Source organism: Amphiura filiformis, chromosome 19 (genome assembly GCF_039555335.1).
Source record: "Amphiura filiformis chromosome 19, Afil_fr2py, whole genome shotgun sequence".
NCBI lineage: Eukaryota > Metazoa > Echinodermata > Ophiuroidea > Amphilepidida > Amphiuridae > Amphiura > Amphiura filiformis.
In genome coordinates, this window is record NC_092646.1 from 23,575,858 (window position 1) to 23,644,156 (window position 68,299).

Sequence of the window (68,299 nt, forward strand, 5' to 3'; positions counted from 1 at the left end):
AACTTAGTATAATATTTAGGATTTAAATAAGGTCTTCCAAACACTAGTACTCATCACAATAATTATTTGTTACCCTATTGTTTTGTTACCCAATTTGTTACCGAAATTGGTGTGATAACCTATATTGGCTGCCAACATGATGCCAATGTAAAAATTGCCAATTGAAAGCCAAGATTGGCTCAATATGGGTCAGCAAAATAATGCCAAGACTGGTCTTATTGATCATGACGAATGTGGCCCAATATTGGGCCAATAGCTTCACGATTGTTGGCTTCATGTTGGCAGCTGTTCACAACCAATATATTGTGCCTATATTTGATCAATTTAGGCTGCCACAGTGATGCCAATATGAAGATTACCAATGGATAGCCAAGATTGGCCCAATATGGCCAGCAAAATAATGCCGATGCCAAGATTGGCGTTCGAAAACCAACATTGGGCCAATATATGCATGTTATCTGGGTAGTTCAGAGTCAGAATTTCGGCGTGAATCAGAGAATCGATTCTAGTTTAGGTGTCAAGTTGACGTACAGTAGTGCCTGTCATGCGTGTATAATCTCGTATTATTTTTCATGATCATTGCCGAGCTACACGCAGCTGAAATGATGTACAAACAAGACGTACTACGAATAGCGATATGCATACAGTTTATACGGTACGTCAATGATTCAATATACACACACAGGCGACGTATTTATTCAGCACTCGCGATCGGTGAGCTGAGAATAAAACATGGGACACCTGGTTTTATTATACCGGTATGTTAAATTTTACTGTAATTAAAGCATTTCACAGGGCATATATGTACACCAATGGCCATTACAATGGTGCAAAAAGTAGAAATAAAAAAAAAATGAGGGTGTTGCTGTGGAGCAAATCAAACATGGCTTTAAGTAGCTTCATATAGCTTCATCCTAAAACAATTCTTTTTACCGATTAATATATATTTTCTTTCTTATTTTAGAGCCATGAAGACCATACACCAATTCCAGCATTTACAGGGTAGAACATATCAAGTGCAACTTGAGTCGAATTATGCAAATAGTTTTCAACCATATATGTGTATCTACTGCAGACGATTTTACAGTGATTTCACTTATTATGTGAAACATATAGCAAGACATAGAGTGAAATTACACAGGTACTGGTACAGCTGTAAACAGACCATACCTGAAAGTTTTCACACCAAAGTGAAACTGTATGAATGTAAATATTGTGACAATAGGTTCTCTCCAAGTGCACAAAATACACATGAAAGCATTCACAGCAAAGAGAAGCCACACCAATGTAAATATTATACAAAGACTCTCTCACATGCAGAAGACAAGACTGAACATGGAAGAATTCACACTAAAGAGAAACCTTACCAATGTGAATATTGTGAAAAGACTTTCTCAAATACAAGTAACAAGATTACACATGAAAGGATTCACACCAAAGAAAAACCATACCAATGTAAATATTGTGACAAGACTTTCTCAGATGCAGGTAACAAGACTACACATGAAAGGATTCACAAGAAAGAAAAACCATACCAATGTAAATATTGTAAAAAGACTTTCTCACAGGCATGTAACAAGACTATACATGAAAGGATTCACACCAAAGAGAAACCTTACCAATGTAAATATTGTGAAAAGCCTTTCTCAGATGCAGGTAACAAGTCTAGACATGAAAGGATTCACAGCAATGAAAAACCATACCAATGTAAATATTGTAAAAACACTTTTTCACAGGCATGTAACAAGACTATACATGAAAGGATTCACACCAAAGAGAAACCTTACCAATGTAAATATTGTGAAAAGACTTTCTCACAAGCAGGAGACAAGACTAAACATGAGAGGATTCACACCAAAGAGAAACCTTACCAATGTAAATATTGTAAAAAGACTTTCTCACAGACAAGTAGCAAGACTGCACATGAAAGGATTCACATCAGAGCAAAAACACAGTAATAAGCAGAATGGAGAAACCTTACCAATGTAAATATTGTGAAAGGATTCACACCAAAGAGAAACCTTACCAATGTAAATATTGTAAAAAGATTTCTCACAAGCATATCAATTCCTTTTCACTGCAAAGTAAACCAGTATCTCTCTGAATAAATGCTGGCTATGCACGCAAGGTCACCCTAACCACACAGCATAACGATTCCAATGTAAAGCATGCAGAGGTTTTAGCCGGTTAGTCCATTCTTAACCAGAGGGGTAGGGCCTTCAATCGTGTGCATAAATATGAAATATATAACAAATATTAAAGTTTCAGGACTATAAATTTACACTCCTAAACCAACACTAAATCATGGTATGTACAAAATACTACTACATGTAGTACTACAACTGCAGAGGGTGGTTTTTAGAAAAATCACACAGATGATTTAATAAATAAACCCCTATTTAGCAATTCATGAGCCGAGTTACTATGCGTGGCACGTCACCCTGACATTCTAATTTCAGTAGCTTCCGTGGGCAGGTAACGATGTTCAATTCACAGAAAATATGATTTCTTGTTTGAGTTATGTATTTAAACTTAAGAATACAAATCTATACATTATTCGCAACATTTCTGTGATAAAATTAAAACATAAATTAGCAAACTTGGCTGACAATTTAGCCTGAAACTTTGATGTAAACACGATAGCCAGTACCCTATCGTGCTGAGTCATGCTTCAGCTGTGGAGTAGTCTCTACACAGTTGACCGATTTAGATGCAGTGGAGCTACGTACAGCTTGGAGCATACGAGAAGACTATGAATTGTTGTGAATTGTTGTGACTGTGTGTGGACTGTGTGTGACACGCACAGGCAAGCGAGACCAAGAATAACGGTCAACAGCTGTGATTGGTGTTTTTTGTTCAAATCACTTTTGCGGGAAATGACCTGAACCAATCAAAATGTAATCTAGATCATCGGAGAGTGGAAAAATTTCTGCACATTTTGGTGGGTTTCAAGCTCCAGACAGAGGGCGCAAAGCATTCTTTCATTTTTATACAGGGAGTGAAAACCGGGCTGTTTTTGTAGGTACACGAGAAAAATGAATTTTCTTGTCAACTTTGACGGACTTATGATTGAATTTGCGATAAAACGATGTTAATAATGATTATGCCGTAATAATATTTAAAAAATATACTCTCTCAGGAACCTGCAGACACCTTTCAAGCCCGGTTCCTTCAATATTAATTCATAGAGCTCAATGGAAGCAAAAATGAGCATGATTTTCAGGGAAGTTGTCAGTGTGGACGCTGCGCATCATGATTCGCCGTTCTTAAAGGGGACCAGGGTTTTGATATGCATGAGACAAGACTAAACATGAGAGGATTCATACCAAAGAGAAACCTTACCAATGTAAATATTGTGACAAGACTTTCTCACAGACATGTAGCTAGACTGCACATGAAAGGATTCACATCAGAGAAAAACCACAGTAATAAGCAATGCAAATATTGTAAAATGACATTCTCAGAGGCAGGTAGCAAGACTATCCATGAAAGGATTCACATCAAGGAGAAACCATGTGAATGTAAATATTGTGAAATGACATTCTCAGAGGCAGGTAACAAGAATAGCCATGAAAGGATTCATACCAAAGAGAAACAGTGAGCAATGTAAATATTGTGAACAGACTTTCTCACAGGCAACTGCAAGACTGCACATGAAAGGATTCACACCAAAGAGAAACCATACCAATGTAAATATTGTGTAAAGACTTTTTCAAATACAAGTCCCCAAGACTTGGCATGAAAGGATTCACATCAAACATTAAAGAAATACCATACCAGTAAATATTATGAAAATACTTCCTCAAATACAATACAAAAGGTTAGTCAGGAAAGATTTATACCAAAAAGAAACCTTACCAATGTAAATATTGTAAAGACGTTCTCAGAGGCAGGTGAAAACTAAACATGAAAGGATTCACACCAAAGAGGAATCTTGCCAATAGTGCAAGAGACTTCAGTTCATATGCACTACAATCTTGCAGAAAATAGGGTTTTTTTTTTTGCTTCTTCAGTAAAAAAGGTCCAAATTTTGGGAAGAAGGTCCACTTTTTACAAAATCGCCACCCCCACAAAAAAGGTACACCTTTTTAAAATCAGCCCCCGTGCAATAATTATGAGCCCCGGGGGGGTACGAACGGCCCACCAAATATTGCTTCCCCCCCTCGGCCCACCAAAAATATTTGCCCTCCGCCTTTTGCACATGCCAAATTTTTGGGATCCCAATTTGCAAACCTTAAATGGTCTAGATGTATGTTGCGAGTGCAGCGAGCAGGAAAATTTACATATTAAAGCGTTTCTGTACTAATTTCTGTTTTCGTTTCTGTTCTATTATTACCCGGGTAGTATTAATACAATTATATTTAAGGTGGCACACAGGATCACTCAAAGTGGGAAATTTTAGACATTGTTTTGTATTGTATCTTTAAAAGTAATGAAGATAAGTCCATAAAAGTACACATTTTCAGAAAGGAAATGATGCAAGGAATCCAACTAGCACGGCAGATTTCTGCAAAAATGAGCACTTTTTGAGAAAAGCGCCAAAATTGATTTTCCATGCCAATTTTTTTCGGTCCGCCATAACAACTTAACCATAAATATCAAAATTGACAACCGTGTATTTCAGACTAAAATAGCCCCAAATGAAGGTGTATTTTGCTAATTTATGGGCCAGTGCGTGCGAAGCGCTCAAAATTGTGCAATAATTTTTGCCCCAAAACAGTGTTAACTTTTCGTGCTATTATAACCGGGCTTTATGAGGTCTGTTGATGTTGGTCTGGGGAAGTAACTCAGATAGAGACTTGATGAATTAAGATGGAAAATACAAGTTAATATTCCTTTTGCTTGATGTGATATTTATTTACTGATCCCAATATTATGTACCTAAAGGCCTATGGCTGCTCTAACCGTGGGTTTCGATATTGTTTGGAAAAAATGCTTTTACTAGTTTCTTTAAAACCACAAAATTTCTATATATACATCAGGGTTCGCAGGTTTTTGCCGTAGGTGGAAAAAACCGCGGTTTTAACCACTTGGCAAAAATGGCAAAAACTAAAAAAGTGATTTATAGTTCAGTTTTTTCATCTCAAAACAAATAATTAAGTTCCCGAGTGTAACAAGGCCAGATTTTGTAATTATAAATAATATATTAAGAAATTAAAGGCATGTGTTTTCATTGCTCAAATGCAGTTAACCGAAATGTGGCATGTATCAAATTTAAAACTTTTTCATTTTAAGGACTTAATGAGACAAAAAATATGTTGAATGATTCGTTAAAAGTTGTGTGTTACTGTTTATGAGCTTTCTGTGTCACTTTTTAATATTTGAGTGACTACGAGCAGGGGGGCAATCAGTATGTTTTAAGAGTTGACTCGTGACGTCATATGTGGATTGTTTTCATGCATTTCTCAATGATTACATAAACACTATACCTTTGTCTTTCAAACAACACATATAAAAATTATATCATACACATGATTACGTAACAGCATTCGCATAAATTCAATAGTCTAGGGACACTGCCAAATCACGCAAAAAGGTACAGCAAAGACACATGTTTAAAATGTACGAGAACGGCAAAAGTACACGGTGTATATGGCTAGTTTTGGGCAGGAATAAACACTAGGTCCTCGGTTTGCATTTGGTAAAATATGATACTTGCCGTTAAACTTTGGTGGAAAGGGGACGTCTGGAAACTTCAACAACTTTAGGGTTTGAATGTAAGCAAAATTATTCTGCAAAAATGGCGAAAATGAAAAAGCAGTTATTACAAATGACATTAATTATCTCCAAAATGAAATAGATTAAAATATAATGTCTGGTCACGTGTGAGAGCTGGTACTCAGTGCGATGATAACTGGTGCAAATCAAACAACAATCTGCGCATGCGTAGGTAGGATGACCGATACAACATGCTGGAAATGCACGAAAATTGCAAAATTCCATGTAGATAGGGCCTAAAAAATAACAAAATGCTATGAAAATTTTAATTTAAATATTCATATGAATTTTTATATTTTAATCACGGATTCAAATATTTTCTAGGGAGACTCCCGTTTTAATGTTTGGAGATTAGTCAACAGAACTGGCAAAAAAACTTAAATTTCCACGTTTGCTATTTTTGGCAATATCAAGATTTTTTATAGAAAGAAAAGCCTTGTTTTTGTCAAAAATAAGACATATTTGACCACGCATTTTAAATAAACTAAAACCTTTATAGCCCAACAAACATGGTTTAATAAACTGGTAGTTTGTGTTCTATTACTGTTCCAAAAAGGCAGCATTCTCCAAACTTTAATTCCCGAGAAAATATAAAAAATACAACTACCTCATTTCAGCCTCTTATTTCCCTTAACAAAAACGGCTCAATTTCACCAGGTGACTCTAGATCATTGATTTTATGCTAATGCTGTTACGTAATTATGTGTGTGATATAAACTTTACATGTGTTGTTTGAAAGACAAAGGTACAGTGTTTATGTAATCATTGAGAAATGCCATGAAAACAATCCACATATGACGTCACGAATCAACTCTTAAAACATACTGACTGCCCCTCGTATATGTGAGTTTTTGCCATTTTTGCCGGTTTAAACCAGGCAAAAACGGGCAAAAACAGTTTTTGCCAGGTTTTTACCACTTTGACTGACCATTGTGATTTATATTACTCATCCATCATCAAGGTTGCAAAATAGGAAAACATATACATTTCTAAAACATGTTAATTAACTATACAAAATAATAAGTAATCATTATCATAACCAATTAATAACAAAACAAAAACATAGGTAATGATCAACATTTTCTTTGGCCTATGATACTACAAAGGAAAATGTACTGCACAGGGCAATCATTGTTTCTTTTTATAAGGGGGCGTCCCCCTCCCCTCCACTGCCTATATTCAAATGCGTATAAATTAGTGGAATAAAGTCGCATCGAGCCGAATAAGGTATCAAAATCTAACTAGGCCTACTACTTTTTTGCCATTTAGTTTTAGTATCTTGTCTTTAAGAAACCGTAGGAAGCACGGTGGCCTAATGGTTAAGGAAAGAGCTTCATAATTGAAAGGTTGCGGGTTCGAGCCCCACCACTGCCAGTGTGTTGCATCCTTGAGCAAGATAGCTTAATTCCCAATAGAGGGTATCCAATATGACGTCACTCATGACAGAGGCATCCTCATTTAAATAAAATTCTGTCCTCAATAAGGTACCACGGGGCAATTCGCATGATAATACAATAAATCAGGTGATAGGTATGAATGGTTGTGGGATCGATCAAGAGACCTGTCCCTCTGTCATCTTAAGCTTATCGACTGTCCTCCAACATGACTGCCATTTCAACTTGTTATATGTTCCGGTTGGTTTATTGCATACACAGGTGTAAAATGGGGAGCTGTTGGGGGTAATCACAATCTAAGTCGCTGAGTGTACCTGCACGTCAGTTGCGGACTTGGTGAAGTGTGCTGATACTTAGGTCATGCTTAGATGAAGCGCATAAACCCGGGGGGTTCTTCGAAAAATTTTGTACGGGGTGTGCCACGCAGACTTTCGGATGCTGACTTTCTCTATACCTACTTTTTGCTACCCATCAGTATACCCATTTTCAAGAAAAAGCACCCAAATTTGCCATAATTGGGCGCTTTAATGGCATTTCTGCCCAAATGCGCCCAATTGGGCGCATTGGTATCCACTGAAAACCCACCCATCGATATACCAAAATCGCTGAAAAGGTACCCCAAAACCGTGGCACATCCCCGTATACCTTCAACCAGGAAGAACCCCCCCCCTCCCGGGATGTTAAATCACCAACCTTTATTTTTTAACAGCTTTTGTTTCAAGTGTTTAGATACTTTTAGTGCGCAGTTTTATATATGTGCCATTATGTAGCTTTATGTGACGTATTGAGAGGTTAAGGATATGGGTAAATGGAGATACATAATTATTTTTTGCTATAATCCCATGATATCATGTTAAACTTAAAGGACTTAATAACAAGTCGGAAATAACAACTTCCGCAACACTTTTGAGAAATGGTAGGCCTACATATAAAAGACAGTCAGTGAAATGGTTCGCGACCCATGCGAACCCCTGGACTCGTTCTACTATACCATATTTACCCTGATAGCTCCTGATTTGGCAGTGACGTCAACGCGTTGAACAGTGGCGGCGCCAGGAATTTTTTTTTTGGGGGAAAGTGAATTTCAGGGGGGCAAAATCAACAAATTTTGCGCAACATTACCGCAAAAAGCGGACATTTTCGTAATTTTGGGATTTTTTTTCGGGTGGGGGGGGGCAACAGGGGAGAAAGAGTTATGGACTGACCCCCATGCCCCCGTGGCGCCGCGACTGGTGTTGAAGCAGCTGTTTCGGCCAGCCGAACAGCAAACTCATTAAGATTAGCAACTAGGCTACATGTATTTTAAACTGTTTCGATTTGGTAGTTCACAGCATCTTGCGAATGGTAGTGAGCTTTGCATAGATCATTTCATAGCCAGTGTGTAGAAGAATTCAAATAACACAATTATATGCCTACTTTTGTATGTCCTGTCTCCTGTAGGCCTACACACTAAAAACTACAGGGTTATATTTTCCGTGGTCATTTTGAATAAACCACGTTTGGCGTTGTACTATTTTAATTTGACCGCATTCACGAGGTCATTTTAGCCACGACGAACGTGTTCAAAAACTTCGTGGTAAAATTGCTGATACCGTCGCGCATTGATATCAGTTACAATATTCAGCTTTGAAAATCTAAAGTCATAAATGAGTTTAAACATGAGCTGCAATTAATGTTTTTTGATTATTAAATAAAGCTGATTTTTTGACCGACGTTGCTCAATTTTTCTACTTAATATAATGACTTGCATTTCGGAACTATTTGCAAATACGGTGCATGTGCATCGGCTTCCCACGTCACATCAGCGCCATATTTCATTTGTTCTGATTGTGCAGCAGCCGATTGCCGCGTGTGCTCTGCATGATGGAATATGAAAAGTTACTTGAAAAGTGGGACTGCAAGGATGCATCCGGGTGGCCGCGAATCTTGGCTGTAGTTGTTAAGCTTTGTTATAAGCTTACTCATGTAGGCCTAAGCTTATAGGCCTAATGTGAACTCACTGAACTGTTATAGGCGATGACTGACTGCGTGTCAGTGTGATACACAGATGGCAGATGCATTTTGTATAAATTTGCTGTTTATGTAATGCTTGCTCTGTACAAAGACACACTTATGTCCTGGTGGGACCAGCATGACCATCCATCGCATCATGACCATACTATGAATCCAAACCCCGGGATCCAAACAACCCCTAAATGTGGTTATTGAGTAACCCTATATAAGCAACCCTTTCAAATTGGTCAATTCATTATTTTGACCCCGAAATGTGGTTATATTTTGACCCCAATGGGGTTACATTTTGACCAAAATACGTGGTCATTGAAATGACCACAGCCAGTGGGGTCAATATTGAGCAACCCAAAAAGGGATCATTCCATTTGACCCCGAAATGAGGTATTATTTTGACCCCAATAGGTTACTATTTGACCCCAATACGTAGTCATTGCAATGACCCTGACCAACGGGGTCAAAATGTGTGTAGTTGATAACTATGCTGGGGTCAAAAATGCCGCTTGGGTCATTTTTTGACCCCATAGTTTTAACCCGGGAGTTTTAAGTGTGTAGTTCTTGAGTTATTTTGTAAAGAGGGCTGAAACAACAACACTTTTGTAAAACGTACATAACTCATTAACAACAATAATTCAAGCAAGTTTACAAAGTATATGATTTGTAGAATGAACTTTTGCAAAACAACGAAGTGTTATTTCTCAATAATATATTGATTTAGATAATACAATTAGATCAATACCACGTCTACCCTCAAAGCGACTTTAGAAACTTTTACAAATTTTGTTGGTTCACGACGGATCTCTGAAAGTCCATTTTTAGTGTGATTTTTAGGTTTGTTGTAGCGGATCTACCAAACAGCTGTTTTAAACGTATAAATAGACTATTCCATTTAAAATCCACACTACCCCTGTGGAAGTTTTTGTACATATCCTCCACAGGGGGAGTATGAATTTCAAATGGAATGAACACATAAGCAGCTCCATTTGCAACTAACCCTCCCTCGGTTGAAAATACAGGTTGAATCTTTCTCAAAGGGTGTTCAAGTGATTCAAATGGTGCTGCTAATGTGTTCATTACATTTGAAATTCATACTCCCCATGCGGAAGATATTTCCAAAATCTTCCACAGAGGTAGTGTGGATATTAAATGGAATAGCCTAGTATAGACACAGGTGAACGATTCAATGATACCCATAGCATCCTATGGCTGGTTTGCTACTTTTCTTTGATAATATAGCCGTTGTTTGAAATCGTCCCATTTTGTGTTCACATGTAACTTTTTTTCACCGGCGTCAAATGTTAGTTCACTTGACTTCACGTCCATCCAGTACATCTCTTTGGGTCCTTTCACTATAGTTGCTCTGAAAAGATTTTGAAAATAATGATTAAAAATTGCATTTTTGTTGCAAACTTGATACAGTCATCATGGTCGTGGTAGTCTTGATAGAAGCAGATATACCGCTAAATCACCCAAAACATATTTTTATTTGAAAACGGCTGGTCCGATCAACAGCCTCAACCCCATAGTAGAAGCTTCATAATTTTTTTCCGAGAAGAATGGGGAGGGGGTGAAATCGGAGGAGGTCGGAGAATGTGCCTAAAATTTAGAATTTTTTGTCCAAATTATAGTGGGATTTTTGGTGATTTGTAGGCCGATTTATCTGACGTGCGGAAACTGGGGGGCACGTGCCCTTGGCGCCGCCTTTTGGGGTCACAGTGCCGAATTGCCCCTAGTTTAGGGTCAACAAATTGTGTTGAAAATTATTTGATCCCTATTTTATTTGAACAAGCATAATAACTATTCAAATTGCCAAGATCTCCAACTCATTGACAAGATTACCCATTTCCTTTTGACAAGTTTCTGTTATATCCCCCTCTGAGAAGTTAACATAGGCCTACTCAAAAGGTCAATATTGACAAGAATCTATTCATTCTATAATCCGTGTTCCAATAGTGTTTGTAAAATTGTTCACGTCCTCCATTGTATTGCATTCAATTGAGTTTGGTGAATGACCTCGACATGCTAGTCATTTTGAAGAGAAAACATTACGTTTCACTACCTAGATAGAATTGATCAAAAATTGAATTCCCTCCTGAGGTTCGTATCTGTCAATGAGTTGACCAGTGTCCAGATCACAAGGATGTCATTATAGTGCAATAGTCCTCGATATAATAAGAAGTACCTGGATTGACAGTTCAGATTCGAAGGAAATTGATGTGTCGACAATTATTTAGACTCGGGATAATTTCAGTAGTCCACGTGTTCTTGGAGTATACTGCCCTCTCCTAAGAAACATGCTATTTAAAAGTAGGATGCACAGACAGTAAGGGTATGTCTGTCTGTAGCGAGCCAGGAGTGAGCTGTGTTCGAAGTGAGTTGACGGTTGAACCATGTAGGCCTAGGTGTTAACAAGTCTTAAAATGGCATGATTTTCATAGGCAGAAGGAATGCTGAGAACTCGTCTTATTAAACACTACTTAAGGCTTGGACCAAGATGATCTGCGCATTGATCTTGAGCGCCCATATAAATAAAGTAGTGATACATCGACAGTCTTAAAGTACATTGTTTCATCATGTTCATCGCCTCTCGATTGCGTGTTTCTCCAAATCAAGAACTCGGACCCAGAAGGGATTCTAGACCCCGTTCGCGTATAATAATTATGTGTTTGTTTATCATGCAGAAAGAACACTAGTCACATTACTAATAACCGACATTCCTACAATAGTTAGAGGCAGTATATAACACAAATGGGTCAATACGTTACATAAAAATGACCCTGTGTGGTATTTGGCTCCCAGGAAGTGAGTTTTGCTTGAGGCAATTTATGGTTATTAATGTTGATCCCTCACTACAAGAGTTATTACCGTCGATTTGGTTTAAAAAGTAGATGAGACATGATCAAATCTCTCCAGGTAACAAAACGTAATGAATAGTTTCCCCTTGTCAAATTTGACAAGTTTCTATTCAAAAATGAGTACCGTACATCGTGTAAGAGTGCATCACTATGATCCACAACATGCTCATCTATCAAGGCACAGTTCTTAAACCCAATACATTTGCACATTCATTTAATGACCTTTGACTAATGTGGGTACAAAAACTCTTACTCTGAAACTTGAGGTCAATGTTTGCACTATGATTGTTTAATTGAGGTTATTGGACTATGCCAATGGGATGAGGCCATTGTGGTCCATAGTGCATGTGCAGTGTCACGTCATACCTGGGATACTTACACAAAAACCAGCGGTCCCTGATCATCGGGGGCAGTCCAGGTGATTGTTTTTTCAGTCTTTGTCTTCTTATCTTTGTGACCCCAAGCATTCTGAAAACAAAGTACACAGATATATATAATTAGCATACATCCCATAATGCATCTTGATTTAACCTCTAATTACGTCACACATACTCACTGCGCAATCTCGAACAAGGGCAGACGATATAAGCTGATGTAATAGGCCTACGTATAATTCCATTTGTTTCAAAAATTTTAATTTGTAAACATTTTTGATAATTTCCCCGCCCATTTTTCTTTGATAATTCTTCTTGCCACCCCTTCCTTTTTGCCTCCCCTGCTTTTACCCGGGGGGGGGGCTCGTTCCTCCAAACATCCTCCCCAATATAGGCCTACGGCCCGGGCCTACGCGCATGATGTCAATTTTGTTTTGAACTGAATGTGATTCGTGCCCGGGATTCGTGCTTGATAATTATTTTTCTAACATTATGAGGCATACTATTGTGCTTGTCGGAGACTCTCTTTTAAGGGTACATGCCCATGAGTTTCATTCAGGGGCGTGTTTGTAAAACGGCACAGCGCATTAGTAAAAAGAATAAAAAATACTAAAATTTTCACCGGGGTTCGAACCACTGCCAATTTCACTGAATGCTAAAGATGCCTATGCTGTGCCACGGTGACTGTGGTTAACATTCGGCGATTTTCAAAGATATACATATCAACACGTTTCTAGTGTATTGAAAATCATTTTGATTTTGATTTTGGTAGGAATACGGTCATAGAAAGACATATGACTCTACTTGTCTGTTTGTTTTTCATTTAATACAAATTAATTTTGATGAATTGAACTGGTACAACTCTTAGCACTTGTGATAAACGACGATTAATTTAGTAATAATAAAATGAAAACGCTGGGTCATTCACGACATCATTTGTAATTTATGTCAAAACCTGGGGAGGACCACACACATCCGTGCTGCATGTATACGTGCTCAATCGATACTCAATGATCCAGACAATAGCGTTTGAATATACCGCCCTGCTTGACACATCTTGTCACTTGCGGGAAGATATACTATATAGGCCTACCCTAATAGCTTACAATAGATACCCCACCGTAAATAGCTCTGTTCGTTATCTCGCTGTGCTAGTTTATACACGCAGCGTACGGACTTTTGAACCATATTTTGTTCAAAAATGATAGGAAGGGACTGTTTTCAGCTAAAATGTTGGTTATCAGCAGATGCTTAATGATACCGGGAAGTGTTGCAGAAAGGTAAGCGTACTCTTTATTTATTCAAAATATGTATATCAATAAATTTAAATTTGAAATCCAAAAAGTAAATGTCAGGTCAAAATTCTCACCTTAGAATTATTGTGAAATAAAATCAAACCAAATTTAGGCTCCGCAAACAACGTCCAATTATTCCCATTGGTGTTTGCTACACATGCATATAATAAATTATGATTTGGGGCTAATTTGAGAAGAGTTAATGCCTCGAGTTTCAAAATACACCGAGTGATGTTTTTGATCAAAAACATCGACAATTCAAGACTCTGTAAAAACAAATCAAGAATTTTCTGGGATAATTGCAACAAAGTGCAATGGAAGTTATGATCTAAGCTACCAGATGCATCATTAATTTCCTGACTATGATATTTAGTTGTGGGAAAAAATTACTTTAATGTTTTGGCGGGATTATTTCCCGCCAAAAATTTCAACCAAAAAGAGCATGTAGCCTTAAAGCTTTTAAACAAGACCCTTATTATTACGTGAATCTTGTCAATTACAAGTTTGCTCAAGTGCAATCGTACTAATTATTTGGTGGCGTGCGCCCGTATTTTCACTTAACTGACAGCTCGTAACCCAATTAAGATTTATTTTTGCGCTGCGCTGCACAGTCCGGTTGATTTTGTGTGTGTTGTGTTCTCGAAAGACTTTTGATTAATTTGATATTTTTGTAAATTACATCGTGGTTTTATGGTTTACAGTCAGTTACAGCGCACCTTCTAGTTGTACACGTGTGAGTGCATAACCGCATCCAATTCCAAATTGTATGGGAGCATATCATTAAGGTAAGCTTATAAAGTAAGCTTAAGTTATCGCGGACATGACCTTTTAATATATTCGTAGTTGTTTGTCCACGTCCAACTTATTCGTCAGAAAAAAAACATTGACTGTAGTGTTATCATACTGACATATTTTTAACGGAATACTAAGTTGGACTATAAGTAGTCATGAAACACGTAGCGGAAGATCGTGATGCCAAGGATGGTATCATATTGAATGTATGAACATGCCCATTGAAATTTATGAATCTAATGCCAACAATAGTATTTCATGGATCTGCTGTCAGTGCGGGTTACCAAACATTAGCCCCTCAATCTTCCATACACTTTCAGCCATTTCATTATCTAACTCCTTTAGCAGTCTGGATGATTCGCTCACTGATATACCGACATTGGTTCCCCAGTTGCTACATCATCACCAACGTCTTTAAATGCTCCTCATCATAATAGTGCTTCCAATCGTAAAAAGCAGAGCAGAGGTAACCGTAAGCTCTGTGCAGTTGTTGTAAATTGTGACGGCATATATGAGAAAATGCCTCAATTGGAATCCCTAATCGACCAACATGAAAAGCTGGGGGTCTGCAGGAACCCCTGAACTCGCAGAAAATTTAAAAATGGGGGGTCCGAACTGTATTTTGGTGAGTCCGGGAGTACCGGGACACAAAATGCAGCTTAGCGCTACCCCTGTGTGGCTAACTTTTTGTGTAGAATCCCAATATGCAACTTAGAAGTTCAAACAATATACCATATTAAAGATATGATTGTCTAAACAGCCGAAAATCAAAGCTGGACCCACTTGGGGGGGGGGGGTCGTATCTCCCCACACCGGGCCACAAACCCTATTTGATTACATTATACTTTCACAAACAATTTGATACCATGTTTATTGAAATCAGAACACTTTTAGTTTTTGACCCCTGTATGACCAAAAAACTGACCCCTCCCCAATTTTGATTAATTTTACTCAATAACGGTATGTCGCAGATAGGTCAAACTATAGTTTTTCTGAATTGTTATGATCAGGGTTTACTTTAAAAAACACAAAACATGCGTATTTACGCATTCAGGCACTTTGCGTACTCCCTTCAAATTAAAAGTCCCAAAGTCCAACGCGTACAAAATCTTGAAAACGTACACGTTAAAATATTTGAATAGAGAAACATCCGATATTGTGCATTTTTATTTATCTATGGTGCATATATTCTCGGCTTTTGGCATTTAAGATCTACTCCCGATATGCAAGGCCCATCACATTTTGTCAGCATCGATCCATGCATGTTTTAGTGATTGCAAGCCTCAAGACTTTGTAAAGCTTCAGTTTGAAATTTTGCAAATTAACTTTTTTGGTTTAAATGATGCACCTAATGGCTTCAATTGGACTTTTAATTTTGCAAAATTTTCCCTCTCAGGGGGAAACACCCCCTCAGACACCCATGCGTAGTGGATAAATAAGTGGCCATTTTCGCTTCTACTTTCAACATTTGCCAAGTTCGGCCATATGTGTAGTGTACAATTTATAGGCCAACAATAATCGGGAAAACATGCCCACAAAAGGCTTCATGGCCGTCATTTCACAAATTGTTGGCTTTTTCAACTGTTCAAACTTAAAATTTTACACAGTAATACTGCCAAAATGGTCCCCCAAGTCACTTCAATTAGATCTGAGGGGGAACATCCCCATGCGTAGTTGATAAACAAATGGTCACTTTCACTTCTGCTTTCGACATTTGCCAATATTTATGTTTAACACAATTTGTAGGCCTACCATAGGGAAAACTTGCCGTCCACGAAAGGCTCCATAGACTGCTCATTTTCGGCTTTTTTAAACGAAAATGATCCACCAAATCGCTTTAATTAGGTCTTCATTTTGCAAAACTTTCTTACTTCTCAGGGGCATCTTTTACATTTTATTATTTTCTTCTAAAATCCCCCCCCACTGCTCCAAAAACACACACATTGTTAAAAATGTCTTCAAAAATAGTATTATAAAAATACACATTGTGCAATGTTTTGGACCCCTTCAGAGGAAAAATTAACAATTGAAAGGGTCCAAAAAATTAGAAAATACCCCTTCAGCAAAATGCTTAAAGAAAATCCTGGTTATGATCAGAGGAGTACTGGCGTTTTGGTTTTTTAAACAAAATTGGAACAATTTTGAAATTTGAACCCTGTTAAAATGGCATATTTGACGGTTGACCCGTAGGGACATTTTTTGAATTTTTTTTACATATAGCTTATTGTTTTTCTACGCATGATTTCTGAGGGTCCACGGTAGCCTCTTCTTCCAACTATACAGAGAGACAGGTCTCTAGATTGATTCCACAACCTACTAGTACTATCACCTGTTTTATTGTGTTATCATGCAAATTGCCCTGTTTTTAATTTTTTGAATGATGGTGACTCTATCATGAGAGATGTCACGTTGCATTTAATACCCTATGTACAGAATGTTACATCACAATTCTGTATTATTATTCAAGGTTGTTACGTGTGTCTGTCATCAACATGACAACTGTCACACCCCGGCACAAACAATAGTAACTTGTGGAAAATCGTGTTTATGACAAAATGATTAAAATATGATACTTTTAGGTATTGTTTTGTTAGTTTCAGTATGGTAAATATAAATGCACATGTGCTTTGGTCAAAATGGCAAAAATCTGGGGTTTTTTTATACCATACCCACCCCCATCTAGAATCTATCCCCTTGGAATCCATGCAATTAGTTCTAAACCCGGTTCTAAAACAATTCTTTTTACCGATTAGGCCTAATATACATTTTCTTTCTCATTTTAGAGCCATGAAGACCATACACCAATTGCAGTATTTACAGGGCAGGACATATCAAGTACAACTTGAGTCGAATTATGCAAATAGTTATCAACCATATATGTGTATCTACTGCGGACAATTTTACAGTGATTTCACATATTATGTGAAACATATAGCAAGACATAGAGTGAAATTACACAGGTACTGGTACAGCTGTAAACAGACCATACCTGAAAGGATTCACACCAAAGTGAAACTGTACGAATGTAAATATTGTGACAATAGGTTCTCTCCAAGTGCACAGAATACACATGAAAGGTTTCACACAAAAGGGAAACCTGACCAATGTGAATGTTGTGAAAAGGCTTTCTCACTGGCCGGAGACAAGGCTACAAATGAAAGGATTCACAGCAAAGAAAAACCATACCAATGTAAATATTGTGAAAAGAGTTTCTCAGAGGCAGGTAACAAGACTAGACATGAAAGGATTCACACCAAAGAGAAACCTTACCAATGTAAATATTGTGAAAAGAGTTTCTCAGCGGCAAGTAACAAGACTAGACATGAAAGGATTCACACCAAAGAGAAGCCTTACCAATGCCAATATTGTGAAAAGACTTTTTCATATGCAAATACCAAGACTAGACATGAAATGATTCATACTATGGAGAAACCTTACCAATTTAAATATTGTAAAAAGACTTTCTCACAAGCAGGAGACAAGACTAGACATGAACAGATCCACCACAAAGAGAAACCTTACCAGTGTAAATATTGTGAAAAGACTTTTTCACAAGCAGGAGACAAGACTAAACATGAAAGGATTCACACCAAAGAGAAACCTTACCAATGTAATTATTGTGAAAAGACTTTCTCAAATACAAGTAACAAGATTACCCATGAAAGGATTCACACCAAGGAGAAACCTTACCAATGTAAATATTGTGAAAAGACTTTCTCAGAGGCAGGAAACAAGACTAGCCATGAAAGGATTCACACCAAAGAGAAGCCATACCATTGCAAATATTGTGAAAAGAGTTTCTCAGAGGCAGGTAGCAAGACTAGACATGAAAGGATTCACACCAAAGAGAAGCCATATCAATGTAAATATTGTAAAAAGACTTTCTCACAAGCAGGAGACAAGACTAGACATGAACGGATTCACACCAAAGAGAAACCAAACATTTGGTTTTATACCGGACGCGTTCCCTTTATGACCTTTGACCCCAAATAAAATAATACACCGAGTATCATAGTAATTCATGTGTGAACATACCGCCACTCTGCTACTTTTTTCCTGGCTAATAAAAATGTGTGTATTTGGTTTTACACCGGAAGTAACCCTGTAATGACCTTTGACCAAATCACATATACACTGATTAACAGCACTTCATGTTTGAACATACCGTCACTGCTGTTTTTCTTAGCTAATAAATTTTTTGAAGGTATTTGTTTTTTTCACTGGAAGATAAGTGACCCCTTAATGTCAGGCCAAACAAACAAAAAAGTTCGTCTGATAGCTCAAGAGTGGTTTAAAAACGAATGCAAAATGCGCACGCAAGCTTTGAGACTAACCTTTGTTTTGTTTGGCCTAATAGCAATGCATTTGTGCAAGTGGCGTCACTGTTATGATTTGTGGGAGAAGATGCATTTTCAAGGTATTTCATTTTATACTGGACGTGACGACCCCTTTTTTGAGAAAAGTGGGGAGATGATGCTGTGGATCACGAAATGCAAAACAATGAAGCATACATCAGTTATGTAATCATCCTAATCATTTCTGACTATTCCCTTTAACCCCATGAGTACTACCTGCCGATTGGCCAAAAAGAAGCTTTTATCATCAATTTGGACCAATCAGCAACATTGTTAGAATAATTTCACCACACAAAAAAAATTGAGGTGAATTATTTGCAAACCTCCATTCTGATTGGTGATTAAAGTGAAGAAATCACGTAATTGACCAATCAGAGGCAATGTTAGATCAGCAGGTAGTGCTCAAGGGGTTCATTTGTCTCATCATTTGTTCTTGTGCAAAGACTTGTGAATAAATATGTTTAAGAGCATGCTTGAACCGTGATTTTATACTTTGTTCTCACAATTGACTTGGGCCCGGGACTTGGGCAAATATCGTAGCAGGCTGACAATATCACAATGGACCACAATGGCCTCATCCCAATGGCATAGTTCAATAACCTCAATTAAACAGTCATAGTGCAAAATTTGACCTCAAGTTCCAGAGTATGAGTTTTTGTACTCGAAATTCAAAGGTCATGCAATGAATGTACTAAATGTATTGGGGTTAAAGAACTGTGCATTAATAGATGAGCATGTTGTGGATCCTAGTGTATACGATATGCACTTACATTCTTAGCATTACCACAGTGAAGAAGTTGTGTGTCGGTTGGTTGATCTGAAAACGTTCCAAGCGCTTCTGTTGTGCTTCCTTTCGATGCATCTTGACGACGGGCTTGCACAAAGAGACCTTCAAAATGTTCCGAATCGCCCGTTACTTTAATTGATACTGAAAAAAGATGTGTTTTTTAATTACATTTCCTTCATTGCATTAAAAAACTTTCACTCAAGATATTTGTTTGTTTATGATCTACATTTGTGTAAAGAACAAAATTAATAGCTGAATAACGTAGACTTTTTTTTGTGTTTAAATTTATGACATCAAGTGTAGAAGTGTTGCGGACTGAATCAACCTTTAAGGGGGTACTACACCCCTCGATAAATTTGTGTCTATTTTTGCATTTTTCTCAAAAACTAATAACACAGTGGTAACAAAAGTTAAGTATATTATAGGGGCAAGGAATCCAATTACTACAATGGAATTTCAGTGACCCAAGACAAGCGGTTTGTTATTTATGATCAGAAATAAGGTACCGCTAGGATGTACCTTGTTTCCTATCATATATACTGAAACGCTTGTCTTGAGTCACTGAAATTTCAGTGTAGTAATTGGATTTCTTGCCCCAATAATATACATAACTTTTGTTACCAGTGTGTAATTATTTTTTGAGAAAAATGCAAAAATAGTCACAAATTTACCACATGGGTGTAGTGCCCCCTTAATGGGCTATTCAATTTAAAATCCACACTACCCCTGTGGAAGATTTAGTTGAAGTCTTCCACGAAGGGAGTATGATTAGAATAGACAAATTTGGTAACTTTAATTTGAATACTCACTCCTGCTGTGGAATTTAGGTAAAGCCATAATCCAGAGGGAGTATGTGTTTCAAAATGATTAACCCTGACCATTCGAAAAACATACTCCCCCACTACATCTTATCACACCTAAAGGTGGACCCTTTGTCTGTCTTTTGTAGACTTTTCTTCCAATCTTTTTTTATTGGAAATAGCAAAAAAGTGGACCTTTATGGATTCAACCCCCCCCCGCGTCCGGCCAATATTCCATATTGCTTAAGACTTCTCCATGCTGGATTAGACAGATTGTTGATGATTTCACGCAACTTTTTGTTGTCTTAAAATCCTCCAGAAGGAGCCACAACCCGGGCCACAACCTATAGAGTATACCCGACTATAGCTACCCATGAAAATAGTACTACTATGTCCATGAGCTACGCCCAGCTGACACCCTGTGACGCAATGTGACGCACCTGCGTATAATGTGCTGTCTATGTAAGCACGTGTAGGCCGACAAGTCTAATGTGAGACTTTAGAAAATGCTGTGCTCACTTCATGGTTGTATATTACTATACTCTCACTATCGTTGCTAACATCAGTGGCCTAACCAGTGGGGGCCGGGGAAAGCTGCCCCCCCGACACAAAAAAACTGGGAAGAAGCGCAAACAATAGGGAAGGGAGAAAAGAGGGGAAGGATAGAAAAAGAGGGAAGGGAAAAGAAAGAGGGGAGAAGGGAAAGGGGAATTTAGGGAGAAGAAAAAAGAATAGTAAAGCGGGAGGAAGAAGAGAAAAGGAAAGAAAAAGAGGGTAGAAAAGAAAGGGAAATTTGTACTCTGAAACAAAGATTTTTAGCCTCTATGCTCTAACATGCCAAAAACCGGGGGCTCCGCCCCTGGGCCTCCGCTGGGGCTTTGCCCCTGGACCCCACAAGGGGCCTTACTGCTGTCCCCTGGACCCCACCCGTTTTGGGAATTTTTTTATTCCCCCCCCCCTAGGTCAGGTCTGGTTACGCCCCTGCTAACAATATTACGATATACTATAATGGCATTTTACATTAAACTTTCATAATAGGATACATGATTCAAATCATTTTAAACTTTTTCTTACAATACCTGTAATATTAGCATTTGCTTTATACGACGATGAGCTGACGGATATAACATAGGGTGGGTCGCCCGTTGCTTTGCTTGGTCCGTGTCCCGTTGGATCCATGGCTTCACATAATCCTTTCACACTGCCCACCGGTGGCCCTGATGGGTAACCGTAGACAGCCTGTAAGCACAGGCTTACCAAAATTGCTAGAATAACAGATTGGTGCATCATGTTCCAATGGGTTCTGTCTTCGTTTTCTAGGTGAAATCTGAAAAGAAAAGTACAAAACAGAGGGATTGTTAAAGTGAAGCAAAATTCACCCTGGCAAAATTGGTGGTTCAACTCACTTCATTAATAATGAATAAATTTAGATACTAATAGCCAAAGAAAGGGAATTTTTGTAGCAGATTGATGTGGCACGGGGGGGGGGGTGTCCCTACTTTTCGGCAAAACGACCCATTTTTTGTTTTTTTCAGCCACTTTTGACAATTTACCAACACTGTAAAAAACAACGGATAACACTTAATAAACACTAAAACGCGTTTATAGCTCAACACGTAAAAGTATAGGTGTTGCATACGATTAATACTTTTTAAAGTGTTACTATGTTAAAACATGTATAAACGTGTTGGAGTGTTTATATTTTTATCACAAATACCTCTATAAACGTGTTATAGTGTTAATCGTATGCAATGCTCCTATACTTTTACGTGAAAAATATAAAAAATAAACGTGTTTTAGTGCTTATTAAGTGTTATCAGTTTTTTTTTCCTTACAGTGAAAGCACATTTCATAGAATTACCATGGTATAAATTGGACGATGGCAACTGCTGTACAAATTTGAAAAGGCACAATAATTCTTGGGTACTTTGTGTGGACTCATGTATAAAACTGTTTTTCATATACATTTTAGGGTATCAGTTGCCGTTTTTAAACCTATTTTCAAACCACCACAGAGGAAGTTTACATGTATCATTATATTCATGATTTTTGCTGCCTGGACCAAGGGAGGCTACTACAGCACCCATCAGCATTGACTCCTTCATTATAGAGGCTACATGAGATCAGGTCTGCATGTATGATTGGCCATTCGGGTCATTACGTGTATCAATACGTGTATTCGAATATGCGTATCAATACACGTAATGACCCGAATGGCCACCCATATGCATGAGACCATCCTGCCACAAATGCAGTTTGTACGATATGTATATTTTTTAATCGACCCTTTGATTACCATTCCACCACAGTTGGTGAATGTATACAACGGTAAAGCGTTGAAGCTACCAACTCAACCATATCAAGATCCAGAAGCTGAAATCTGCGTATTCACAGTGACAAAACGATATAGTTTTAGTAAGTTTGAGCCTTATTATCCTTAGACGGTGTGTTAAAGTTGTGAGATATGATTTTATCCAGTGCAAAAATACAGTGAAACGCTGTATATATTGAACGGCATAGCACAGGCCTACACTGTATTTGTTTGTAATACATGTTCACTAAATAATATTAATACCGAAACTCGTTTCAGTATTAATATTAGTGTAAAATTTTACAGCACATTGACTTTGATAGCATTGCATTGTCATGCTGTAAAAGTTGACATTGCTGCACGACATTCTACTGTCGTATTCAGAATAATGATCGGTTATAAAACAATAGCCTAAATTTTACTGGAAGCAGTCGATTTATGAGCATTGGGTCATTCCAGTTGAAATCCAAAACACCCCGTATAGAAGACATGACCTTAATTTACATTTTCCACACATGGAGTGTGAATTTCAAATCGGGGTTATAATGATACCTAACTGGATGGTTCCATTGAAATCTACCCCCCCTGCGCGGGAGATTAAGGTCATGTCTTCCACAAAGGGTGTATCATGGATTGCAACTGGAATAGTCCATTGCTTCAGGATGGTTCCTTACCTTAAAGGCCCATTCAGTGATTTGCTCATCTGGACGATCGTAAAAATCATCAAAATTCAGATTTTGGTACCTTTGTAATTGGCATAGATGTGCTAACATAGCCTGCTAGTGGTTCGGTCGAAAGCCGTGTATTTTAAACAAAATAAAGCATTTACATGAATCTGGACTTTTGATACTGACAGTACAAAAAGTCCGACTCGAGATCGAAAGAAGCTCACTCTCCACCGTACCAACACGCGTTGCGTATTGTTTCTACTACTTATTACATCAGTAGCTACTATTTTAAACAAAATACACAATTTTAACTGTTTTTCATATTTGAATTGACCGTTAGTTTGCCTCGGTGACGTTTAATTGCTTATTTTGTTTTCTACTACAAAAATTAAGCGTCTGTTACTCTGTTTTAAATCAATTTAGACTCTACTTCCCCCGTGTTAGAAGCACTGGACTAGGAAGTTTTTCCAGTCGATTGGTGGCGCACTGTACGAAAATCTCGATTTTCTCGAGTCGATCTGAGTTGAAGTAGAAAACCTTTCTAAAACTTCTGTTTTTTGACTAATTTGTCGATGTATTCAGGGGAAAAGTGGTTTAATGAAATTCTGTAGACTTAATCTTTATTTCTAAGCAACTCTGACAAATTTCCATTTTTTTTTTAATGTTCCTGTGAAATCACTGAAAGGGCCTTTAATCAGCCTGAACCATTTGTATTCTATAATATCCAATAGAATACACGAAGGCCTACGAATGGATATACAACTAGCTGCCAACAACAGGCCAGGTTGACAACGACTGCAACTTTTTCATTCAGTTTGTATTTTGTTAAACTAACCTTTTTATGAAGTTATTTATAACTATCAAGTTACAATAATCAACTGTTTGTTAATGACTATAGTGGAGCTCGTGACCATTACCATGATCACGCGTTTGTGTTTTTCTATTTTGATTATTGTTTACAATATCATGGTTAATTGAGCATTTGTAGTTCAACCGTCAAATGAGGACATTTTACCTGCATGCGTGTATGGTGGTAGTATATAATGAGCTTGCTATTTAAAACTTTAAATCGAATTCTTACCCTAACTGAAAATATGCATGGAACCGGTATAGCGCATTTAAATGTGTTGTACCAAAAATCGTTAACCCCCCCCACCTGTTTGCATGGCCGTACCAAAAATCCTCCCCTTTTTTCGACGTTTAAGACCAGTGTTAAATTTTTGGGAATCCGAATTTATCTAAAATTTTGAATTTTGCATATTTTAACCTTCTTCTAACGTTTTTTTACAACAGGGTGTATCAATAATAAAACGGTGCCAAAAATTATGTGTCAACAATTCTTACCGTCCCCCTTTTTTGCCACCCCTCTCCCATAATCCACCGCGGCTAACTAAAATGATCAGTTTGATCCATAATACGTGCCAATGTCAATTTAAAGTCTTTCAATTACAGACCGAAATCGTATTATACGATTTCGATCAAATTTTATTTTGGTCATTCTTTGCCAATCAATATTATAAAACTTTTCGAGTCATTTCAAGCCAAATAAGGAAGAAAAGCCATAATGTGTACGATGTTATAATAAAAATTCCTTTAAAAAAGGAATGGGCGCCGAACTGTTTGGATACTTTTTTTTCTCTTTAAAACAATAATGTAATATTAGCATAGAAAGAAGTCCATTAATTTTGTATTTTAAACAAAGAATATACGCACAACATTTTATCCCGAACATATCAGAAAACAATAATAAAATCAAATCCAAGCAAATTGTGGTTTTATTTCTAAGCTGGGCATACTTTTAAGCAAAACAGTTGCGAAGTAAATCTAGCAAGACCGAAATTAGACGCTCTTTGCAAAGTCAAGCCAAACAAGAGAAATGTGTCTGATTGGGGAAGGTGTTCTGACAATCCAAATATAAACTTAGTCCACCTCAAATGACCTGTAACAATTTGTGATTGACATTACTTAATTCACCTCGGATGACTTTGATCTGACATTCAACTTTTCGTTCTTACACCAATCATATCCATAACAATTTAACTCTTACAACTTCCTGTCAACTCTCTAATTTAAAACTCTAAATTTCTGTCTGTTTGCCTTTTCTGTCTACAGTTTGTTACAATTATTATGATAAGCAAACATTGCTGGGTAGATAACAGGATTTAGTTATTTACTTAATCCAATCATGGAGTATAGCTACAACCTTGGCGAAAAATGTTGCCACACCTGAGCGTTAATTGGCCAACATCCTTCCCCGCTCCCCTATTGCAATGTTGATTTGGACAAAATCGTCATCATTTCTACATTACAGTCTCCCAACATTGGAAAATGGGGGGGGGGGGGGAGGGGCAAGTGTAATCTGAATGTGCATTTGCAACTATTATACAAAATAGTACGGAACTATCCCATATTTAGCTTCGATTGCGTGCTTTTAACACCAGAACGTGCTGGTGTGGCCCTGGTGTGGCAACGAATTTCCACCAGAGTTGTAGTAGGCTTACTACCTCCATGATCCAATCATGGCAATAACGTCAATTTTGGTCTTCAGTGTTTTAAAATACAACAATGTAGAACATGTATAATTAATATGCCGTGTTGTTTGCATACAGTTTTCCGCCCAATTGTGCCACCATATTGCAACTTTGGCAATAACCGCTATATAGATTCTATGGTATTAGCAAACAAAAGCCATCAGTAGAGTCCTCGTTAATTGATTTTATCACTATGGACCACAATAGTCTCATCCCAATGGCATAGTCCAATAACCTCAATTACATAATCATAGTGCAAAATTTGACCTCAAGTTGCAGAGTATGAGTTTGTGTACCCAATTTTTCAAAGGATGAAAGTAGGCCTACAAAATGTATTAGGGCTTAAGAACTGTTCCCATGATAGATGAGCATGTTGTGGATCCTAGTGTATGGTCAAATGTCACCGTCTATCGGGTTTCTAAGGCACACGGTAAACTGGTTGAACCCATACAAAGGTCAGGATTTATTTGGTGTTTTTATAAATCCTAATTTTGTATTTTAAACAAAGAATATACGCTCACCATTTTATCCTGTGCATATCAGAAAACAATAATAAAATAAAATCCAAGCAAATTGTGGTTTTATTTCTGAGCTGGGCATAATTTTAGCAAAACAATTGCGAAGTCAATCTAACAAGAGTGAAATTAGAAGCTTTTCACAAAGAATCACAAAGTCGTGCCTATATTTTTAAACCTGATTTTTTAGCATATTTGTAATGTTTATAGATGTCCCAGCTTACACCTAAATGGAATCAGACAATTTTTTTTGTTTGTGTAGTCAACCCCGGAGTCAACCGTGCAAATTTTAAAGTCATCCCGAAAGCCGTCAAATACCCAGTGGGGTTTCTTTTGCTTTTTACGTTGTTATTTAGGTTTTAAATGGAGAGAAACCCTCCCTGGCAATTATTACTAATATTATTTCAGCGTTTTTGGTATAGAATTGTTTTAGCCTGGTCCCATCAGGACCCAAGTAGTGTGTGTTAATTCACCCGGACCGACTGGTTAAACAAATAAAGGGTATATAAAGGGTATTTAACGTTTTAATAATATTCAAACACATTTTTGAATACTTGGTGCAAAACATTTCAAAATAATGTTAAGTGTTGGCAAATGTTTGCGAAAACCCGTTTTTACAATAACATTTTGGCAAAATTGAAAAAAAAAACCGCTGAGTGTTTTTTTCATATAGGCGCTAAAACATTTTTAAAATGTTTATGACCTTTATACATAAAACCCGACATTCAAACGTTATTGAAATGTTGTCCTAATAGCATAGTTCAACAATTAAACAATCAAAATGCAAAATTTGACCTCATGTTGATAGAGTATGAGTTTTTGTACTCAAAATTTCAAAGGTCATTCATTGAATGTGCAAATGTATTGGGGTTATAGAACTGAGCCCTGATATATGAGCATGTTGTGGATCCTAGTGCAACACACGTTTATATATAACCAGAGAAGATCTCTGATATACCGGTAACACGATTATAACTTTTCAAAAACATTTTTGTGTTTGCTGGTCAGATTTATAGTTCGATGTTTTGAGTGTGTTTATTTTTTTCCATCGGACAAACGCAGCAAGAGAACAAAATCACACTATAAACGAATCCAACGAGCCAAGTCATGGTCAGGATTTGGTCGGCCATTACTGGGTCCCCGCAACACCAATCTGGTGTTGTTATCGCCCAATTGGGTGGATTAAAGCCGCTTAAAATCGATGTTAGATTCTTTTGTGTTATTATAAACTGTCATTCTTTTGTCTATACGTGTAACACGTGTGATAGAATGCACTTTAAAATACCCTCCAAGGCCACATCATTTCACATTTTAGGTGAGATTGAGCCGACGGGGACCCAGCTATGGCTGCCATTGAGGTGTAGGAATGCGTGAAATTGGATTCGTCTATAGAGCTCTATAGCTGAACGTAAATGCTCCCCGGAAAGACTCCTGGGACCGCGCTACTAAAGACTCCTGAATTTACCAAAACAGAGTGCTGAAAGATCCCAGGCTGATTTTGATGTCAACTCTAACGACCCTTCCCTTCCTTTCTGTTTTTCAGGCAACTTTCAACCAGAAAGCCAAGAAAGACCCTTGCTTTTGACCGTTCGCAGCTCTGAAAGCATCCGTGAGCAAATTTGTTCCTAGTCATGCTAGTGTTTCTCGAATAAGGTACCCCGCACACCGACATCGCCTGGCTAATAATTATTTGGTGCAGCAGTGACATTAAGATGAATACACGGGATCGATACACGTGAATTGCTATGCACGATTTTGATATCAAACGAAAATCTTCGGATACTGAGTTAGAAAATGATGAATATCTCCCGTAAATGAATTTTTCTCAAGAAACCAGATGTGGTCTCATACACTTGAAAATAGTCGTTAGCGTGCGCTTTGAAAATTGGCCGTGCGCTTTGAAGTCAAAATTTGACCAAGACTCTCAATTTTATATTGCGTTGGTCTTGTATGGACTACAGCGCCCAGCAGGCTATAGCGGCACTCACTCAAGTGGAGAGAGTACAACCATTGACCGCAATGTCGTATACAAGCTTGCTCACAGAGCGAGAAATCCCCGGGGGGGGGGCACTCAACACAAATGACCATACGGATATGCTCCCCCGGAAAGACCCCCCTTTTTGGGTTTCGCAGCTCCGAAAGACCCCCTATATTTGACCAAAATAAAGCTCCGAAAGACCCTTGATTTTGATAATTTCAGCTTTAAAAGACCCAAAAATTGCTCATTCCTCATATTTCTTGTTTTTTCAGGCGATTTTCAACCAAAAAGCTAAGAAACACCCTTGATTTTGACTTTTCGCAGCTCCAAAAGACCCCATTTTACTTGTTCACAGCCCGGTTCGCAGCTCCGAAAGACCCCCTTTTACCGGTAGGCCTACGCTGTCAGCTCCCAAAGACCCACCCCCTCAAAATTACGGGGAGCATACCCACCAAAATTTTTTGATGTGCCCCCCCCCCGGGGAGAAATCAATTACCCCGTCTATGTCAGTAGCCTTAGTCGGGTCACTTCGCTAATAATATGCATCTCATAAGGTCCGAATAAAATGGTCATGGGTGGCTGTGGATTTAACCTACCATGGCGATTTCTACTATGAAGATATCGGGGCGATGTCACTGTGCCCCGTCAGCTCCCAAAGGTTTTTTAGCATTTGCCTGAAATTTGCTCTATCGATCACATCATCTGGAGAAATTGCTTACGGAAGCGTCTAAGTCCCATTTGACTTGATGACATGGCGAGATAAATTATCTTGACATGTCAACTTATTATCAATATTATGTCGACATGGTCAGATAAATTGTCAAGATAAAATATCTCGCCATGTCGCAGTGGCGTAGATTTCTTTTTGAAATGGGGGGGGGGGTGGAATTTTTTAAAGTATAGTCAATCCAGCACCTTTTGGCGACAGAATAAGTTTATGGTACAATTGCGTGAGAAGCGCGCGAAAAATTTAGCTATTTTGAAGCTGCAAAACCGATGAAATATGGTGCGAAAGTGGAATAAATGCGCGAGAAGCGCGCAAAAATTTGCACTTTTGGGGCTAAAATGGGCAAATATGAGGTTAATTTGGTCAGAAACCCACATTCAGGAGTCAACATGGGGGGGGGATGATTGTAGGGACGTGGACCATCCCACTGCCAAAATATTGGGGGGATCTACGCCTATGCCATGTCGTCAAGTCGGAAGGCACTTTCATGCGCGTATTTGGGGGGGCTTTGGGGGCGGCCAAAACGAAGGGGCGGCGGAAGAAGAAGGGCGGCAAAAAGGGGCGGCGAAAGAAGAAGGGGCGTTAAAAATAATTAGCAAAGAAAAAGGGGCGCAAAATGTTTTAAAAAATGGTACTATACATCAAAATGTGATGCTTTTGGGGCGGTAGCGCCTATGAATCCTTTTTCTTTTTTTTTTTTTTTCTTCACTTTTCAAATGACCGTAAAAAATTGGGGCAACCTTTTCGGGCTGTTGAGGAAGGGGCGGCAAAATTCAATTTTCTTCAGCCCCCGGGTTAGGGGCGGCCACCGTAGATTTTGAACCAAAACTTAACATTTTGTGACATTCGTTCAGTTTGCTGTCGAAGTGATGATGTACTAACAGGATTAATTACCATATTAATAGATGAATACATTTTCTTGAATAGATTGCTCTGCACTGCAACGTTCACGCGGTACCGGTATTGTATTCAACCTGCTTGCAGTGCAGGGCGATCTATTCAAAAACTGTATTCATCTATTGTTATGGTACGGTAATTAATCCGATAATTACATAACTTTAACAGCAAATAATTTTCGTATGCAAACTGTGTCGCGTGACTCGCATATTTGTTGAGGTCACGCAGTCGATCGATGATCTCTGACTGAACTCACACCACTCCACGCCATACATAAATTCTGCCAGTCACATTTCCCCAATATGAAATTTTTTAAAGTAAAATTTTAATTTTACTTCATTAAAGTTTGTCGGAGGCGGGGTTCGAACTCACGGCGTACTGCTTTGGACACCCTATGAACCCAGCGCCTTTAGACCACTCGGCCACTTGTCTTGTTGGAATCCATTTGAAACTTATTTGAAGATATAATCGCAACTTCAACATAGGCCTACCACGTGACAAGCAAAGTCAGAAAACGTACCATATTTTGGAATTTTATTTGCCTAAAAACATTAATGTGTATTATTAGCAGTCAATTGTTGTTAACTGCGTGTTCTCTTATAGGCCTATACTATAGAGGAACCTACCTTTTTTCTTGTATACACGTTCGATGTTTTGATCAAGTATGTGAATAATCGACATTAGACCCTTAATGTTTTTTCAGGAAATAAAAGATTAGATTACCATAAACACGAAACAGTAATCTTTGGTTGGGTCTAATGTAATATTCACATAGAATTTTCGACGTTTTTTCTATCCTTATTCTTGCTCAATTAAAAAATGTTTTGCCGTATATAAAATTGAAATAAAATTCTCTGCCTCTTAAACGACATCAAATGTGCCACAATTGGGTATCACGAATCGTTATATGATGTGCAGTTAATATTCATATTTTCTTTTTTTTTATACAGAGGATGCTCTCACTCGGTTATTTTAAATAGGTAACCACGCTTCCCTAGAATGTGCAATAAATTAGCATTAAACTTTTTCTTATTCTAACAGCAAGCGTTTCTAGAATGCAGTATGGCGAAATGTGGTGTAGACTGAACTCATGATTGTGTAGGCCTATTCATGCTTACAATGTTGTTACGTCCAATATGAATCATACTTGTAGGATTTATAGGCCTGTGATTTTGTTCCGTAGGATATTAAAAACTACCCATTTGGTCCCGGCATTACTTTATTAGTAGGCCTATTATTATTATTAATATTATTATTATTAAGACTTAAATGTAGGCCTACATAACAAGAATTAAGCTGTACTTACAAATATACCCGGCGTCTGGACTTCCGAAATACCGTACTGCCCTTGTCGAGTGCTGGTGACAGAAGACCACGAACTTACGATCACAACACTATAAAGTCATGTGCCTGCTGCGGACAAAGGTTGCGTAAGCGACTTTTGAACCTTCAGTGATTTACCAGGCTTTTGTATCAGTTGGGCTGTTCCAGTCACAATCTATACACCCCCGCGGAAGACACGACAATAATCTTTCACACATTGTGAATTTCAAATGGGGTTACATGAATCGGTGACTCCATTTGATATCTACACTCCCTGTGTGGGAGATTAATGTCATGTTTTCAATAGGGGGTGTATGGGTTTCAACTGGAATGGCCCTTTTACACACATCAGAGACTGATATCAGAGATTCGAAGGTTATATAAATTTTTAATGATTATATTATTGAGACTGTTGACGCGTGGAAACAGTAACACTTATCGATACAGAGAGCTAAACATTGATTTCACATAATATTCGTTCATTAATTAAGTCACAATAAAATGTTTTAATTGTTTTATTGAAAATTATATTGGGCCCAGTTGACATCAATATGGAGTCGCCTATTCAGGTAATCCCATTTGAAATTCACACTCCCTTTGTGGAAGATTAAGGTCATGTCTTCCATAGGGGTGTATGGATTTCAACTGGAATAGCACATTGCTCTTTTCACGGTTTTATGTTTTCATTGCAGGACCTAAACAGCTTATAACATTTTCCGTTTTCTATGCGCTGTCGAAGTTATGTAATAATCGGATTAACTACCATTATTAATAGCAGGTTGGGCTCACCACCTGTGCCCGCACCTGTGTATGTCTGCAATCATATGCTTGAAAACAATACCGCTCTGATACTAATCTTACAGGTGCGAGTGATTAGTATTTCTTTGACATCTATTCATTCATTCATATTTATTCATTCATTCATCTATGGCGATCTATTCAAAAGTTGTATTCATCTATTCGCCGGCGAAGTGACGCAATAATCGGATTAACTACCATAGCAATAGGTATTATTCGCCAGCGAAGTGTTACGTGTAATCCGATTATCACTATATGTCAACTGCATCACGCTTTTGACTTATGCACCACGATCGAAATGATCGCAACACAAAGTCTATAGCAAGTACTACCAATTCCAAAAGATGCGTGATTCAGTTACCAAGGAGTTATGTAACCACTTCGCTGGCAAATATCGCGCCGCACTAGTACGTTCACGCGATACCTCTCCAATACACAAATAAAACAGTGTATCATCAATTCATCATAGTTACAATAAGTTAGGCATATATTTAATACTTTTTTATGTTTTGTTACAAATGCCTATATAATTACTCTATTATAGTACAATTGGTTATTTTAATAATTACTTTTGATTCAAGTCTCTATCTACTTGTGTTTTATGTTAAAACATTGGCACATTGCAAGCTATTGTTGTGACGATAATTTATTCGATAATTGAATATTGATCATAGTGCAGTAAGCCATGATAACCATTCATCAAGTGAACGTTTTATATATGTGCATCAATTGCACTGGTTGAAGCGATGTTTTGTGCGTTAATAAAGACTTCACTCCTTGTTAACCCTGCAACTTAATCAGACGTGCTCGAGATTGGCTCATGATGATTAGTTAGATTGGTCAACATGATGACGATTATTATATTGTCATCATGTCTTGCACGTGAATCATATTCAATTATACTTATTGTGAAGCGATGTAACTCTGGTAAGACTTTATATTAATACATACATTATATTATTTTGATCAGTTTGTCTGACTATACACTGTCGACACATCGACAATTGACGTCGACAAATGTAAAATTTCTTGCCATCACTCTATTAACTTATTTCCCAAGCCTAAACATACGAAATATCATATATGCTTAAGGGGGTTCGAAACGATGTTTCTGGAAAACAGAAACTGAATTTAGAACCATTTGAATAGATTGAATAAGTTAAGCTAAATACACTGAGCAAAATAATTTTTGTTTGAAGGAAATCGGACATACGGTTGTCAAGATATACATGTTTTTAGTTTCTTTGTATTCTATTGTTTTTGCCAATATATTGATGAAGTTAATGAGGAAAATTGGCATAATGTGCTCATGAATATTCATGTTTGCCAATATTATACCAATATCTTATGAATAAACCTTCATACTACTTTTTATTTTATATGATTTTGACATGAAACTTTGCCAATGTGTTTCTATGGCCTAAAACATTAACATGTGATTTTCCGCCCATCTAATTTGCATATTTGCATAATTAATTAGCATTATACTTAAAGCTAATTAATTATGCAAATATGCAAATTAGATGAAGCGGAAAAATCACATGTTAAAGGTTTAGGTCATAGAGACACATTGGCAAAGTTTCAGGTCAAAATTTTAAAGGTAAAAAGTAGTATGAAGGTTTATTCATAAAATATTGGGAAAATATTGGCAAAAATTAATATTAATGAGCACATTTTGCCAATTTTCCTCATTAACTTCATCAATATATTGGCAAAAAACAATAGAATACAAATAATCTTTCAACAGCAATATCTCAAAAACCGTTTGTCCGATTTGGCTCAAATTTTGGAATTAAGATTTTTTTGCATATCTCTCTGCAACAAGTCTATTTTAATCTCAATCAGAGCAACTTGATTTTGCCTTTCGTACCACCTTAATTTAAAGCTTGGAAATTTTACACATTTAGCATTAAAATAATGTTTACAAGGTTAGACAAAAATATGATTAAAAAAATCCTGTTTCTAAACACAGCTGCTTCTAAAGTGTACACATAATCGATTGCTCAGTGCCAGAAATGGGTAAGTGCAATAGCTGCCATGTGTAGATGAGTACAATATGCTGCATGCAAATTGCTAAATGTTCACAGGGCAGCTATTGCACTTACCCACTTATGGCACTGAGCAGTGGCAATGTTTGCAAAAAGAGAGCAATTCCGAAAAGCATCTTTCCCACCACACTACTCACGTAAGCTGAAGGAAGTTTTACATGAAAATTTACATTTCTTACTTTTTTAATTAAAAAAGTTTGAAACTTATCGTCTGCAGTTCGATACCTGCGTCAAGAGAGAGTTTTAAGGACATGTGTAAACAGTATTCAATACAAGACACGATTTTACAATACAGTGAAAAAATACAGGTTATGATAGACAGATGAAATGACATTAGGTGGAGGCGCTGTATGTAGTGTTAGCTTTGGAAATTTAATTATTTTCTTTATTTTCAACCCGGCTTACCCGGGTGACTAAATAAAGAAAATAATTGAATATCCAAAGCAAACACTAAATACGGCGCCTCCGCCTAATGAATTGTCTAGGTTGTTTCATGCAATGCAGATGTTATGATTAATACGAGGATGGACGACAGGAGGCATGACCACGATGAGGAACGAACGACAGTCTGACCTGAAATAAACCAAAAGAAAACAATACATTTGTTTGTTTAAACATCTAATTCCATGGTTTAAATACAATACCGTAAAACCTTAAGAACACTATGCAGTAAAAATCTGATATTTTCAAAAAATGTTGGCAGACTTCAAAAAAAGATTTTTCTTAATACTTTGTGTGTGGATGCACCTTGGGTCAGAGTCTACAGGAGTGACAGTCATATCGCCTCTAAACCCTTGGTTGCCATGGCAACAGCGAAAATGTCAATTTGCCCAATTTTCAGCATTTTCAGCATTTTCCCATGTAGCAAAATGTAGAAATATCAGGTCAGATTTCAGGATGAAGGAAATAATGTTCAGTACCCTTCTTTTATACAGTGAATAGGACATCCTTCCTCTCTATAAAAATCATGTAAACACAAACAAATCATTTTCAAAAATGGGTGAAACTATTATGTAAAATAGGGGTGTTTTTCATTATTTTCGGCAATGACAAAACTTGTGTTGGGAAAATTGATATAACCCCCAAAGTAACACTTTTCTCACAATTATCTGTTCAGGGTAGGTAGATAAGATGTTGGTCTAGTAATATCATGAAAAAAAAGTTTTGGTAAATTTCATACGTGGGAGCAGTGTTGCCAGGAAAATTGCACAATTTTCAGTTTTTAATTTAATATATTATGAAAAATAAGGGCTTTTTATCCACCTAGGGGATGATGATGCATTTTATGATATTAGTATGAAGACATTACCAACTGTAGTGCATGAGTATCAAGTATTTCTGCCTAAGTGTTGCCAGAAACCTCACTTTTTGACGTTTGAGATTTTATTTACAATGGAAAATGCTGATTTTAACAGACAACTCTCTTGTTAATTTTATGCAACACTCTAGTATTGTTATTTGGATTAAGTGCATGGTGTGACATGATTTGCATTGGTTTCAACACCAGTGTTGCCAGTAGCGTTGCCTTTTCAGGTGCTGTTATAAAGTAATTTTCATACGTGGGAGCAGTGTTGCCAGAAAAATTGCACAATTTTCAGGTTTTTAATTTAATATATTATGAAAAATAAGGCTTTTTATCCACCTAGGGATGATGATGCATTTTATGATATTAGTATGAAGACATTAAAAACTGTAGTGCATGAGTATCAAGTATTTCTGCCTAAGTGTTGCCAGAAACCTCACTTTTTTGACGTTTGAGATTATATTGATGATGGAAAATACTGATTTTAACAGACAACTCTCTTGTTAATTTTATGCAACACTCCAGTATTGTGATTTGGATTAAGCTTAGTGCATAGTGTGACATGATTTGCATTGGTTTCAACACCAGTGTTGCCAGTAGCTTTGCCTTTTCAGGTGCTGTTATAAAGAAACAGCGAAACCAGTGTTGCTAGTAACATTGTCTATTCAAGTCAGTTTACAGGATAATGACACTCTTACTGACAAACTTACAGAAAAGGAGGTTAACAGCACTGGTATACACCGTGAAGTATAGCGGGTCCTGGTCTGCTATTATTAACATGTCAACAACAGTATTGCCAGAAAACTCACTTTTGTATTATTGAGGTTAAATTTACTGTTTAAATTAAGTGTAGTATACCTTACTTTGCTCACTGTGATTTCAACACCTGTGTTGCTAGTAACATTTTCAGTTATTTTGAAACAATTGAGAAAGCTACAGAAGAATCTAAAGAGGTGACATGGTTAGCTATGTCTGTTGCAGTTCATACATTAGATATGATGCAGCAGAGTACCCTTTTTTATCTCATTTGATGACTCACATTACGGAAGATACAAGATTGCCAACGACATTTACAGACAGTGCTTAAAAACATTACATGTTTTGAAATTGTTCAAAACATTGTTTGTAACTAAACAGGAACAACCTTCCACAAAGCTTTCAATTTTATTGATATACGGACGTTTAGGTGTCGATGTTGAGGTATATGCATATGTCCTTAAGTTTTGAAACAGTTTGCTTGATCAGACTTGTTTTTACAAGTTCACAAATATTACACGGAAAAACAGTGGCAGGATCGACGGGAATTATATAAATAAACATTGTTATTCATCAGGTTCGCCTTCGCAAATAATAAAGGAGACAAGAAGAAAAATGATCCGCCTGGGAATTGAACCCAGGACCTCAGGGTTACGAGACCTACGCCTTAACCGCTTGGCCACGGGAGCTTCATGATTAGGCTGGTTGAAATTCGAACTCATCAGGTTCGCCGTCGCAAATAAACTGAAAAGGTTACTAGCAACACTGGTGTTGAAATCACAGTGAGCAAAGTAAAGTATACTACACTTAATTTAAACAGTAAATTTAACCTCAATAATACAAAAGTGAGTTTTCTAGCAATACAGTTATTGACATGTGAATAATAGCAGACCAGGACCCGCTATACTTCACGCTATACTTCATTGAATAGACAATGTTACTAGCAAAACTGGTTTCGTTGTTTCTTTATAACAGCACCTGAAAAGGCAAAGCTACTGGCAAAACTGGTGTTGAAACCAATACAAATCATGTCACACCATGCATCTAATCCAAATCACAATACTAGAGTGTTGCATAAAATTAACAAGATAGTTAGTTGTCTGTTAAATCAGAATTTTCCATTGTAAATAAAATCTCAAACGTCAAAAAAGTGAGGTTTCTGGCAACATTTAGGCAGAAATACTTGATACTCATGCACTACAGTTGGTAATGTCTTCATACTAATATCATACAAATGCATCATAATCCCCTGGGTGGATAAAAGCCCTTTTTGTCATAATATTTTAAATTAAAAAACTGAAATTTATGCAATTTTCCTGGCAACACTGCTCCCACGTATGAAAATTACTTTATAACAGCACCTGAAAAGGCAAAGCTACTGGCAACACTGGTGTTGAAACCAATGCAAATCATGTCACACCATGCACTTAATCCAAATCACAATACTGGAGTGTTGCATAAAATTAACAAGAGAGTTGTCTGTTAAAATCAGCATTTTCCATTGTAAATAAAATCTCAAACATCATAAAAGTGAGGTTTCTGGCAACATTTAGGCAGAAATACTTGATACTCATGCACTACAGTTGGTAATGTCTTCATACTAATATCATAAAAATACATCATCATCCCCTAGGTGGATAAAAGCCTTATTTTTCATAATATATTAAATTAAAAACCTGAAAATTGTGCAATTTTCCTGGCAACACTACTCCCACGTATGAAAATTACTTTATAACAGCACCTGAAAAGGCAACGCTACTGGCAACACTGGTGTTGAAACCAGTGCAAATCATGTCACACCATGCACTTAATCCAAATAACAATACTAGAGTGTTGCATAAAATTAACAAGAGAGTTGTCTGTTAAAATCAGCATTTTCCATTGTAAATAAAATCTCAAACGTCACAAAAGTGAGGTTTCTGGCAACACTTAGGCAGAAATACTTGATACTTATGCACTACAGTTGGTAATGTCTTCATACTAATATCATAAAAATGCATCATCATCCCCTAGGTGGATAAAAGCCCTTATTTTTCATAATATATTAAATTAAAAAACTGAAAATTGTGCAATTTTCCTGGCAACACTGCTCCCACGTATGAAAATTACCAAAACTTTTTTTCATGATATTACTAGACCAACATCTTATCTACTTACCCTGAGCAGATAATTGTGAGAAAAGTGTTACTTTGGGGTTACATCAACTTTCCCAACACAAGTTTTGGCATGGCCGAAAATAATGAAAAACACCCCTATTTTACATAATGGTTTCACCCACTTCTGAAAGTGATTTGTTTGTGTTTACATGATTTTTATAGAGAAGAAGGATATCTTATTCACTGTATAAAAGAAGGGTACTGAACATGATTTCCTTCATCCTGAAATCTGACCTGATATTTCTACATTTTGTTACATGTGAAAATGCTGAAAATGCTGAAAATTGGGCAAATTTACATTTTGGCGGTTGCCATGGCAACCAAAGGTGCAGAGGCGACATGAATGTCATTCCTGTTGACTTTGACCCAAGGTGCATCCATGCACAAAGTTTGAAGAAAAATCATTTTTTGAAGTCTGCCAACACTTATTTGATTTATACAGCAGACCCGTCTACAAGCATATAGTGTGCTTCTGATGAAAGCTACATTAATCCAGTCGCCATTATGGAGTTTGAGCAAATAAATTACGGATCCAAACATATAACAGCTTTTATAAAAAAAACCACTATATATGCTTGTAGACGGGGTTTTACGGTATTTGGGGTTTGATGCTTTGAAATGGTATAGTTTCTCTCATTATGACACTTTTGTTGAAATATTACCAAAATTCACCAACATGCATCGGTTTTTAGTAAATATTGGCCCTACCTAATACTTTCTGCCGCAAGGGAGCACTGTCATTTTAAGGTATTTACGGTTCACTGAGTCCATCATATCCAGCTATATCCATCGGACGTTGCGGATATGAGAACATATTGGCTGTCGAAATATCGCCCTTTAATTATGTGGAAAGGAAAAGTGACCTGTAAATCAGAGGGCGCACAACAAACACGACAGCGATACATCGGCGCTTTAGCATTTATATTGTAAAAATGCGACCTGCCAGCTTCGATAGCGTGTTCGAGTTGTGTATAGAACTAAATACCTTAACATTACAGAGAGCGAAAACACTAGGATCCACAAACATTCTCATCTATTAGGGCACAGTCTTTAAACCCCAATACATTTGTACATTCATTGAATGACCTTTGAAACTTTGGGTACAAAAACTCATTCTCTGCAACTTGAGGTCAAATTTTGCACCCTGATTGTTTAATTGAGGTTATTGAACTATGCCATTGGGTTAAGGCCATGTGGTTCATAGTGACAGTAAATAGAAGAACCCGTTTTAGATGAAGGTCGTGAAAAGTTACCATCTGACGTTTGAAAAGTAGTTGAAGGCACATATTGTTGATGGTATCGCAAATATAGAATTTACCTGATTCCATCGTTGTGGGTGGTCTAGATGGTCCCATGTATACTACTATATCAGATTTCACATCCATCCAATACACTATATTAGGTCCTTGTACGACTGTGGCTCTGAAAAAAAAAAACCAGTATGGTGTTCAATTGGATACGCTTTAACCCTAACACTCTGAAGGAGGTTTGATTGGGATGTACTTTGTGTTTTCCCGCCCGCTGAAGTTGGTGAATTTCCAGCCGATGATATTTTGTATTATTTGGTAAGTTCGGGCATCAAACCGCAAGTTCTTGTAATTCGGCAACTAATGTGCACTTTTCCACTTCAGGGGTTCATGTAATTCTGCAATTAATGTGCGCTTTTCACACCCTGAGTTCACGCAATTCTGCAGTTAATGTGCGCTTTCCACTTCCTGGGTTCATGCAATAAGTACAATTCTGTAACTAATGTGCGCTTTCCACATCCTGGGTTCCCTCAATTCTGCAGCTAATGTGCGCTTTCCACTTCCCGGGTTCCCTCAATTCTGCAACTAATGTGCGCTTTCCACATCCTGGGTTCACGCAATTCTGCAACTAATGTGCGCTTTCCACTTCCCGGGTTCCCTCAATTCTGCAACTAATGTGCGCTTTCCCCATCCTGAGTTCCCGCAATTCTGCAACTAATGTGCGCTTTCCACATCCTGGGTTCCCGCAATTCTGCAACTAATGTGCACTTTCCATATCCCGAGTTCACGTAATTCTGCAACTAATGTACGCTTTCCATATCCCGGGTTCCCGCAATTCTGCAACTAATGTGCGCATTCCATATCCCAGATTCCCGCAATTCTGCAACTAATGTGCGCTTTCCACATCCCGGGTTCCCACAATTCTGCAACTAATGTGTGCTTTCCATATCCCGGGTTCCCGCAATTTTGCAACTAATGTACGCTTTCCATATCCCGGGTTCCCGCAATTCTGCAACTAATGTGCGCATTCCATATCCCAGATTCCCGCAATTCTGCAACTAATGTGCGCTATCCACATCCCGAGTTCACGTAATTCTGCAACTAATGTACGCTTTCCATATCCCGGGTTCCCGCAATTCTGCAACTAATGTGCGCATTCCATATCCCAGATTCCCGCAATTCTGCAACTAATGTGCGCTTTCCACATCCCGGGTTCCCACAATTCTGCAACTAATGTGTGCTTTCCATATCCCGGGTTCCCGCAATTTTGCAACTAATGTACGTTTTCCATGTACCGGGTTCCCGCTATTCTACAACTAATGTGCGCTATCCACATCCCGGGTTCACGTAATTCTGCAACTAATGTACGCTTTCCACATCCCGGGTTCCCGCTATTCTGCAACTAATGCGCGCTTTCCAAATTCTTGGTTCTCGTAATTCTGCAACTATTAGATGTGCACTTTCCATATCCCGGATTCCTGCAAATAATATGCGATTTCTACATCCCGGGTCCCAACAGGTCTGTAACTAATGTACGCTTTCCACATCATGGGTAAACGCAATTACCCAGCAAACACAAAAACGTTTTAAAAACGTTTTAAATAAGTTATATTTTGGCTTTTGGTTTAGGTAAAAACGTTTTAATAACATTAAAATGTCGGGTTATATAAAGGTCATGATAACGTTTTAAAACGTTTTGTATGAAAGCACACTACAACAATATCTTTAAATGTTTTCAAAAAATGTTATTGTAAACTATTTTTGCAAACATTTTTGCCAAATATTGCGTCAATACTTAAATAACATTATGCTAAAATATTTGAACCCAGCAAACACATAAATGTTCTTAAAATGTTTTTTTCAAAACCTTTTAATAACATTTAAATGTCGGGTTATATAAAGGTCATGAAAACGTTTTTAAAACATTATTGAAAATATTTTGGGCAAACATTTTTCGCAAAATATTTTTTCAACCCCAAAATAACATTCTGTTTAGAATGTTTTGTATCAAATTTTCAAGAATGTTATTGGAATGTTATTAAAACGTTTTTATACCCTTTATATAACCCGACATTTAAACGTTTTCTGTAAAACATTTTGTTTGCTGAGCAGTAGATTATCAAAAATGTTTTTTAAGGTTATGAAAACGTTTTATACTCTTAATATACCCTTTATATAACCCGACATTTAAACGCTTTCTGACAACCTTTTATAACCTTTTGCGAATGACGTCGAAAACGTTTTGTGTTTGCTGGGTACTCAACTAATTTCTACACCCCGTATTTTAGCAACTCTGCAACTAATGTACACTTTCCACATCCTGGATGAACGCATTAATGTTCAACGTATGTGTATGTGCTTTCCAAGATCATCCTTAAATGTTAAAACTCCAGCTCCATAAAAACAGAAACGCAGAAAGCTGCCCTTTATAATCATATAGTATCATTATGGCACCCGTTATCTCATTCTATCAGGCAGCTAAATTTTTTTCTTTTTAAGTAAATTCCAAATTTTCCTCAGATTTGACTCATCTTGCACGTGGAGTTATTTATATGTGTAGGTGAAATCGTTCACGGTTGTTTGATGGCATGTAGAATTGTATTCATTTTAAAGCAAAGGTGAACACTGATGGCGCTACTTATCTTAATCCTTGTCTGCATCTTTACATTTGTGTAATGACATTTTGATGTCATTATTATTATTACTCAGTATTCTGATGTTTTAAAAAACATCAGAATAATGAGTAACAAATAGCAAGGAAATTTTCTATTTTTTTATCATAAAATGAAAGGAATAAATTATAATATTGGGCGAAATTAAACTTAAAATATATGTAAATAGCGCCCTCAGTTTCCACACAAATATACAATTTATAGAATAAAAATTACCATAAAAAGGCAGAGAAAGATGAAAAAGTTGATAAAGTAAGGCAAATCTATGTTAAAAATAGCTAAAAAATATGTGAATAATAGAATGATATTTGTTGGTATTGTCCAGGTCTAGAATTGAAAATTATATAATGTTTTGTTAGAAAAAATAATAAATGACTCAACCGTGAGTTGTAGGCCAAAATGTTATATAGAAAATAACTTACACAAATTGTATTTCTCCATTATCCCATTTAGGAGGGCTCCACATAGCACTCGCTACTAATTTGTGGTCAGCGTTGCTGTGTCCCCAAGTTGTCTAGTTCACAGAAATATAAAAAGGCAAAATAATGTTGATAATTCATTATTCATCTATACTCCAATAGCTGCACTGTCGCTAAATAGTTGTGACTACGACATTTGGCGAGATACTCCTAATGTTCACAGTGTGCCGAACTTTGTTTTAATCCATATTCAAAGCTACGCTATCTAAGCATCTTCTAAACCTGACAAACAGTGCCACGTCCTTCAATAGCCATAGCCTACCCGTCTGGTCCACCCATAAAACACTTTGGTTTTCGAAGTGTCTGCACCGATATGAACCCTAAACCAGGACACACCCGAGAACCACAGGTTAACACACCATCGCCTTATAAGATAACGTTGAGTCGTGACTCCTATACGAATTTATGTGTATATAAGGGATCGGATAGCGACGTTTTTAATCATCATGGTAGCAAATACAGCAACTATGCTATAGATGTGCTCAATCATAGGGCCTAATAGCTTTTAATTGAGCTGTAATGCTTTAAATTAAAATCGAATTACCGCGAAGAACATATATAGAAACACTACTTAAAAAAACACAATTTAAAGAAGAGTTTCTGTAAACTAAAGTAGTAACAACTGCTGGGACATACATGTAGTTTGTTTCTGTACATATTTTGCTTACGTCATTATAAACTTAAGTGAATCGTGGTATTCCACAAGGTTCGCTCATTGGCCCGTATAATACACTTCCTTCATTACACAATACGTACTTACATCGTTACCAGGTGCGCAATGAAGTCCTTGCGTTCCCATGCTAAAATGACTGAATGTTCCAAGAGGCATTTTACGGCCGACTTTACGAGCTTGAAGCATAAATCCAGCGAATCTCTGTCGGATGTTTTTACCAGTTACATTTACTACAAAGTCAAAACAGACAAATATTGTTGTTTACAAAGAGTTACAGGTATGTCTATTTTATATTTTCACTTGATGAAAACGAAGCAAATAAGTATTATTATCCTTATTGCCCAATCTTACATCTTCAGCCCCGATGAGTCCCAAAAAATAATAAAGGTGATTTATAATGGTAATTTTTTCTGTTTTTCAAATTGTTAGAAATACATGACAGCTCATGAAATCTGCCGAATCTTGAAAACAAGAGCTTTAAAAAAGATATGTACAGTAATAAGTTTACATATTAAACTTATGAGTACACCTATAATATCATTATTCATCAAGTCATATCATGACAAATCGTTTAACAGGGCGTAGCCAGCTTTCTTGGTGGGGGAGGCAAATCAAAATTTCAGGGAAAAGAAAAAAATATTCTCAATTGCACATACCGTTTATTTAGTCTTCGAGCTTCAGAAAGGGGGTACATTGAGACAATGTGTACGCGTAACGTGCAAAAATTGGTAGGCCCCCCCTACTGTATTTTACACTATTTTGGCCCATGATTTAGGCCGAAACGGGTGTCTTGCCCATTTTCTTTTCTTTTGTCTTCCCGATTTTCTCTTTCATTTTTTTTGTCAGCGGGCACTTTTCTCTTCCTTTTTTTATAAGGGGGAATTCTGCCCATAAAGGAAATTTATTATATATATATTTTATTTGTTTATCTGACCTCCTCTACTTTATTGAACCAGCTAGTGTCAGCTACGAAAATATCACAATATTATTAAGGAATCGGATAGCAACGTTTGCACAGTATTTTTTGAGGTGTATTATATAACGAATTTCAACAATTATTTGACATCAGAAGGACATTACTCTTATTCAAAATGCAATTCGATATGTCTGATGTGCTCTCAGGTCCAAAAATACGTGAAAACGTCACTACCCGAGCCCTTAAATACACATACAAACCTTGTATTCGTAGGTCATTTGCATAGGAGTCCTGACTCAATGTAATCTTATAAGGCGATGGTGTGTTAACCTGTGGTTCTCGGGTGTGTCCTGGTTTAGGGTTCATATCGGTGCAGACACTTCGAAAACCAAAGTGATTTATGGGCGGACCAGACGGGTAGGCTATGGCTATTGTGACGACACAAAAAGCTAAGTTTAGACCTAATAATGCATTCATTCTCGATACCCGTTGTCTCTACAGAAGAAAGATTCAACAACAAAAAAGAAAAGAAAAAGAAAAATTATTATCATCAATCATTATGCGCGATCTGACTTATTATTAGGCCGTATAAAATTAATATTTTGATATCGACCCTCCACAGCGTCATCATCCCTATATCTTCGTGTCAAAAATTGCCGTGATGGTACGGCGAATCCTCTCGTTTCTCAATAGCTACGCATGGCGATTTTGTTCGAGATAGGCCGAGCGACTCAGGCTAAGCATAGTACGACTATGAGATACCACCAAGTTCTATTCTACACGTTATTACGATTTGCGCATGCTCTAGTATCCCATATGGTGTTGCTATTACAAGGAAATTCGATTTGTTTTCAGGTAAAACCCAGGTTTTGTTTTTAATACACTAACTTGAAATTAAATACACTAATTAGCGGCCATTGCTGTTTGCTCTGGATACATTTTACTGCATTTTTGGCGTAATGATTTTTAAATCGTAAGTTAAAATTGTGATATATTTAATTTTGAGAATTACATTTATATAAAGGAACACATTTAGCCCATTCACCTAAGATCCAGGTGCTTGTATCATAATATTCGATCACACGTGTATATCACAATGCATATGTAAACTTTCTTTATCTATGTCAATAATAGAATATTGATTTCACCAACGGAGTATGGAGCTGTATATGAAAAAATATTTATAATATATAGGGTGTTGACACTGTGCCCTCCCTCCTCAATATTATTTCTGGGATTTGTCAGATTTGTATTTACTTATTTATTTATTTTTAGATTTTTCAAAATTTGGAATATATACTTTAGGAAAACTTAATACATAATAAATAAATTTATTAGAGAACATGGATCACTTCCAAGACTTTTTGTGGTATTCTAGGGGGTTTATCCTCAGAATCTGACATTTAAAGAGGGGCCTTTGAAAATGTTCACTCTAAAACAGTTTTGAAATCTCATTCCAAACATATGCAACATAATCATTTGGGAGTACATTAGGAGTAACACTTGATTAGATACAAAGAGAGTTAGAGTGAAAACAAACAACAGTTCAATATATTTTTCAATCTATTAAAGGAGTATTTCGTGATCCTAGCATCCTCTTTTTATGACATTTTTCAGTAGATATCCACGAAAAAAGCTTATTCCCAAAATTTCAGTTGTTTCCGATTTTGCGTTTGCGAGTGTATTACACTGCTTATGTGTATTACACTGCTCCATAGACAATGTGTTGTAATTCAAATTTCACGATATCTTTGCTAAACGAAATAATCTGCAAGAATTTTTTTGTATATAAACATTATGTAGCCATAGGTTTCCAGTGATATAAAAATCTCAACTTTTTTTGAGAAAAGTGGGGGGATGAGGCTGTGGATCACAAAATGCCCTTTTAAGATTGATTCCTATCATCAATCGTTAAAAGATTGACATATGTGATGCGATCATGCAAAATCAGTCGGAACTCGGAAATATTAAATTTTCAGTTTCTTATTGGATTGTAAAAAGCATTTACAAACCTGGATTTTGCAGAAAACCCCATCGAAACTGAACAACCAGTCCCAAAGATATGAGCAATTAAAGAGTTTCCAAAACAAGAGAAAACAAAAGGAAAAATATCCTTTGTTTGGCTATATCTCAAAATCAATATTTCCGAGTTCCGACTGATTTTGCTTGATCGCATCACATAATCGGCCAATTTAAGAGAGTGTGTAAAAATAATATATAAAATAGCTTACAAATCAACATTTTCTCCGGTCTAAAAAATAATAGAAAATTAACATTTTAAATGCTTTGAATAGGTATTGAACGCTGCAGAGGATGATTTAAGCACTTCCCAGCAAGTCTTGCGGTTAGCACAGCTGTGTGAGTGAACATGACACCACTGCCCGCCCACTGCATACACACGTGCATGGTGAAATTTGAATTTTGACAGATATATTTACAATAAAAACACCTTCAAAAGGTTGGTCGATTTCACATTTTATGTTATCTACAGAAGGTGTGAATTATCCTTCATGCATACATCACTTTAGATCTGAAATCGACCAAGTAATAATGACACACGGGCAATTCTAAAACAACATCTTTTGCACAGAGTTCAATGGGATTTGAAAAGTAAAGTGGCAGTTGAAACTCTAGTGATAACACTTTTACAGTGCATGATGGGGCTTCCTTAAATCATCCTCTGTGAACGCTGTTACAAGAGTTAGAAACAAGACACAAAATATTAATCGTTTATGTTCAAGGACTTGATACAGTTACGGGTTACGGGTTAGACATTCAAATTTATTCAATATTAGCAAATAATAATTATGTAGAAGATATGAAGAGTTCAAATTTGATGTTGCAATATCAAAATCTGATGTTATTACAAGACTGATATACTTTGCAATAAAGCTCAATAGAATATACGTTATTCCAACAATTGTCGACGTCTCTCATTGTTTGACAATCACGTGATCCGTTGCCATGGTAACAAAGTGAAAACGGTCATAAAGGTATCAATTTCAATTGGAACCTGTCAGTTATCTTTGCATTTTACGCACCGCCAAACGCAATACTTCTTAAAGAAAAACACGTATAATCTTTTATTTCTTACATCTTATATCCAAATTGGCATGGAAAATTTTAAGTATAGCTAAATACGCTTAATATACTCGTTTAATGCGTAAGTGCATTTTTCTTTAGATTTTGAAATTTTGTAAATATTTTTATCACTATTAAGCAATCGTTTTGGGAAGTTTAAGAGTGCATGACAAGCAGTATATTGATTTCTTTTTATCAATATTGAACTTCAAGTTTCCGAAAGGGTATTTGCGAAATTCTATAATAAAATACACCGGTATCGTTACAAATATACATTAAATAAATAACTAAACAAATTAAAATGAATAAAGAGTATATCGAATTAACTTGACGATTCAATTATTTTATTGGAAAGTAGATAGTGGATAAATTGTTACGAAAAAAAAGGTTCTTACATCATAAAGCCTAGCGTCTACGTGTTTAGCTTGACAACTAAAAATCTAAAATACACAAATTGTTTGAAAGTATGTATTCAAATTAGTTTTTATTTTAATACCTAAAAATAAACAAAACTCCTCTTTCGTATATCTTCAAAACATGATCACGTCTCCTTTTACAGCAACATCAACAGGGGGTGTATATTTCAAATGGAGCCACCCATTCAGGTAACCACTGTTGCGTTGCTCCGCGTCAGCGCCCCTGTGTTGGACATCCTTTTGCAGATTACACAGTAGGTAACATGCAGATGTATATACCCCATTTGAAATTCACACTCCCTGTGTGGGAGATTAAGGTCATGTCTTCCATAGGGGGTGTATGGATGACAACAGTAAGAGCAGCCAATTAATATTGAGGTTTGTTGATTAGGGGTGTTGGGTGTGTGGGCATGGGGTATGTGAGGCGGGTGGGGTGTGGGTGTTTGGGGGGGGTGAGTGTGTGGGGTATGTTTGGGCCTGTGTGTAAGTTTACGAAAAATATTATTCTCTCTAATGGTGTTCCTGGACGTGGTAAAATTACATTTTGACGTTAGGCGTATACTTAACCATTTCTCCGTTTCGTGTTTCAATCTAATGTTTCTAATAGAAAGGGGGAACCATTAATTGTTTTTGTATTGTTTGAGAAATTATAATGATAACATGATTAAAATCACAACTGAACAAAAACGTACTAATTGAATAACCGAGTCGAGTATAAACCAAGACATTTAGATTTTTTTAAAGAAAGTTGAACTTAAGAATTTAAGCAATTAGGTTTTCAGTTAAGAACAAAGATTTCTTTTAAAATTACATGAAAGAAAAAAATTATCCCAGGACCATGCAGATAATATCCTAAATGGGTTATTCCATTTAAAATCCACACACCCTCTCCAGTTACACCTTATGCCTAATTCAGCTGGAAATATTGCTAATTTTATATGGAAATTCCCGTTGAAATGTATAAAATCCAGTTGAACTTTACACTTTATTTAGCCTCAAATTAATCAATTTTGTTTGGAACTTTCCAAAATCTTCTACACCTTTCATGGATAAAAATGGTTGGATCCTGAATTGGGCTAATCAATTGAAAGTCCCCACTCCCCCTGTGGAAGATTTTGGAAATATTGTTCACAGGGGCGTATGTATTTCAAATGGAATTAGCACATTAACCATGCTTTATTTGAAACTCATGCTCCCTCTGGGAAGATTCTTTCTCAGCGGGTGAAAGTCAAATGGAGCTGCCTAATGTGTTCATTTCATTTGAAATTCATACTCTCCCTGTAGAAGATATTTTCAAAATAGGTGTAGTGTGGATTTTAAATGGAATAGCACATTATTTATTTGGTTGGAATTCGAGAGTCTTCATCAGTGGGGGTGTGTGTTTCAAATAGATTATCCCGATGTCAATGCTATTCATCTTTGCCTAATTTGGCTTGGTAACATTTAAAAACGGGGTTCATTGACATATATTTTGAAATCTCAACCACGGCCCAACGGGTGCACAAATTATTTATAGAAATTACTTAGAATTTTAACCAAAATTGTATCAATGTTCAACTTCAAATCGGTTTTTCTTTACACTAAAACACTAGCGATATGAAAAGACATTTCTTTCGCTTATTCAAATTAAACGTGAAATATGCGTTTTCAATAAATTAATTGAACACATTAAAATGGTGGGTTTTAGAAATGTCATTGTCATTGTTTTCTGTATTATATTTTTGTTTATTTCAATTCAGTATGTGCCTATCGTTTATTGACAAACAAGCACACTTTCAGCAATCATTTATTTTTCTAAAGTTCGACCATTTAATCATCTCATATGGGATGATAAATTTGAAAACGATAATATATGTTTTCTGTGTGGTATATTTGTTTGTTTATTTCAATTTTATACGTATGAATTTTTAGCATGTAGCAACATTTCACTCTCCATTTGATGTTATATCACACTTTTCTTTTGTCGTCTACGATGCGGTAATATTTTTACAAGATATAAATAAAGAAACCATCAAAAAAACTCTTGGATATTTACAAAATTGCAACAAAAAGTATTGAAACAATGATCTTACCTCAATTAAATCGTATCTTTAATTAAATCACAGATGATTAAATCCAGGTAAAATCTGCTGACGGTCGTATCTGTGTAATTCCCTTAATGGATGCGACGGGCGTCGGTAGCAATAATTCCAGATGAAAGATGCTTTGGTAATAAAAGGCCAATTCACCAAAGTGACAACTGGGCGTGGCAGTCATGATGCCGACAGGGAAAGGAACTTCTCTATTTGATACAAAATCTAAAAACTACACTGTAAAAACAGTGTTTAGACTTTAAACACTTGTGTTAACATTTGCATCACGTTTCTTGATCGGCTCGGTCACCCACCTTTGCACAGTATTTTTGTGTGAGAGCACACAGTTGCGGCACCGTAGTTTTTTCGGGGGGGCATTGGGGGAAAGTGAATTTCAGGGGGAGCAAAATCGAAAAATGTTGCGCAAAATTGCCGCAAAATGTGGAAATTTACGTAATTTTGGGGGATTTACCTCAAAAGTGGGGGGGGGGGCAAACTGGGGGTGGGGGAAAGAAAAATATTGGGGGCTTAGTGTTTAAAAATGTTTAAAGTTTAAATACTTTTTTACAGTGCATCACAACACCAACGAAACCAAAGGATTGTCAATCATTATACCGTAAACGTTCGCCTAATAGCGCTATAGAGTTCATGGAAATGAGAGAGCGCCATCCCTGTAAAAGCCGACTATTATCGCTGATCATTAAGGGCACGTGTAGTTAAAGGGTGAAACCTATCGACACATATTATGAACAAGATCGAACAAACGTGTTCATTATAATGCGGTAATCATTCACCTGATATGTTGTGGCCCAGTGAGCAGAGCATTAGACTATAGTGCGAGGATAAAGAGAACTGGTGGTGAAGATTGATGGTTCGAATCTCATGCAATAATATCTGACAGATTATGATATCTGTCAGTGTTTTTTTTTCTGATTTGAGGAAATTTTGTTCTCTATTTTCTTGATTTTATCTTTAACATTGTATATATAATTTTATAATTTTATCTTGTACAGCCTGTCTCAAAAAAAATTGTGCAAGTGAAAAGCGCCCTCTCTGGTAATTAGAAAATACTGTTGTGAAATAATGCTGATATCAACGTCAAGGGTGTAATCTTAGCTCTCAAATGCCGTTTGTTCGGTTCAATTTGCTTGTTTTAATCTAGAGATATGTTTAGTTAAAGACGAAAGGGTAAAATCACAATTGTGCCACTTTTACTAGGGAAGAGGGCTTTACATGTAACAGTGATAGCATCAAGTTTATAAAGAGTTCCTTCGTGAAATCAAAAGAATGCATCAATTACACAATACAAAATTTTTTTGACTGTTTTATTATGATGCAGGAATGATGATTCTCTTTTTCCACTTAAAAGAGATTTTAAAAAAGATAAATAAACGTTTCACATTCTGCTGTAAAAATGGATTTCACATTCTGCTGTTCTGCATGTGCATGTCAATGATTTTATCATGGTAAATACTGTTCTCTTAGTCACTTTTAAGACATGTTAAAAGACAAACAAATATTGCGCACTTATACATGTTATAGGTTAATGAACGCGTATTACTTGTTGGGAGAGAGATTAAACAAAATAATGCACGCGTGCTGATGTTGATGCGTCTAATGCATGCGCCCGAAAGGGGGAGTGAATTAGACGCATCAACATCAGCTATCATTGATTTACATTGTACAGCTCTCTTCCCTAGTAAAAGTGGCACAATTGTGATTTTTCCCTTTCGTTGTTAAATAAACATATCTCGAAATTGAAACGAGCAAATTGAACAGAACAAACGGCATTTGAGAGCTAAGACTGCGCCCGTGACGTTGATGTAAGTATTATGTCACAACGGTATTTTCTAATTACCAAAGAGGGCGCTTTTCACTTGCACAATTATTTTTGAGACAGGCTGTATGTGTCTTTTTTCATGATTCTTTGTTTTTATCGTTTCATTTTAGAGTAACTCAATCCATTCAATCAAATGTTGTAATGAACCTATTTGATTGTATAGGCATTTGTTATGTGTGTGAGACGAACTGTCGCGTGCGACAAGTCTTTCAATTCGCGCGAGTGTCCTTGCCTATGCATCAGTGGTCATAAGAGGTATATCATTTTATTCGAAAGGGGGGTCCCACATATACGGGGGTCATAAAGTCTTGGAAAGAATAATAGGAGGGGTCATAAAATGTTTTATGACCAAAACGTAGGAGTCACACGATGACCACAGAATGACAGAAAGTGTGTTATTTTATTCAAAAGACTGATTTCAATACAATTTTGGGGTTTGGGATCATAACATTTTGTAGCCGAAATAGGGGTGCGCAATTTATTGACGCAGACTTTTTGTAAATTTATGAGCCCCCTTCCGAAAAAAAATGATAGCCCTCTAAGAGGATTCAAAAGATAACCTCTGCCCCAATAATCCCTAGCTATATTTGTTTGAAACTTTTCCACGGAGGATGTATCATAATAGGCTCAGTCTTCAAATGATATAAATAAAATTTGAATGAGTGAACGAACAAAATCATACAACGACCAACTGAATAGAGGCTGTGCATATGACGTATCATCCCGTAAATATGGCGGACTACTCAAATGCATTCAACAAAAGCATGATTGCATCTACCGCGACAGTTCGTCTCACACACATAACAAAATGCACTACGATCAAATAGGTTGATGACAACATTTGATTGAATGGACTGCACTGCACCATGATTACGGGGAAGAAACCGGTTCAAATCCTTTGTTTGGAGCCAATCGATAACCGCAAGGCCTCTATAGCTATCATTGAATACTGGCTAGGATTCCACAACACAATGAGAACATGTTATAAGGCGCTTTGAAAGGCACACAATACCCCAATGGCTTTCCATATTATGTGCACTCAACAACTATTCAGTATCAAAGCCCGGTATCGAAGTTACGTAATGTTACTATGTCAACGGGATCACGCGCTTTTAAGCTTAAAAGTAATGAACCACGATCGAAACAATCAGTACACAAAAAAGGCATACCAAAATAGCGTGATCGTAATGATCGCCATACAAACAGTGCTTGGTTCCGATACCATCACGGAGTTACGTAACTACTTCGTGGTCTGATAGTTATATGATCAATGGTCTGATCTACTTGGGTTCGATCCTTTTAAGAAAAGAAAAATAGCTGATCATTTATAATGCATAAATGAATAAAGTAATGTAGTTACACAATTTGAAACATTGAGGCCGTTCTATTTTTCAAAGGTTATTTAACTGTTAAATGTAGTGGAATATATTACGCATTGATAGGTAGCAGGTGGAGCAAATTTTGTCAGCGGTTTTTGTTGCCGTTTGTTCGCAGTGCCTATTTATCTAAAAAAATAAGAAAATTAAATTAAAAAAAATTCACAATATTCGTTCGTAAAATGGGGACAAAATCCAAAAACATTTCTTGACCCTTCTTCACAAAGAAGTGGGGGCAGAAATCAAGATTCGAACAAGTACCATTCACCATTCAAGGCGCACCCTCAACCGACTGAGCTAACGGGTCAGACAATAGAAGGGTGTAATTTTGAACTGAAGAATATTAAAAAAATATGAAGAAATTACAATGTTATAAAAAGATTTACCAAAATGAGTTAGGTATAACGTATGAATCGATTTACAAATTAAGTCCAATGGCACTTTGAGAAAGAATACCTGAAGAAACCCCAAAACATTTGCTGCTCTAGCAACTAACTTAGTGACCTAAAGTATTTTTCTGAGGCATTATGTCCAGGTTGCTCAATTTAACATAAACGTATCCTTAATGCTGTTGAGATTTTACAAGGATGGCGCTCTCACATTTCTAAGAATCCAAAAGCGCCATTAGGCGAACGTTTACGGTATGACTATATTTATATTTGATATGAATCAATGGATTGGGTTATTTCATTATTTCCAAGCAAACACAAAATGTTTTAAACGTTAGGCCCAGGGCTACGAAATCACCGGTATCGTGGTACCGGCGTTCCCAGAAAAAAAATCAGAGTCGCAGAAAAAAAATCAAGACGGGAAAAATAATTTAAAACATCCTAATCTTTAATATCATTTTTTCTGAAGTTCTGAAATATTTTCTTTGAACACTACCACTCGTGAAATATTTTCTGCGAACTTGGACACTAACTGAAAAATAAAAATAAATGCCAGTGACAGGAATAAATATGTAAACAAAGTAAAACAGATAGCGTGTGTTGATTTTAATTGCGTATGACTCGATTCACTGTAGTCTCTATATTAAAACGCTGAGGCGTCAACATGAACTCCAGACCAGACTATCGTACACACCGCTGGGATCCCAGAAAGTAACATGAAGTAACAGAAAGAGCCTAACTGGGATTCCCCCGAGGTTTTTCAACATGCGGTAGAGCCTAACTGAGATTCGTTTCCCAGAAAAGCAGGTTTTTCATTGACTGTCGGAACATGGAATCATATAGAAAACTGAAAATTAAATATGCCCGACTTCAGACTGATTTTGCTTGATCACACCACATATAGAATGGTCACTCAACTTAAGGGGGTACTACCCCTGTAGTAAATTTGTGACTATTTTGTATTTTTCTTAAAACTAAAAACACACTGGTAACAAAAGTTATGTATATTATTGGGCAAGGCGTCCAATTACTACACTGAAATTTCAGTGACTCAAGACAAGCAGTTCAGTATATATGATAGGAAATGAGGAACATCCTAGCGGTACCTCATTTCTTAACATAAATAACGAACCGCTTGTCTTGGGTCACTGAAATTCAAGTGTAGTAATTGGATTCCTTGCCCCTATAATATACATAACTTTTGTTACCAGTGTGTTATTAGTTTTTGAGAAAAGTGCAAAAATAGTCACAAATTTATCGAAGGGTGTAGTACCCCCTTAAGTAAATCATAGTTAATCTGAAGGTTTTACCCACAATGTGACATCAATGTTATTAAAAAGTAAATGAAAGTGAACTGCAACAAAGAGAGATTGTGAGTTTTGTAGCTTTATTTACATGAAAATAGTCACTCATTGGGATGGTCAACCAATTCATTCAAGTTTTATTATTTCAATAATTACTAGTACTGTAACAAACACCAATACATGATATTTCTTAACAGGAGCTAATTGTTTAAGGGATGGGGTATGAACGCTTGGACAGTATTTATTGTGGGACATTAGAGCACATAAGACATATCGAATTGCATTCTGAATACGAAGAATGTCCTTCTGATATCAAATAATTTTGATTTTTTGAAATTCGCAATGTAATACACATTTATGGCAAATGATTAAACATTCATATTTTGGATATTTAACAGTAGGCCTACTCGAAGTAAACTTTATAAATATGATGATTTATACTTAAAGTGTATTTAGGTGGGATGAAAAGCCGACGATCAATTGAATATTTTGATTAAATCATCAGATTTTGAAAAATCATCAGATTTATAAAGTTTACTTCGAGTACTGTTAAATATCAAAAATATCAATTTTTAATCATTTGCCATAAAATGTGTATTACATTGCGAATTTCAAAAATCAAAATTATTTGATATCAGAAGGGCATTCTTCGTATTCAGAATGCAATTCGATATGTCTGATGTGCTCTAATGTCCCACATTAAATACTGTCCAAACGTTCCCCATCCCTTAAGGTTAAGGAATTGAAAATGCAAATAGTCTCCACTTTTCAGAATGCTGTCTTTTGCCCATAAAAAAATCCACTAAGCCCTGCTTGGACGGCGCTGGGGCTTCGCCCCTGGACCCCACTTGTTCAATAATTGTGTTCATACTCGCGCTCCGGCTCCTCACGCTCGCAGAAAATATTTCAAACAACAGTTCACGTTCCCAGAAAGGAAATTATTTTTCGCTGCCCTGGTTAGGCCTATGTTTTTATTTGTTTGTTTGCTTGTTTTCTTTGATACATTAAATGTCTGGCAATACAAAAGTCATGAAACGTTGTAGAAACGGCTTTTGTCCTCCCAAACTTAGCATTGTTGCCCAAATGTCACAGATGGATTCGCCAAGTCTTTGCCATTCTAAATAAGTTTACTTCAGACCACCAATTCAGCAGTTATGACGCAAAAAAAATTCCATAATTCCAGGGTTTAAGACCTGATTACTTGGAAATGTTGCCCGAAAAAAATTGTGTAATAAAATACCGTTAGTTTGGATTTTCTCCAAAACTGAGCATATTTGCCAACATTTTCCATAATTCCAGGGTTAAGAATATTACTTAGAAATTTTAAATTACACACCCACACGCTTTTGATATGAGACAAAATACAAAACATTTACGTCATCGAAGGAAATTGTTAAGCTAGCCGGCTGGGTTGAAATTAATGGAAACGTAATTTCTAAAAAAAGTAGGCTATACGCTGGTGACAGCTGATGTTCAATAGAATTATGTTTCCACATTGTCTGGTATAACCTTCATATTTTATTTTATGACGTGTAAATAATATATAGTTGCTACACAAAATTCAAACCATTTAAAAGCACATTTTTATGATTTTCTCTGATCAGAGTCTGATAAAATTAAATATAATAATCAATTTACGTATATAATACTGTGCACTAAATAATTTACACTTTGCAATTCTAGAGTGCTCATGAACCAGCACACAATTTAGACCTTGCCATGCATATCAGATTTAGATGCCTGTGTGCCTTTAGAAAGTACCCTGCTTAGCTGTTAGCAGAGAAGATGAGAATGATAAATTCACTTCGTTACGTGTTTAGAAGGGAATTGTTATCTCTTCGTAAGTGTGAGATCGATCAGTTAGTGTTATGCAAATGGGGTAGTGATGCGAGAAGTTTTTGTGTTGGGGTAATTTGGGTGTATCAGCACGGAATAGGCCTGGAAGCGGCACTAGACATTAGCATGAAGCCGCATTCATATGTAAATAGCGTATTGTTATTTAAATTTGCGCCCAGACGTATTGAGGGCGACAGTCATGTTATCCAGACAGAGAATGTCTTGATGCGCCAGGCATGTCAAATTGCTGAGTGAATGTGTATAAATCCCCTTTCTGTGTAGGTAATAAGCTAGTACATTTCGTGTTCCAGTTTGTTATAACAAAAAAATAAGTATTATATTAAATATATTAAGTGTATAAACTTTGAAATTGACGTGAATTTGAAGTGCAGAGCTCCAAATCTAGCTAAATCGTGTAGTGTGAAATTATGCTGTGTGACCCCCTCTGCGTGGTAGAATTATATTCATAAAACATTGAATTTAACATATAATATGGGCAGCCAACCACGATTTATCAGCATTTAAAAGATATATTAATTAACAAAGATAAATAATCAACAGTACAAATGACAATTTAACTAGTAAACAAGTCTGAAATCTTAAAATGTTGCCACGTGATTTCCCGAACACATGATATGTCTACATGTGACCATTATTCAGATTTACCGAAGTATTTGGAGTATGGTGCACGGCTTGCAGGCAACTGTGTATTTCTTTACCTCCGTATAAAATCAATAATTCATGCTGGGAGCCAAGTAACATTCTGTCTGCTTAGTACATATTGGTATTTTATTTTACTTGAGAGCATATAGAAATACATAAAGACGAATAAGGCGCCATGATGGAAAGCTATGGAAGGTCAGGTCGGGTATCAAAGGTTATTTTAACTTCAAATACTACTTGTGTTTCACACCTTGCCTCTGTCACGTATTTCCTTCATGTTATTGACCTCAAGTCCTAATTTTGACTTTGCTATTGCAAAATGTCATTTCATATCAAATTAGTAGACTTTCTTTGAAACAAACATATCACTGGTGCCTGATGGGAATATCCGTCCGCCATTTCATTAAACTGGATCGTTTTCGCCTGGTTTGCGCCCAGATGTATTGAGGGCGCGCTATACTCTCAATGAACAGGCAAAGTTCGCAAAACTAACAACGTTGTTATTTGCCAATAGCAATTAACATGATCCAAGGGGTCGAACATGAATTATTCATAACGGATCGATAACTGGCCTCACTTTCTAGCTAGTAAACCAGCGGAATTTTTCATAGGTTTTGCGTTGCTAATAGAACAACCGTGAATTTAGTGTCACCCCCTTGGTATCAGTCATTCGCGGTCACCACGCCACACGATTCATTTCATTCACTCGGTTCTCCATACATTTTCCGTTTGAATTTTGATATAACGCTTTCAATATTTCTTCAATGGAAGAAGATAGCTCTATTTCGGACCAAGTCAGTGCTGATGTCCCACTTCCCCCAACTGGGAACTTGGATATTAATCAGATATCGGCTATCCTTGATAACAAACTATCCAAATTAAAGAGGGAGATTACGGAAGAGTCGGCATTCCAATTGACTTCAGTTGTGAAAAAAGCTAGACTGAATCCTGTACAGTTTAAGAAACAGGGGTGCCAGCATCAGTACCAGCACAATGAGCAAGTGAAGGAGAAACTAGAAGAGGCAACCATAAGCATTGATGCAGGCAAATTTCAAAAGGCTAAAGAAGTTTTGGCAGAAGGTATAAACATTATAGACAAACGTCAAAAAATAATTAAAATAGCAGATAACCATGGTTGGGACACTGTTCAGGCGTACGTTTCGGACGATCTTGCCAGTGATAGCGATGATGACAAGCGTCTATCAAAGGCCGTGCGCCAGGCGGAGTTCAAACGACGAGATCGTAAGCGGAAACGCTCTACCAGCACCAGGGGACGGGGCAGTTTTCGCTCCTTAAGCAGTTTCAATTCCAGCGCTTCCGCCGCCATCACCAGTAGACCTCAATTTCAGGGATCAGTCAGGGTCAACCGGAGTATGTACCAATCATGTTGGGCCTGTGGCCAAGTGGGGCACTTACAATACCAATGTCCTCAAAGATCGGGCGGAAGCACAGGCCAGCAATGGCAGGGAGGAAATAAAGCATAGTGATCGGGATAGTGATAAGATAAGTACACGTATTTTTGACGAATTTGAAATCGAAAAGAATTATGAGTATGAAGCGAAATTAAGGGGTATAATCCACGCGTCCAGTACGCACTCGTTTCTAACTGAAATTTCTGTGAAATCTTGTCCGCGCAGTTCTTGCCGTCACGCGCGCGTCAAACTAAAAACTGCGTGGAGTGTGCGCCAGGCGCTGGTAAGAAGTTCAGCTACGCAAGAGTACCGTGTTTTCATCGCCATTTACCAATGATTTTTGTAAAAGAAAGAAAGATAAACAAAGAATAAAAGAAGGAAAGAAATAACTAAAGAAAGAAAAAGTTCAGGAGTGAAAGAAAGAAAGAAGGAAAGAAAGAAAGAAAGAAAGAAAGAAAGAAAGAAAGAAAGAAAACTAATAAAAGGAAGAAAGAAAAGAGAAGGAATAAAAGGAAGATAAACAAAGAAAGACAGTGAAATAACAGAAAATTTTAGAATAAAGGATACTGAAAAAATTAATGTAATCAATCAAATAAATAACAACGACAGAAAGTGAGAAAGAATAAAAAGAAGAAAGGAAACGAAAACAAACAAAGACATGCAGAAGAAGAAAAGGTAAGTAAGAAGGAAAACAGAATTATATAATGAGGGAAAGGAAAGATAAAATAATAATCAAGATAACAAAATAATAGACCTAGGATATCAAACGGCCTTTTTTATTTGTCTTATAAGTAGTTTCTTATTTTACTGATTATTAATATAATCAAATTATTTCAATAGTATTTTAAGGTAAAATTCTGTAATTTGAAATACATATCACATGAAGTCAATTTTATTTTTTTAATAAAATGTATATTTTCACATCTGACTTACTTCGCGTGCAACTGACTTTATAACTTAATGATAAAAAAAATCGAACAATGTTGTCCCAGCAAACACAAAAAACGTTAAAACGTTTTAAACATTTGGGTTTTGATTAAGTAAATTAAATGTCGGGTTATATAAAGGTTATGAAAACGTTTTAATACGTTTTGTATGAAAACACACTACAATAATATTTCTAAAATGTTTTCAAAGTGTTATTGTAAAAAATATGTTTTGCAAATAGTTTTTGCCAAATATTTTGTCAACACTGAAATAACTTTATGTTAGAATGTTTACAGTATAACGTTTTTGAGTGTTTTGAAAACGTTTTATACCCTTTATAACCCTTTAAATAACCCGACATTTAAACGTTTGCAACCTTTTCTAACCTTTGCGAATGATGTCGAAAATGTTTTGTGTTTGCTGGGTACATGCCTAAAATGGGATGATATTTGAGTAATATAATATCATTCTAAACATGATAAATACATTGTAACGGGATCCGCTAATATTTAAGTTAATAATTAAAGGCCTATTCAGCATGTTCAGTGATACCCTGCAAAAAATGAACATTGTTTATAAATTGCATAGGAGTGAAGGATAAGTCATTAAAGTTGTCACAGGTAGGCCTACCAGTATTTTTGCTATATGCAAAACAACGAGAAAAACGGCAGTATTGACAAAGTTCAAATTCAATTCAATTTAAAATTACAGAAGAACTTATTGAGTGAAACTATATAACCTAGTACTTTGGAATCAAGAGGGTTAATAAAACCGAAGAAAATCACCCCACTGTCATGTTGCAGGTGTTTGCGATATCACCTACAATACGCGGACAATTTAGCGCGTATGAGCTGCGACAAGTTTTTGCGAGTGGCGCGCTATGATATCGTACTGGTATTTTGAACCAAAAAATATGCCATTTATGCTCAAATTGCAAAAAAAGTAACTCCGTGACCCCTATTTTTTATTAGCTTTAATGAAATATCCTATCAGTGCGCATATTATATCAAAAATAAGCAAAATTGTTCGGGTAGATTTTTATTATAATCGAAAACATGTCTAAAATTTCCATTTTCCCATAGACGCCTGTACTAATTTTTCCCCAAAACAGCCTTTTTAAAATGGTTATTTCTCGAAAACTAACTCCGTGACCCCTCTTTTTTATTTTAGATTTTCGAAGTATATCGATGAAATTTAATTGGTACGAAGTTTAAGAAAAATCGTTCGGCAGGATCTTGTATGGATTATACCCCTTAAATTCAGAATTCTCTGGAGTTGCAGGCCGTTTGCGCCGCTGTAAACATTACTGGTTCGATAATTTTAATCCTCCATTGTTTGTCATTGATATCCTCAATAAGGGTTACGTAATTCCATTCACAAGTCTCCCGCCACCAGTGTATCTCAAGAATAATCGATCAAGTTTGGATCATCCGGATTTTGTCATCGAGGCCATTTCAAAGTTGTTAGAGGCAGGTAGTATTAAAGAACACAATTCACCCCCTTTCGTTGTAAATCCCCTCACAGTTTCTGAAGGCAAAAAACTCAGATTGGTTTTGGACTTGAGACACGTAAACCAATATACATTCGTGTCCAAATTCAAGTACGAAGGTATCGCTACTTTGGCTGACATGTTTTGTAAAGATTTTTATTTTTTCACCTTTGATCTTGAGAGCGGGTACCATCATATTGATATTTTTGAGCCCCACCAAAAGTTTTTGGGTTTTAGTTGGATGTATGGCAATCGTGTCCGTTATTATACGTTTTCCGTTCTCCCGTTCGGGTTAAACACAGCTAGTCATTGTTTCACGAAAACGCTCCGACCTTTGGTTACAAGATGGCGTTCCATGGGGCATTGTTCTATTTTATATATTGACGACGGCATCTCAGGTCACGCTGACAAGATTACAGCTCTTGCGGCAAGCCATATCGTTCAGAAAGACCTAGCTTTATCTGGTCTTAAAGTAAGTGCGTCTAAAAGTGATTTTGTACCTAAACAATCAGGAGTATGGTTGGGTTTGTTGATTGATACCATCTCTATGCAGTTCAGTTTGCCCGGTAACAAGTTGGCAAAAATACAAAATGCCATTGCCGATTGTTTGAATAAGCGTTTGCAATTGATTCCCGTTCGAGATATTGCCCGTATCGCGGGTTTTATATCTCTGCATCCGACGCTATCGGTCGTTTGACAAGATTGTTTTCTAGACATTTGTACAGATTGATCGAAACTCGCAATTCATGGTCAAGTAAGGTTTTTCTTTCTGAAGGTGCTATCAGCGAATTACAATTTTGGTACAAAAAATATAGCACGCGTGAATGGTCAGCCTATAAAACCCATTTTTTTTGCAACATCCGCAGTGTATTCCGACGCAAGTGATTCGGGTTTTGGGGGGTTTTCAGTTCAGCTGGTCGATTCAGTGTGTTCGGGAGTATGGTCCGAGGCCGAAAGTCGTGAAAGTTCAACAAGTCGTGAACTCAGAGCCATTTTGTATGTACTCCGCTCATTAGGACCAAAACTATCGGGTAAAAAGTTGAAGTCGTTTACCGATAGCCAGAACGCTTGTCGTATTATTTCCGTGGGTAGTACAAACCCCAATTTACACGATTTAAGTATCAATGTGTTCAATTGTTGTTTACAGTTTGACATCATTATTGAGCCTGAATGGCTCCCTCGTGATCTCAATACACGAGCAGACGAGTTAAGTAGGATCATTGATCCGGATGATTGGTCTTTGAATCGCAGTGTTTTCACATTTTTGGACAATCGATTTGGTCCACACACCATTGATAGATTTGCATCATATGACAACGCGCAAATCCCGCGGTTCAATTCAAGATATTGGAATCCTGGTTGTGTAGCGGCTGACTGTTTTACGCAGAATTGGGTTCACGAGAACAATTGGGTCTGCCCTCCAGTTTCTATGATTTTGAACGCAGTGAAGCACATGATGAAATGCAAAGCATACGGAACTGTGATAGTTCCAGAATGGCCATCCGCATCATTTTGGCCCGTCCTTTCACCAAAATTGGGTTCTTTGAAGAAATATTTGGTGACTCACGTGATTTTGCCAAATTTGCAAGATTTGTGTAAGCCAGGTCGAGGGCAGTGCATTGCTTACAAAAAAGGAAAGCGTTTATTTGAAAATGCTTTGCCGTTCAATTTGATCGCCATGAGGTTCGATTTCAGAAAAGCATAAAAAAGGACTATTATTGTATCTAAGCGAAAAAGCGCACATGCATCCGAGTTGTTTGTAATCCATGAGTGATTTTGTATTGTTTGTAGTCCTTGAATAATCCATGAGTGATTTTGTATTGTTTGCAGTCCATGAGTGACTAAAGAAACAGTCTACGAGAGACTTATCAATAACATGAATTCATTTGATAAACGATGTAATAAAGAACTGTTGCAATCCATGATGGATTTTTTACATAGTCCATGAGAGATTATTTGATCCAGTCTATGAAAGACTACGCAGTAATCGAAATATTTTTTGACAGTTAACCAGTCCTTGATTATATAATCATCATTATCAATTTATATTGAGAGAAAGAGCATGTAAATCGTAATTTAACGCCAGATTTATAGTCCACGAGCGACAGGAGATAAATAAATAAACCGATTTCATGAAGAGTGTGTAATTTATATGTCAACGATATCAAATTCAGAGTTTTTTGATTTAATTAAGATGTTTTGTCAATTCTTCGCTTATGGTCCTGATCATGAATTTTGAATCAAAAAACATAATTTGTACCAGAATTTGTCAATTATTTCGTATTTTGTAATAAGATGTTACCGCAGTTTCTATTGCAATATTTCGTTTTCACTCACGGCCACATTTAATTTTTCAGATGTACTAGACAGTGGAGTTTGGAGCGAGTTTTCATCTGATACTAACATTAGCAACAACGAATATCTCTCTGGTTTAGTTTCGTCTCTTCAAGACACTGCGTTGGTTTCAAAAGCCGGGTCTACTACGGACAAATATCGCGGAGGCTGGAAGCGATGGAAGTCTTTTGCACTTCAGTTTAATTTGAAAGTTTTTCCCGTCAAAGCTACTGAGTTAGCTCTATATATTGAGCATTTAAAGGCTTCGGCATCTTCTGCAGCTCCAATTGATACGGCTGTTTACAGTATAAGGTGGGCACACAATTTGGCAGGTGTACCATCTCCCACAGATGATAATTTTGTTAAATTGATCGTAGAAGGAAGTAGGCGTCAGCTTGCAAAATGTAAATCACCAAAAGAGCCTATATCTTCTGAGGTTCTAGCAAAATTGGTAGCCGATAAAGGCGATTCGAATGCCTCATTGTTTGATCTTCGTTTACTATTTATATGTCTCGTGTCTTTTGCCGGCATGCTAAGATGTGAAGAGATTATATCTTTACGTGTACGTGATATTACATTTTTATCCGATCATATGTCTATATTTATACCAGGAAAGTTGAAAAAGAAGGAGGAAGAATGGAATTATATCCTTGAGATAATCCCGTAGGTTATCCTGTCGCACCTATTCATAGTCCTTTATTCTCAAGTAGTTACACATCTACTTGAAAGTAGCCTTTGATGTGATGTGCCTTGCCGACTACGGTTGATTAATTTTCACTCCAGAATTGAAACCATATCCAATGTTTCTATAGATAATTCCTTGAAAGTATGACACGTGTGTGTTAAGTACCTGATGTTGCTCTGCAGGGATACCGCACGTGGATACTATAAGAAAGAAATGTAGTTTTGTAAAGATTCCAAAAAAATCCGCCCATTTTGGAATATATATTAATTATTTAGGTGAATGTTTTAGGATTTTGTTAGAAACGGGATGATTTTTGATCATCTATATTTTATTGTTTTAATGTATTTTCCTGTCATTTCCTGCAAACCTAATAAAGATATTTTGATAATTGAAAATAGTCTGTATCATAAATCGTAGAGGTTGAAAGCGTAACCAAGCGTGCAAAATTATTATTTGCCATGGAACTTCGGTCATATTTTATTTGAAATAAACTGGATGTTAGGATCTGCATGCATGGTATGCATGGTATTGATGGTATACAGACACTGACCTTTCCCTAAAACCAGTAAGCAGCAACTTGTGTATCACACCCGTCATGGGTTCGAACCCTTTTGTTGTATTTTATTGTTAAACCTAAATAGCGTGATTGCTTTTGAATGAGCGGCAACACACATATTTTGTTTGAGGATAGCTGGATCTATCTCCTTCTTTTACATCTTCTCTGATTTATACCAAAGAGGAAAAATGACCAATTAAGGCAAGGGCATTCAGTTTATATCGCCAGATCAGGCAATCCTACTTGCCCAGTTGCCATGGCGGAGCGTTTCATCGAAATGTTGGGAATCGCAGATAAGTCGTCACATCCGGTAGTTTGCGGATTTCGTCGTTCAAAACGTCAAGGTTTGAAACCCACAACAAAAGCGATTTCATATACTACTGCGAGAGAGTTGATCTTAGCTGGTTTATCTCCTTACGTCAGCGATCCTACCACTCTGGGTACTCATAGTTTAAGAGCAGGGGGCGCAACCGAAGCCGCCTCTACGGGTTCGGTAAACGAAAGATGTATTACTAGGCAAGGAGGATGGAAATCTTCGATATCCAAGGACATGTACATTAAGGACTCAATGTCAAGTAAATTATCTGTGTCACGTGCGATGAAGCTTTAAGTGTCATATTTCATGATCGTTAAATTTTAGGCGTAAATCGGCTAATTTTTGGTAAATCTATCCCGTTTTAACACCCCTTTCCGAACTTTTTTGCTCGCGAGATAGCTTGCGTGTGTGGCCGCACCTATACCATGATTAAAACATGTGTAACTTTAATGAACAAAACAAGAATTATTTAGACTGGTGTGTTTTATTGGTTTTCGGGTGGGTATGTATGCATTCGGGGCTAAGATGAGATTGATAAATTCACTTCGTTACGTGTTTAGAAGGGAATTGTTATCTCTTCGTAAGTGTGAGATCGATCAGTTAGTGTTATGCAAATGGGGTAGTGATGCGAGAAGTTTTTGTGTTGGGGTAATTTGGGTGTATCAGTCATTCGCGGTCACCACGCCACACGATTCATTTTTTTCCCGGGGTCCAATAATATATATATTTACATGTATATCATGCAGTTCATAATTTGTAATAATTAGATTAGGAGATATATTTCGCTCGTTATTGTCAAAAATATTGAATTTTCTAAATTAGTGATTGACCTTGGAGCATTCCAAAATTTTTGTCGTTCTGTTACCGCTTGGTCGCCATCGGGGGCCGGATAGGAATTTCCAGAGTATTTTCCCTGATTTGTTCAGGTTTTCTCTCTGTTTTCGCCTATCCCAAGGTCGTTTGAGTTTTGCCATTGGTTTCATTGCATGTATTATGATGCCATTATCATTCGCATTTTTTGATGATTGCATATCTGAATATTTCATTCCACCAATTTCGGCTATTGTTCTTTTCAGTCATTTTTCTCGTTCCTATACTTCTAAGTGTATACATTTGTCAAAAGGACACTCTTGGATCACGAAGTCAGCCATTTATTGATTTCCAATGTTTATGTGATAAAGTTATTATTTATTTGTGTAGTTCATGATAAACTCGTTAATATAACCTGTTTCGTGTTTTATGTCCTTGGACAGTTCCACTTCAGTGTCAGTTGATATGCGTTGAATCGCATTTATTCGATCACGAAATGATCAAAAACCATGACGGTTTTCGTTTGAATATGAATCAGCAGTGGAAAGTGGAAAGTGGGAAGTATTTAATATTTTGAATATCAAAAACTCACGATTTGTTTAATTCATTTATTAATGTTTTAATAAATTATGCGCACTTGCAGCAATTATGTCAGGCAAAAGGATGTGTTATTAGTGAGTACATTATTTAACAGTTTATGCGCCAGAATTTCAACAATGTCAATGTCAATGATAATGCATAATGTCAACGTTAATAATAAGAATAATGTTAATTATAATAATAATTGTATTGTATATTAGATATTATATGATGTAGAGCGCGAGATAGCTTGCGTGTGTGGCCGCACCTATACCATGATTAAAACATGTGTAACTTTAATGAACAAAACAAGAATTATTTAGACTGGTGTGTTTTATTGGTTTTCGGGTGGGTATGTATGCATTCGGGGCTAAGATGAGATTCTCATCTTCTCTGCTGTTAGTATACATTGTATAATATACAATGTATATACGAGACTATAAAATAGGTATTAAATGATTTAACTAATTGTCTAAAATTACAGAAATACTCTTCTAACAATATATACAAAATAGATTACATCTAAAATAAATTCCAATAATATTAAAAGCAATCAGTCAAACCACTAAAAAGCACCATGCTCAAAAAGTATACAAGCTGTATCAAAATGATTGGTGTCCATCAGTTTTGATGTTTATTGAAAAGATTGCATCTTCCAAATGCAGCATTGGATAGGGGGCCTACTCTTGAAAACTCCAGAATATATAGTTAATGACTTGTTGTCATTAGCAAATAATTTACAACTTATTTGGATCTCATGAACTGATGGGTACCAATCTCGGATTATTAATACCAATCATTTTGATACAGCTTGTATGCAAATGCATTAAATTCTAAATATTAAACAATAATCGTTTTAATACAATTATTTCTCACCAATTACTTTCAAGGCTCTACAATTATCTGTCAATGATCAACATAAATTTCCACATAAATGTGGCCAGGCTAGCTAAGCAGATATTAATTTTTGCCTGACCAAGTATCCCCATGGAGGCACTGAACAATTAACAGTTCCCCTTTGACAAAGGCCTAAAAGACAATAGTTATCATTGCAAAAACTGTGTTTAGCCATACATTGAACACATTCTTGCCTTCATTTTGTAAACATGCTTAGAGACTAAACATTATGTATCAAATTCCTAAACATCAGTGTTCAATGGCTAAACATTATCCATCAATAATACTCTAAACATGTTTAGTATTTAAAACACGTTTACAAAGTGAAGGCAAGAATATGTTTAGAAAAGTGTTTAACTGCTAAGCACATGTTTTTGCAGTATAACCATGCAGAACACAATTTGATTTGACATGACTACGTCAGACATTACCCAAGCCGTGAATACCAAAAGGGACAATTATCAATAAGTGAGTAACTTGTGAGCCATTCCATGTCAACTCCTGGGATGTGCACCGCAACACCGCAGCACCTCTTCAATTTTTTTCTTTTTCTGTGTGGTGGTAGATATTGATGAGAAAGTAAATTCCTGAAAATTTGAGCTTCATACGCTATTTCGTTTTCCCGTGGCATCAATTTGAAATTTAGGGGGATCAGCGTAAAAAATGTGTCGCAACGCGAAAGACGATGTTTGGAGGTCCATAAATGTATAAAGAGAACCCCCTACAACTTTGAAAAGTATGTATCCTGGGGTACTTCCCAGCAAACACAAAACGTTTTCGACATCATTCGCAAAAGGTTATAAAAGGTTGTCAGAAAACGTTTAAATGTCGGGTTATATAGAGGGTATATTAAGAGTATAAAACGTTTTCATAACCTTAAAAAACATTTTTTGATAATCTATTGCTCAGCAAACAAAAATGTTTTACAGAAATCGTTTA

At 36.7% G+C, this 68,299-nt stretch overlaps 3 protein-coding genes across 3 annotated transcripts; 1 reads left to right on the forward strand and 2 right to left on the reverse strand.

Moving 5' to 3' along the window:
• Window positions 1–9,776: 9,776 nt before the first annotated feature.
• On the reverse strand, window positions 9,777–31,401 carry LOC140141079 (putative defense protein 3). The gene is made up of 5 exons (XM_072162851.1): window positions 31,314–31,401; window positions 21,460–21,707; window positions 19,564–19,721; window positions 12,357–12,445; window positions 9,777–10,482 (listed from the first exon to the last, which is right to left on the reverse strand). Exons 2-5 carry the CDS (start codon window positions 21,668–21,670, stop codon window positions 10,323–10,325), a joined length of 618 nt encoding a protein of 205 aa, XP_072018952.1. The 5' UTR covers window positions 21,671–21,707; window positions 31,314–31,401; the 3' UTR covers window positions 9,777–10,322.
• Window positions 14,278–19,570, forward strand: LOC140141078 (uncharacterized). Its single transcript, XM_072162850.1, has 2 exons — window positions 14,278–14,431; window positions 17,222–19,570. The coding sequence occupies exon 2, from the start codon at window positions 17,226–17,228 to the stop codon at window positions 18,429–18,431; it is 1,206 nt and encodes a 401-aa protein (XP_072018951.1). The 5' UTR covers window positions 14,278–14,431; window positions 17,222–17,225; the 3' UTR covers window positions 18,432–19,570.
• Window positions 31,402–34,545: 3,144 nt separating the features above from the next.
• LOC140140304 (putative defense protein Hdd11) lies at window positions 34,546–50,066 on the reverse strand. Its single transcript, XM_072162081.1, has 6 exons — window positions 49,948–50,066; window positions 44,639–44,873; window positions 43,550–43,692; window positions 42,733–42,824; window positions 39,710–39,813; window positions 34,546–34,749 (listed from the first exon to the last, which is right to left on the reverse strand). The coding sequence occupies exons 2-6, from the start codon at window positions 44,853–44,855 to the stop codon at window positions 34,658–34,660; spliced, it is 648 nt and encodes a 215-aa protein (XP_072018182.1). The 5' UTR covers window positions 44,856–44,873; window positions 49,948–50,066; the 3' UTR covers window positions 34,546–34,657.
• Window positions 50,067–68,299: the final 18,233 nt, after the last annotated feature.

What these genes read in the sequence shown, in the direction of transcription:
- LOC140140304 (XM_072162081.1), bottom strand. Translation starts at nt 44,855, where the DNA reads ATGAATGCATTATTAGGTCTAAACTTAGCTTTTTGTGTCGTCACAATA. An exon ending in AAATGACCTACGAATACAAG is followed by an intron (nt 43,693 to 44,638) that starts GTTTGTATGTGT and finishes TTGACTTTGTAG; the next exon opens with TAAATGTAACTGGTAAAAAC. An exon ending in ATTGCGCACCTGGTAACGAT is followed by an intron (nt 42,825 to 43,549) that starts GTAAGTACGTAT and finishes TCTGTGAACTAG; the next exon opens with ACAACTTGGGGACACAGCAA.
- LOC140141078 (XM_072162850.1), top strand. Translation starts at nt 17,226, where the DNA reads ATGAAGACCATACACCAATTGCAGTATTTACAGGGCAGGACATATCAA.
- LOC140141079 (XM_072162851.1), bottom strand. Translation starts at nt 21,670, where the DNA reads ATGATGCACCAATCTGTTATTCTAGCAATTTTGGTAAGCCTGTGCTTA. An exon ending in ACTGTGGTAATGCTAAGAAT is followed by an intron (nt 12,446 to 19,563) that starts GTAAGTGCATAT and finishes CTTTGTTTTCAG; the next exon opens with AATGCTTGGGGTCACAAAGA. An exon ending in CAGGGACCGCTGGTTTTTGT is followed by an intron (nt 10,483 to 12,356) that starts GTAAGTATCCCA and finishes AAATCTTTTCAG; the next exon opens with AGCAACTATAGTGAAAGGAC.